The sequence below is a fragment of the Vigna unguiculata genome, chromosome 5 (assembly GCF_004118075.2).
Source record: "Vigna unguiculata cultivar IT97K-499-35 chromosome 5, ASM411807v1, whole genome shotgun sequence".
Classification (NCBI taxonomy): Eukaryota; Viridiplantae; Streptophyta; class Magnoliopsida; order Fabales; family Fabaceae; genus Vigna; species Vigna unguiculata.
The window spans coordinates 16762908-16823855 of NC_040283.1; the positions used below are offsets into that span (position 1 = coordinate 16762908).

Below are 60948 nucleotides of genomic sequence, written 5' to 3' on the forward strand. Positions count from 1 at the left end.
CAGCATGCCACACAACTCATAAGGGAGGAAAAAAAATAATTGGATCATGTCATTCATCAAGTTGGCAGAAAAAATAGACAACCATGAACTGCAAGATTGTCAAACTCTCTAGTTAACTAGTAAACTGTCATGTAATCTTGGATTGAGGAAAAGAGTTAACTCTATCTCTCAGCGGATAAACTTGGCTGAACACTTTAAACCCAATAACACATTTTATATAGAAGAATCAGACTATGATTACATGTCAATCCACATTTACAATCTCAAACACTCACAAAAGACTGGCATTTAAAAATTAAAATACATTGAATATATATTTGTTTTGTTCTAGAAAAACGAACTACTACCTGTCGATTATCAGTGACCTTAAGTACCAACTTGCCATCACAGTGCCTGTACTTCATGACATACCGTGTCTGCTCCAAATACAATTGAACAAATTTCATTTTTCAGTACGTTTTAATAGAACAACACGGAGAAATTGGATAACTTGAACAATCAAGAAACTGAATTATAAAAAATCAATTGAGTATTGCACAACTGAACATGAAAAATAGAGCAAATACACCAATTACAGGCTTTTATAATCGTAAAATAAAACAAAAATCTGAATGATGTTTGTCAGGCTTCTGTTACTTTAAGAAACGAGAAAAAGTTGAAGGTATAGAATTACAGAATCAGGATCAGCACGGAACAACTGAATGGATTGCTCCACAAATTTGTCCCACTCAGTAATGTAAACCATCGCACCAGACAGAGACTTCGAAAAAATTTTCTGCCAGTTGTCAAGCTCTGGTCAAGTAAGTTCACCTGCATGTCAATGAGAAAAAATGAAAATATAAAAAACCAGTGTCACTAAATTGATAACAAAGCGTACATATGATGAAAAATTAGGATCAATAGTCATCAATTAAATTTCATTATATCAACAAAACTAAGCAACAAATTCATATGCATAGTCTCACATCTCTCGATATTTTACACGAATATTATCACCGAATGAACCAATCCACACTCTTCAGCATAAAGAAACACAGGTTTATAATAAAATAACAGAAACTTTCAGAAAAAAAAAACAAATTAGATTTATATTGAAGGAATATCTGATTCTTGTCAATCCTTAATTTGACTAGAACCCTACTTTCCTAGTAAATTATGCAAAGAACAATGCAAGTTCCCCTATTAAAAGATGGAACTGCACGAGAAGCAATTCAAGCAGCACCAGGTTCCTTCAGGGATCCAAAACCCACCCAAGCCACATTGCATGCCATTTAAGCCTACACTTTAAAAACACACACACTCACAGGTGACTAGCTAAAAAAACAAAAACCCACTTAATTGCATAGAGGAAATGCCCACACAAGTGGGGACCTACAACTACCAATTACAGCATGTTCATGAAATCCTCGGTACATGACAACCAACACCAAAATGGAAAAATCCTTCTAACATCACTCTCATTCATTCAACAACGACGTGGCAATAACCATTTAAGAATCAATCGAAATCAAATGATCCATGAAAAGTAAAACACGTTATCAATTGGAGTCAATTTTGATCCACAGCAGAACAATGAAAATCGATTCAGCGCTTACCTGCGAACTACGAGAAACAAAACTGAGACACTGAAAACCCTTCGATGGGAGCACTTTGCGTGTTTTCTATTGAATCCGAAAGAGTCAGAGGCCTCAATAGTGCCAAAGCAAGCCTCTTTAAACTGTAAAATTGGGTTAGACTTAGATCTGCTTAAAGGAAAAACTCAGTTTCTGTTTCGTCGTGTTTTAGAGAGGCGTTTTAACTTCTGCTAATAGGAAAAATCAAATAAACAAAAGTTTACCTTTTTCTTTTTTTACAAATAAGGACTTTAAATTTTAATTTTATTTTAATTAATTAATTAATGCTGAATGAAACCTTATCACATTTGTAAACGTATACCTGTAACCAAGATTATCGAACTCGCGGGTTGACTCGTAAACCCGTACGAGTCTGCGAGTCATGACACTGTTGACGAGTTAACTCGCATATAAACTCGTTCTTTGTCAAACTCGGAGTAAACTCGGAGTTAACTCGCTGACTCGTACCAGACTCGTGAGTTTGAGAACGAGTTACCGAGTTCAAAAAACGGGATGAAATGACAGAAAAATATGTTGTTGGCATTCAGATTTTAAGCCCAAATTAAAACCCCAACGACTCAAATCGAAAATCCAATTGTAAGCAGAGATCGAGACCCAAATCCCAAACGGAAAACCCTAATCGAACGTTGGCCTATTTGAGTTTGATCTTCATTACCTTCGACGCCGTAGCTCCGCTCGTCCACGTCGCAGTTCCGATCACTTCGCGTCGCAGCTCCGTCGGGTCTCTGGTTCAGCGGCGTCACTGCTCCCTTTTCTTTTCCCTCTTTCGTTGTTCCCTCATGCGTACGCATTCCCTTCTTCTCTTTCTCCTTTTACTAAACATTATATCTTGCTTTTATTTTTCCATTTCATTTTTTTTATTTTTCTGACTTTCGTGTTTGCTGCTGTTACGCGTGCATATATATATATATATATACATATATGTATACATATGTATACATATATATATATATATGTACATGTATATATATGTACATATATACATGTATATATGTATACATATGTATACATATATGTATATATATATATATATACATATATATATATATATAAAATAAGAATAATCAGGTTAAAATAACACACAAATGACATACATAAGTACTCTCTTAACACAATCAAGTATTTTCAACCACTTAAACTAATATTATTCCACATCATGTGAACTAGCATTAATTGTCATAAAGTCTCTCACTACCCGCATTTATTAATTAATTAATTAATTAAATTTCTCGGATCTTACAACAAAGACATTTTCTAAACACAAAATAGAACCACCACTTAGAACTAAATTGCATGTCCCAATGCCTCCACATATCAACTCATCTTACTTCTTGAATAGAAGTAATATTCATTTCTCATTGGTCTCCTTATGTTTTGCATACCATATATGGTATTACAAACATGGATTGTAGTTTAAGAATTAATCCACCATGTGTTATGATTAATACTAGTCATGTTAGATTCATAACAAACAAAGCAAAATAATTACCTTTCTTCTCTAGCCAATTCTTAAACTTTGGGGAAATCCTTTTTCATTTGTCCCTTCTTTTCTTGATAGGAGAAACACTTGGACTTCTTCTTTATAACTGACTTAGTAAACATCTTTCCCTTCTAATTAACCTGATTATTCTTATTCTTAACAGAAGTAGTCAAGTTTACCATCTCTCCTTCCTCTATTAGTAATCTTTCTTCTTCGTAAACACACAAGGTCACTAATTCATTAATAGACTATTTATCCTTATATGTGTCATAAGTACTTTTAAAAGTTGCATATTGATGAGGTAAAATATACAAATATAATGTACTATAAGGGAATCAGACATGGTAACCTCTAAGGCCTTCAATTGAGCCATAATGTCCCTTATGCGCATGATGTGATCACACACTCCTTCAATCCTAGTGAACTTTAATGATGAAAAAAAATACATGATAGTAGTGTTGGCAAAGAGATTTAACAAATGTGATGAATTGTTCATCAATAACCTTTAGTAAATTTCTCACATTGTCATGTTGATCAACAAAACCTTGAATACGAGCAAAAAGATGATCTTTATTAACGTCACAAGGTGACAATTTAACCTCTCTCACTCTTCATAGAGATGAACAACATCTAGAGTGATCAACAACATCTAGAGTGTTGGTCTCAATAATATCGATGATTCTATTTTTCTAATAGCATAATCAATGTCCATCTAACCCAAATGGAGAATAAATTTCTCCTTCCAAAACTTATAATTATCCCCCTTTTAGTTTGGAAATACAATAATGGATATTAGAAATATTCACATATTGAAAAACTACAAATTTTTAAAATACATGTTCATCATCATAGTTTGAGACTATAACAAACATCATGTTTTACCAATACAAACATATAAGAATGCATGAATCTAGTGACATAAAACTTGCTTGTGGACTAAATGCTTATTCAATTAGCGTCATAACTATCATGTTTTATAAATGCAAGCACAAGTCTTAATGAATGAACCTAGTGACACAGACAAAACTTGCCTATGGACTAAAGTCTTACTCAATTAGACTTATATAACCAAATTATAAAACTATTATGTTTTATCGATACAAACACATGTGTTATTAAATTAATCTAATGACATAAAACTTGTTTATGGGTTAAAATCTTACTCAATGAGACTCATATAACCAAATGATAAAACTATTATATTATCATGTTTTACTGTAGCAAACACACTTTTTAACGAATGAATATATTAATATAAAACTTGTTTGTGGACTAAAGTCTTACTCAGTTAGACTCATATAATCAAATGATAAATTATAGAATGATAAAACTATTAGACTATGTTCCTTTTTTTACAATTGTTATGGACAATTCGAGAAATATAATCCAATATTTCACCATAATTAATCATATAGATGTAAGAAAGCTTATGTGAGTAAAAAATCATCACATCACATATAATTAATTACACAATTAATATTTATTATATTATTATAAATATCACTTTGATCAGATATGTTATGACTAGTCTCTAATTTATTATATCCACCTTTCAAACAATTAAAATAAATATGTGCATCAACATTGTTAATAATGCAATAAAAATAAGTAAAAGGATTCATTATATAAATTAAATATACAATCTTATCTTAGGTAAAAAACTTATATAGTACGTACAAAACATAATATAACATATATTATGTACAAAGTCTCATAGTACACACAATCTTATAACACATACAAATACATATATTACGCACAAAATCTCATAATTTATAAAGAAACACATATTATATACACAATCTTATAGTACGTAAAAAACATATATTACAAAACTGTGTGTCCTATATTAGTAGAAGTATTAGACGTACTCATATAAATAATTATTAATAATACAATTGTTTATTAATATTTATAAATATTTTTCTTAAATAAATTTGAATTATATTTCTTATCTCATTTTTGTCAATGTTTTTTTTTTCATTTCTCTGCTCCTTACTGTGACTCATTTTTTATACAATAAAATACAATCAAAACAAGAATTTAGAAATTAAGAAAATAACAATTAAAAGATTCATTTGATTTATTTGAGAGGAAATGCTTAAATTGTTTATACAAAATTATTTTACCTCAACTGAATGTTTTGATTGTATCAGTATCTTTTCAATTTTTAGTTTACAATTTTAAAAATAAGAGTAAGAATATGTATATCCTAAACTAATAGAAGTAGTAGACATATTCACATAATTAATTGTTAATGATATAATTGTTTATTAATATTTATAAATAGCTTTTTAAATAAGTTTGAATTAAATTTTTTACCTGAGATGTCAATATTTTTTTCAATTTTCTTCCTCTTACTATGGTTTCTTGTGTAATAAAATACAATAAAAACAAGAATTTAAAAATAAAGAAAATAATAATTAAAAGATTCATTTGATTTTTACAAATTTTTTTATTTGAAAATAGATGCTTAAAATTTTTATTCAAGATTAGTTTAGTTTAACTGAATTTGTTGATTGTATCATAACCGTATTAGTTTTATAAATTTTAATTTATAATTTTCAAAAATAAAAATAAGAATCTGTATCTTCTACACCAACAGTCGTATTAGACATACTAAAATAAATAATTATTAATAATATAATTGTTTATCGATATTTATAAATAATTTTCTAAATATGTTTGAATTAAATTTCTTATCGGATGTCAATGTTTTCTTCTATTTTCTTTTTCTTCATTTGTTATGTAATAAAATACAACAAAAATAATAATTTAAAAATAAAGAAAATAACAATGCAATTAAAATGTTTATTTAATTTTTTAAAATATTTTTATTTGAAAAAAGACACTTAAATTATTTATGCAGAATTATTTTACTTTAACTAAACAAATTTGTTGATTTATTATAATGATATCTTTTAAAATTTTAATTTATAATTTTGAAGAATAATATTATGAGTATGTATGTCCTAAACTAATAGAAGTATTAGATACACTCAAATAAATAATTTCAATAATATAATAGTTTTTTAAATAAGTTTGAATTAAATTTCTTACCAGAGTGTCAATGTTTGTTCTTCGCACTTTTCTTCTCCTTTGTGACTCATTTTTATGCAATAAAATACAATAAAAATTTTAGAAATAAAGAAAATAGCATATAAATATTTCATTTGGTTTTTACAAATTTTTATTTGAAAAAAAAAATTAAATTGTTTATAGAATGATTTTACTTTAACTAAATTTGTTGATTGCGTATCTTTTAAAATTTTAGTTTATAATTTTAAAGAATAAAGGTAATAATTTGCATAAGTAATTATTAATAAGACAATTGTTTATTTAATATTTATAATAGTTTTTTAATAAGTTTGAATTACATCTCTTACATATAAGATATGTCGATGTTTTTTTCATTTTTCTTCTTCCCGTGTTTTATGTAATAAAAAAAAGAATAAAAGGAAGAATTAGAAATAAAAATAATAATAATTAAAATATTTATTTGATTTTATTAATATTTTTATTTGAGAAAGACACCTAAATTATTTATGCGGAATTATTTTACTTTTAACTAAGGGTTTAATTGTATTACAACAGTATCTTTTAAAATTTTAGTTTATAGTTTTGAAAATAAGATTAAAAATCTGTATATCCTGAATTAATAAAAGTGTTAAACATACCGGAGATAAATAATTATAAATAATACTATTTTTTATTAATATTTACAATTTTTCAAATAAGTTTGAAAATTAATATTTTTGTTTATTTATAAAAGCAATAAAGTTTAAGGATTAATTGAATTAAAATTACAGCTTGATGCATCTTTTTTAAATGTAGTGAAGACCGAAGATCAATTAAAATAAATTATGTTCGGACAAAATTATAATCTAATTGTTAAATCGTTATAAATTACGTTTATTTATTAAGACAATTATATTACTTTCATGTAAGTATACATAATTTATCTATAACTTGTAATATATTACTATTACTAAATATAATTTTATTGTTTTTAGTATTATTACTTTGTTTTAGAAATACTTTTTACAAAAGAAATATAATTTATCTGTTTAAATTTTTTGTCACGAAAACACTTTTTGGAATTTGCTTTTTATTTTCAATAAAAGAATATACTTTTGATTTTCTACAATATTTATTCTTAGGCTCTACCATCTATTACGTGATAAGTGATTTGTTAAGCTATTACATCAATGATTAAACAGGACTAACACGTCAATGAACTTATTTTAATTAAGGACCAAAAACAAAATTTAAGAATTTATTGCAGACTAAGATTATTTAAGTAAAAAAACATATTTTAATCCTATGTAAGTATTTGACATAACCAAAAACTTATTACTTAATAGATACTAGTAAATAACATATATCAAAGAGGAAAATAAAAATTTCTAGAGGAATAAAATGTGAAAGTTTTGTTAGGACGGCCAAATTGAAAATTTTATTTGAGCCAATTTCTTTTCATGGTTACAATTTGCTATTATATCATGATTATAATTTTAAATGACTGTAATAACATATATTTTAATATGTGACAGACATTTACTCTTGAATAAAAATAATAAAATGATTAAATACTTGTATTTTTAACATTAGAAATCTACTATAAATATAAGAATCCAAACTGGTAGGAATATTATCCAAATACTCATATTTAATTTCTTGACAGCTGTCCAAATATATGGGTTTTAAGTCATTTCCATTTTTATTGTTCCATTTATACCCATTCTCTTATCTGAACAGTTGTCCTCAGTCATGGTCTTTTCGTCATTGTATTGGTGGCATTGCTGCTTTACTAATGTACCCCCTGCTTTAGTTTTGAAGATGTGCATCTTTAATGGCAATTTTGTCTTTTCCATAGTTTTGTGATATGACGTAAACGGCAGAAGCACGAACCGCAGTTGATAGACGTAATTGGGCTCTTAATTCAAATGTATGAGAAAAGGGTTTCAAATGCAAATGGTTCATTCTCGCTCCTTTCCCCATTATTTCTTTTCTCTGTTTCGTGGCTCTGTATTTCCCTTTTTCTTTCTTCTCTACCAGAATCTAGATGAAAAACTTGATGAACAACCATCTATACTTCCTAAAAGTTACGAGGTTTCCATTGAAAGATTTAGAGGTCACGAAACGGTTAGATGTTTCTTAACCCCATTTCTTCCAACACTAGGTTTTTCGATTATTTGCTTTTTTATTATGGTTTTTCGATTGTGGTTTTACTTGGTGTTTACATTTTCGATTATAGTTTTACTTGGTGTTTACATTTTCGATTATGGTTTTATTTGGTGTTTACCGTCTCAGGGTTTGTGGTTTTGTTTGGGTTTTGTTGGTATATTGTTTAGGGTTTTGATCTATTATTCTGCATTCTTCTTCTGCTCTTAGTTTACATATTTTGTTTTGTGTCCGTGACATTCTGTAAGTTTTTTTTTTTGTTACGTTTTCGGTGCAGGACTTTATTCATCCAAGAATAATACAATGGTATAGTGTTATCGAAAAAGGTATTTTTTTTAGCATTTGAGGTTTTATTTTCTTAATTTTTCTTATGCTTTTAATTTTTATTGTCAATTTTAGTTGGTACGTGGTATATACTCACATTTTGGAAGGGTTTACAAATCACAAGCTGCGAAAATAAGTTTAGACATTCGTTACTAAAGCATTCGCAGTTGACAAGCTGAGATTATAAGGTTAGATGTTCTTTTAACCCAATTTACTTGAACCATTATCATGGTTTTTTTATTATGATATCTGGATTAGTTGTGATTTATGGTTGAAATGCTGAATAAATATTAGTTTTTGGTATTTTGGTTGTTACATTTGAGTTGGTGTTTTCTATTTTTTGGTTTGTGGTCTTTTGATATGTATTTCATAATTTAGGATTTGTTAAGGTACCTTAACATCATTTTTTTAACCTTTCGATCATTTGTGCTTTGTAGTTGTATGTTTGATAAAACTTTTTTTTGTATTTTGGTTCTTATGATAGGAGTTGAATATTGATTACCTAAAACAAGTTAAATCGTTTTTTGATAATGTTTGCTATTGTGTCATTATTTGTTGGGATTTTGTTTGTGATTTTTTGAGATTTTTTGGAATTCTATTTTAAGTTGTGGCAAAAACCATATGTCTTTAACTATTTTTGATTGAGAAATTGTTTTCTTACGGTACGAATCAATTGGTTATTCATTAAAAAAATATGTCTTTATTTTTTTATTATTATCAATTATATGTATTTTATTCTAACTTTTTATTCTTGCACTGCTTTGCATTTCTAGTTGATTATAACTTTTTTAAAATAAGTTTATTTTATTTTAAGTAACTGTCAATCAAATAGTTACGTTGTTGTTACTGTTACCTTTATTATGACTTTTATGGTAACATCTATATTAATAAAATGTTGTCAATCAAAGACATAATAATATCCCTATTATTAAGGGATATAATAAGATTGCTATTATTAAGATATATAATAAGATTGTTATTATTTAGGATATAATCATATTCATATTATCCAAGAATATAATTAAATTCCAATGATTTAGGGATATTTTCGTTATATAATAATGATAATCTATTAAATATTAAATAATAAAAGTTTGTGTTCCATACCAAATTTTAGAGATTGATAACATTTTGTAATTTGGAAACTATGATTTTGTATTTTGGAAACTATCATTATTATGAGTTGATATTGTAATATTTTTTTAGGTTGTTTTTTTTTGTTTAAATTGTTTGTTCTAACTATCTTTGAGTGTATTTTTCAATTTTTTTTATGTAGTTTGTTCTTCTGTTATTATATTCATAATATTTGGGTATTTGGTTATGTTTCTTGATTATTTATGTTTATTTATCATTTAACTTTCTTTTCTAGGGGTCTCTAAGTAGCAAGGGAGCCTACAATAATTAATTTGATTGTTAGAGAGTTAAAGCCATATTTCCAGATGTTGGTGCAATCCTTCTGAAATATCGATGAAAAAAATGTTATTTTTACATTTGTAAGGTAACACTTCTAAGGCTTCATGTTTTATCCTGGTGAAAAAAATAGTCGTGGGGTATACCTTAATGTATATGATTGTGACTTTTGAATTGCATTACTTACCTATTAAAGTAGTTGTTAGATATGTTGTTGTAGATCCAACCATTACATCTTAGTTATTTTGCTATTAATAGTAGATTTATCGTGTGTGTTTGTATTATTTACAATTTTCTTTCAAATCATACATACAATGATAGTGTAGACCCCTCATCATGTGGAATCCATGGCTGATTAGTGAGGATGTTGGAGTTGGATTTAATGTCTAAAAATTAAGGCTCTTCTTTCTAAGGTACGATTTTTTAACCATCACATGGTTTACTAATTAGGCTTCAAATGATTGTAAATGGTATTTACATGAACTTGGTTTTTTCTGCTATTATATGTATTAGGTTGTTTATCATTTTCGTAAGATTGGTTTATTCTTATCACACTATACTAAATTATGATATGTTTATTGTATAGCACTTCTACAATTGTCTATTTCACGAGACCAATGCCATTTATAGCAATCTTCAGGTGTTATTCAGGGAAGGTGTACTAATTTTCCTATTTAATATTCTCATGAATAATAATTTTATTATCTTATGAATTACTGATATTTAAATTTTCATGTAAAACAATATAAATTAATGAAGACTATATTTTTGTCATTGATGCATTTTAGGCATTTGATGAATTCTACATTCAGAGGCAGCAAAAGGTAAATGTCAAGAAGGTGAATGTAGAAATTTGTTCCAACAGTTGATTGATCAGGTGAGCTACTGTCACACTAAAGGTGTGTTCCACAGGGATCTCAAGGTTCTTTTTCTCCCTTTTCAAGTTCAAATTGCACCACATGGTTATCTTTGGTCTTGCGTCTTTCACACAAATGTTGTTATGTCCTTGCAGCTTGAGAATGTACTGGTGGATCATGAAAAAAAAAAAAACTTGAAAATAATTTATTTTGGTCTTAGTGTTTTACCCCAACATCTTAAGGTAAGATGTTATATGCTTTCAACCACTTTAGATAAAGCATATGATTTTTCTTATTGGCTTCACCATGTGAAAATTTCTAGGCAGATGGATTGTTGCATACAACTTGTGGAAGTCATAATAAGGTCTATGATGCTTACCTTGTTGCATACAACATTAGATGCATGGTTATGTTGTGTTTTATTGTATGCAATCCTGGCTGGATGTTTACCTTTTATACAACAAAGATATGCTAAGTTTGTGAAGGTTTGTTCATGTTTGATAGTTTCTGATTAAAGTTTTGTAATGGGTTTGATGGTTTGTGGTTAAAGGTTTTTTTTTTCACGATTTATGGTTAAAGGTTTGAGATGGGTTTTCTTAACAAATGCATTTGATTTCTCTATGTATCTCCCTGAAAGAAACATTTTTTGTTTCTTTGGCATGATCTTGATCATTTGTTAAATTTTCATAATTTGTTTATTCTTATACTAATTTTAACGTGTATGACGTAGATCAGTGATGGATTTGTTGAAGACAAAGATTTGATTGTGTCTCTTATATCTGTTGTGGTAGAGGAGCATGTGTACTTGAGGACATTGGTCCCAAGTAATAGTTTCATGTCAGATTAAGTTGAAGTTGTAATTGAGATTATATAGTATTTGACACTATAAACATTCTGCATGAGAAAAATAAAAATGGAGATTGATGTTTTAGTTTAATAAAAGCAATTTGCTTTTTTAGTTCAAATTGGATTGATTGCAAAGATATTGTTCCTTCTACTTTAAGGAGCTCTTGTCATTCATATTGTCAAACTGATAAAACTGGAATAGGTTATTCTATTTTAAATTTGTATAAATTTAACCTTTTCAAAATAATAATTATTTTATTTTAAAATATGATTGGAAATAATTTTAAAGGATTAAATAATTTTAGAATTAATACTTAAATAATTTATTTCTAAATCTTTTTTTATTAATTGACTAATTAATTTTATTAATTGATCAATTAATTGTTTTTAATTTTCTAATTACGAATGAGTTGTTTTTTATTCATACTTTTTGAAATCTTTTAAATTTATTACAATTTTATTTTTTTCATTTATAAGGTCAGTTTCAATATTTATTTATTTTTATAATTATGGTGGAGAGAAATTATCTTAATTATAGTAATTATATTTGATTTTGAAAAAAAAAATCAAAGAATCAATTTACATTTCTCTTCCTTAATTCTATATTTATCATTACTATTGATATTATAATTTTGTTTCATAATTATATTTCCTTTTGAGTATTTTTGTTCTATTATTAACGTTATTTTTACTATTATTAATTGTTATTATAATTATAATCAACTGCTTTATTTTATTTTGTTTTATTTACTAATTTATTAATAATACTATTTTACTACTCGATGGAGGATGACTTTGTATTTATTGAAAGTTAAAAATATTTTTTAAATTTTATTATTCTTATTTAAGAGGTTATTAATAATATTTATATATATTTTTAATTACAATGGAGAGAAATTGTTTTAATAACAATTATATTATTATATTATTGATATTAATATTATTATTATTACTTTGTCATAATAATAATAATAATAATAATAATAACTATTATTATTATTATTATAACTAAGTGATTAACTCCTAATAATATAATATAATATATATTTTCAATTTAAAAGATATATCATCATAAATTTATATCATAATTTTACGATTTATATATCTCACAATAAACAATATGGTTATTTTTAAAATGATATAGATTAATATAAAAAATAATGTTACTTTAAATAATATAGATGAACTCTTTGTTAAATTTTATACGACTATTTTTTTTTTTAAATATTGTTTTAAGTTGTTTGTATCTGTTTTTATTAACAAATTTGAAGTTAATCTTAATTTCATGTTCTATTTATTTTGTACGAGTTTCATAATGCACAATGTACCTATATTTTATATTAACAATTATTGATATTTCACATAAATGGTATAAATTTTAATTATATAAAAATATTCTTTTTCACTTTACTGATATTATATTATTACTATTTTACTATTAGTATTAATATGATTAGTATTAATGAATATTTAGTATAATGGAAACATTACTATTATTCTATTATTATTATTAGTAGTACTATTGTTGTTTTGTACGAGATCCATAAGACATAATGTGTCTACATCTTATTTTAGTAATATTTCGTATATATTTTATGTTATTCTAAACCATACATATATATATATATATATATATATATATGTGTGTGTGTGACTATTGCTTAGAAAAAATTATATTTAATTTTAGGCTTAAATACTCTTTTGGTCCTAGTTTTGGTCGACTTTTTTCACTTTGGTCCTACTTTTTAAATTGTTTTCAATTTGGTCATACTTTTCGTTATATTTTTTCAATCAACTCCTTTCCGTTAATTCCGTCCAAATCATTAACGGATGTGAACAGTAACTGCCACGTGTCATTTTGTGATTTTTTTGATTTTTTTTAATTTTTTTTAATTTTTTTTTAATTTTTTTTTAATTTTTTTAATTTTTTTTATTTAACAAAAATGTACACGTGTCAAGCTCATATTATGCCACGTGTCAGAATTAGATTTTTGTATTCAATTTGGTCCTATTATTCGTTATCTGTTTTCAATTTGGTCCTAGTTTTTTTTTTAAAATTTAACATTTTTTTTCCTCTCCAAATTGAGACAAAATTTAATTTGTATATATTAAAATGCATATTTTTGTTAAATATTTTAATTTAGAATTAAATTTAGTTTAAAATTAAAACGAAAAAAAGCAATAACACCATTAATTTAAAATTTTAAGAGGTTAAAAATATTTAATTTTAAACCAACTCTAATTTTAAATTAAAAATATTTAATAAAAATATGTATTTTAATAAGAATATTCATATAACATTTATATACAAATTGTATTTTGTCTTTGGAGAGGAACAAAAATACTAAATTAAAAAAAAAACTAGGACCAAATTGAAAACAGATAATGAATAATAGGACCAAATTGAATATAAAAATCATATCTGACACGTGGCATAATATGAGTTTGACACGTGTACATTTTTTTTAAATAAAAAAATTAAAAAAAAATAAAAAAAAATTAAAAAAAAATTAAAAAAAATTAAAAAAAAGTTAAAAAAAAATTAAAAAAATCACAAAATGACACGTGGCAGTTACTGTTCACATCCGTTAATGATTTGGACGGAGTTAACGGAAAGGAGTTAATTGAAAAAATATAACGAAAAGTAGGACCAAATTGAAAACAATTTAAAAAGTAGGACCAAAGTGAAAAAAGTCGACCAAAATTAGGACCAAAAGAGTATTTAAGCCTTAATTTTATATTATTATCATTCCATATGGCCAATTTATTTTAAATATTGGTTAAAGTTTTCATATCTATATTTTTGTCAACAAATTGTAACATAATCTTGGTTTTGTATGGATTCATAATGCACAATATTTCTACATTTTATTTAGATAATGATTCTGTATATGCAATTCTTTTAATTTTATATATAACTCAAATGTTTAATTACAATTTTTGACTATTTTTATTATTAATATGATTAGTATTAATAAATATTTATTATCATTACTCTTATTAGTAGTACTATTATTAGTGTTATTATATTATTATTATTTCAATTATGATTATTAATAAAGAATATTTAGTATTATTATTATTACTATTATTATTATTGTTTTATACGGGATCCATAACACATAATGTGTCTACATTGTATTTTAACGACAATCCATGAATATGCATTTTATGTTATTCTAAACCTTTTAAATATATATATATATATATATATATATATATATGGATTAATGTCGATTTCATATGGTCAATTAATTTTAAATATTGGTTTAATTATTTATATATATGGTTCTATTCACAAATCTTGACATCCTCAACTCCGTTTTGTATTTTGATTTTGTATATAATCTGTAATACACAATACACCAAAATCTTATTTTGACAATGATCCATGTATACGTATTTTATTTTTATATAATATATAATCCTCAAGTTTAACTATAAATTTTAATCCTACAACAATATTGTTTTAATATTGTTATTATAAATATAAAGAGTAGAACTATTATTAATATAATCTAATATTATTATCATTTTATAAATATTATATATATATATATATATATATATATATATACAAAAGTATAAAAATTAAATATAATAGTATAAATAAATTGTTTAGCTAAAAAAGTAATAATTATAATAATTATTTTAATCTAAGGTTAAAAGAAAACATAACAAAATCGATCAAAGCCAGACATTTCATGTTATTTTATTCTTTTTTAATTAGAATTATATATATATATATATATATATATATATATATATATATATATATATATATATATATATATATTTATGACTCTTGGTTATAATAATTTATATTTAATTTGATATTTTTAATGATTTCGTATCTCCAAGTTATTTTAAGTATTGGTTAAAAATTTTATATCAATACTTCTCTTAACAAATTATGACATAAACTTGGTTTGGTATTTTTATTTTATATGAAATTCATAATAGACAATATTTTTACATTTTATTTAGACAATAATTATGTATATGCATTTTATTTTAATTTTATATTTAACTTAAAAGTTTAATTATAAATTTTGATTATTGTTATTATTAATATGATTAGTATTAATAAATATTTATTATTATTGTTAGTAATAGTACTATTATTATTATTAATGAATATTTAGAATTATTATTATTATTATTATTATTATTATTATTATTGTTTTGTACGGGATCCATATGATGTGCCTATATTTTATTTTAGCTATAATTTGTGTATACACAATTTATGTTATTCTAAACTTATATATATATATATATATATATATATATATATATATATATATATATATATATATATATTGATTAATATTAGTTTTATGTGGCCAATTAATTTTAAATATTAGTTTAAGTTTTTACATCTATGCTTTTGTTAAATTCTTAACATAATCAACTTCGTTTTGTATTTTTATTTTATATATAATCTATAATGCACGATATACAAACATCTTATTTAAATATTTGTTAAAGATTTTATGATTTATATTTTACTTCATATTCTTGTGATTTTATATAGCCAATTTATTTTAAATATTGGCTAAAGTATTTATATCTCTACCTCTCTTACCAAATCTTGACCTAACCTTGATAAATATGATTTTATATTTTTGTTTTGTACGGGATCGAAACGTACAAATTTTTTTTAATTTATATATAACTCAAAAGTTAAATTATAAATTTTTATTATTGTTATTATTAATATGATTAATATTAATAAATATTTATTATTATTATTTTTATTATTATTATTATTTTGTACGGAAATCCATAATACATGATGTGTCGACATTTTTTTAGCTATAATCCTCTTATACACATTTTATTCATGATCAACAATATACCTACACTATTCTATTATTATTATTATTTAAATTAATATTACTGTTATTTTTATTAATATTAATAAATATTTTATATTATTATTATTATCATCATGTATGAGATTCATGATTTACAATATTGTTACACTATTCTACTACCATTTTTGTTATTATTATTATTTGAATTAATATTACTATTATTATTAATAATATTATTGAATATTTAGTATTATTTTTATTTTTATTATTAATATTATTGTTAATAGTTTGCATTATTATTATTCTTATTCTTATTATTATTATTATTATTATTATTATTATTATTATTATTATTATTATTGTTTTATACAAGATCCATAACTAATAATATGTCTATATTTTATTTTAACTATAGTCCGTGTACACAGATTTCAAGTTGTTCTAAATCTTTTAAATATATATATATATATATATTTATTGATTAATCGTTCTATATGGCCAATTCATTTTAAATAGTTGTTTAAGTTTTTATGTCTATGTTTCTGTTAACAAATTTTAATGCTTTTGTATTTTTATTTTGTACGGGATCCATGTATAATATATCTACATTTTATTTTAAGAGTGATATGTGTATATGGATTTCATTTTAATATAATATATAATTTAAAATTTTAATTATAAATTTTAATCATAGAACAATATTGTTTTAATATTGGTATCATTAGTATTAATAGTAGACTTATTATTAGAATAATAAAAAATTATTATCATTTTTTAAATATTATATATATATATATATTTATATTTATATTTATATAAATCTAATTATAAACAATTATAACACTTAAATATAATAATATAAAAAAATTATTTATTTAAAATTAATAATAATTAGAATAAATTTCATAATCTAAGTTTAAAAGGAAACAGAAAAAATAATCGATCCGAACAATGATTCCCTAGCAAACACAGCTTTTATTTAATGTTGGTCTACTAAACAATAATAACTCAATTTTAACCCTACAATAATAACTAATTAAAAATATTCTAAATACTAAAATATTTAAACACTTCAACTTTTACCTTCCTATCAATTAATATTATTCTTATTAATATAAAATAAATGAACAAAGTACTTTAAATGACTATTAAGATCAATATGATCTACTACATTAATTTTAAGAAATCAATAATAAAAAGTATTACTTATTTATAGTTAAATGATTATTATTATAAAAATATACACAAAATTCAAAAATTCTAACTTTATCGTATCATATAAATCTTAACTTAAGTATTATATTTAAAATTTCACGATAGGTCTTAGAAAATACTTTTACACACTATATATAACTTCACAAATAAAATTTTACACAATTCACAAATGTTATTCTGACATCCAAGAAAACATTCTGCATCAACTGATACAGGGATATTTTATATTTTATTTCTAAATAATAAATCAATACTAAAATAATAATTAAATAACAAAATGACCTAATAATCAAATATTAATTCATTAAATAATTATATATAAATATTAAGTCTAAGTAAAAAAAAATCAAACCCGTGCGTATGCACGGGTCAAAAGCTAGTTATAATATATTAAAAATTATACGTAATATAAAAATTGTTATTATTATTATTATTATTATTTTATTCTTTCGTAATTCAGTACTAATATAAAAATTAATTTTGTTGATATATATTCACCAAACCTTTTTTGTTGTAAAAAAAACGATAAATACATACAAATTACTATGTACACATAATTATGGATAGTTATTTTTAAAATAATATTAAAAAAAATGAATAATTATTTAGTAGAGTAATATAAAGGTATTGCTTAAGGAATATTAAAAAATAAAAAATCATATGTATTAACTTTATTTATAAAAATAAGAAATACATTATTAATTCAACTAGGTGCTTAGAAGTATTTTGATCATTTTATATTTTTATTATCTTACAATTATTTTTATTTTAGTTTAAAAATAGCTATAATTTATGGTATAAGTAATAAAATGAGAAGTCCAAATATCGTTTTCCAAAAGAATTGTGAAACATTTGACAACCCTTCCAATTCAACTCAATTAGACAAGATTTCACAAAAAACAAAAATAAAAATTTGTATAAGTAATAAAATGAAAATTTCAAGTATCATTTTCTAAGAGACTTGTGAAACATTTGACAACCCTTGCAATTCATAATTCAATTAGATAAAAAAATTCACAAAAACAAAAATAAAAATCTTTTCTTTTTTATCAAACATATGGTGTGCAATAATATATAACAATATATAAAGAGATACTTTCTATGTGTCCACATTTCTTTTTCCAGTTTTAACCTTAATTATTATTTTAAAAATTAATTATTTTATAAATAGTTTACCTTTAACCATTATTCTAAAAATCTCTTCTATCTTTAACAGCTATTTTAAAATCTTCTTTTGTGTACATATTTCATTTTTCTAATTTTACATTTTAACAACTATTTTAAAAATTAATTATGTATTCTTTATTGATCTTAACTCAGAAATTTCTATGAAAATTAAAAAACACGAACACACAAACGCAACAGCACCTGTGTTCTCGCTAGTATATGATATAAAAACTTCACTAGGATTGGGTTTCATGATCCAATTCAAAGTAAAAACACCAAATAATATTTTTCTAATTTCTACTCTAATATTCACATTTTATGTAACAAGCCATAATATCTCATCAACAAGTCTAAACTTGAATAAAAAAAACCCTAATATCTTAGCAATCTTTATTATGGAAAATGATTTTTTAACAACTAAATTTTGACAATTTTTCTCTTACAATCTGAGGTGACATCCTTCTAAGTGGCTTCCCATTTTTTCATTTTCTCCTTTCTCTATATTCCAAAACCACTTAGAAGATGCCACTAGTTATAGGAGAAAATTGTCAAAATATCATTGTCCTTTCATTGTTCTTCACATTAATGATCAAAATTATGATGTTATGATAAATCAATTATGTACTCTATGTCTAAATGCATAATCAATTAGTTGTCTACTCTAGTCTAGGTTTTTATAGTGTGTATAGTTAAAGACCCACAAATATGCAATCAATAATTATCATGCAGTTAAAACAAGAATAGAATAATCCTTCAAGCTATATATATTACTACCCACTTTCTATTTTTTATTTCTTCCAATTGTTTGGTTTGTTATGAAACTCATCCGCATTTCCACTATATTTTTCATCTTATCATGACCTTTATCAATTATGTTCAAATGATGTATGTCAAATAAATATTTATGATGTCTCATATTTAAATATTTCCATTATTTTATAATATTTTTATTTATTGTATATTTTGATAATGTTTAATACTCTCAATTTAAGTGTTTAATTACATAAATATTTCATTTACTATGTAATATAAAAAATTTATCTTTCTTTACTCTATTATTATTAATTTGGTTTCATTTGAAGAACTTTTGTTTCATTAAAACAATTTTCGTTAATTCTCAACCATTAACTATGTTGATATTTGAAAACATTTCTTAGATCTCTAAGGTATTTTTCATCTTATCATACCCTTAATATACATTTGTTTTTGTGCAATTTTATTCAATAGTTTTTCAAATTATTTCTAAGACATGCATTTGATAGTTTTTTAATATTTTTATTTGTTGTTTATTTTTATTATGTAGAATATTATTTTGATATATTTTATATAATTTTTATCAATCATACTGTAATTTTGTCATTATAATTGTATAAATAAATTTTATTTACTATAATATAAAATTTAATGCAATTTGCCATTTGTCGCAACCATAATCGCGACGGAACGACGAACCAAAAAAGAAAACGGGTTTTTAAAAAGAGATTTGGAGTCGCCACCATAGTTATTCTAGAAAACTATGGAAAACCATAAAGATAAGACAAGTCTGCGAAAAACTAGATTTTTGGATTCGGGAGTCGGTTACGCGTAAGGAAGCTATTATCACCCTACAGCGCCCGTCCGAGGGCGGTACCTTTAATTAAAAATGCAAAGTTGATGTGGTTTTCAAAATGTTAATTTCCCCCAAAAATAATGAAGCAATAATATTAAAAAGAAACAAAAATATTTTTTTAATTTTTTAGGCCCGACAAGGATTGAACTTGGTCCTACGTATTCTCATTCAAAATGAGAAATCAGGGTTACGTAGTTCTTTAAAGATACTTAGTTTTAAAAAAGTTGGTCTTTTTTATATTTTTGACATTTTGAATTATTTGAAAAAATGGTGTCACATGACGCGAACGGTCGGACAGACACCAAAAGAAAAGAAAATTAGTTTTGGTATTTTTGAAAATGAGTGTCACGCGATGCGAGCGACCGGACAGACACAATAAAATGAAAGAGAATATTTTTTCATTTTTTGGATTTTTTATTTTTTTTGTAATTTTTAATAATTTTCAAATATTTGGTTTTCTAGGAATAAAAAAAATAATGATAAATAAATAACGAAAATAAATAAATAGTAATAATAAAAGTAAGTAAACAAATAAACAAATAAATAAATAAAAGGAAATAATTTATTTAGGAAGGGTGAAAGTGGGAAACAAAATATGAGGGTGTATGAGTGATTAATGGGAGGTACATGAGGTAAATGAGGTGTGTTTATTAAAGATGATGGTGCGGCTAGTAAAATATAAAACAAATTCAAAATAAGAGTAGAAAGTGTGTGCAGGAGTGCGGGATTAGTAATTGTGGAGGTGCGCGAGGAAGTAGAAGTGCAGCAAAAGCCCAGCAAGAAAAAAAATGAGACAGGGGTGCGGGATTATCAGAAATGGAGGTGTACGAAGAAAATGGAAAGGATAAACATGGGGTGTATGAGATAAAGAACAGGAGTGGATGTGATAACGGAGGGTGCGGTTATAGTGAATATGGGTCATAGATATTTGTAATCACTTTATTATCATTTTGTATTTTGTATTTTGGGGAGGATTTTTTTTCATTGCTACAATTATGGATTATAAAACAAAATAAAACATGTATTTAGATATTTTTCTTCAACTTAACAACACGACTCCGGCCCTGGGACGCGCGTCCAGTCGTCCTTAAACGCCGACGGCGACAGCGGCCACCGTCGACGGAGCTGTCGACGCTCGAGTCATCGTCTCGACCTCCTTTTTCCCTTTTTCGCGAGCACTCCTTCGTTCTCGTGTTCGCCCCTGACGTGAACCTCTGCTCGAACTCCTACCGGTCCTGGCTCACTCTAATACCAAATCAGGTGGCTGCTACGACCAAGACAGTCACCCCGCTGCAACCAGCCAAAGACGTCGCCGGCGACAGCGGCGCCCACCATGAACCTCGATGACGAGGGCCAAAGGATATGCGACCTTCGCTCTCCCTCTTTTCAGGCGCGAACTGAATTGCTTCCGCGCGAATCCAGGGTCACTGCCAGTGGTGCGCGTTCTCCGTTTTAAAGCTCCGACTAGCCGGCGGCAAGGCCGCCGGCGATGGTTTCTATTCCTTTGTTCATCTAGGTGCTAAGATTGGATGCGGCTGATTGGAAAAATAGGAGAGTCCGGTGCTGTTCGGGATGTAAGAGAACACGAAGAGTGGTGGTGAAGTATCAGCTTGATTTTCTGATTACAAGTCGAAGGTGATGGTGTTTGTTGGTCACTGTGTGAGATGGGTTGGTTTGTGGTGAGGTCGGGTTGCGGCGTGAAGGGGGTGATTGAGAGGTTGTGAATCTGCGGTTGAGTGTGTGGGTTGGGTTGGTTTGCGGTCTCTCTGGTTTTTGTGCAGGTGAAGGATTAAGATGAGGGTGGTTCATGTGGATTTGAGCGTGAGAAACGATGATGAAGAAATGAAGGTCTCACCTATAATGAAAACATGAATGGGTCTGTTTGTTTTCTTCCTTGCAAGGAAGGATGCAAATGGGATTAGGTGATGGGTTGAGATGGAAGGTCTAATGGCTGAATGCAGTGCTCTGGGAAGGGTTAAAGATGGAAGACTAATGGTGATGAAACGATTCCTGAAGGACGACGGTTTTAAGATTCTCACATTTCCTGTTTTTTTTCTCTTTTATGCAGGTTTGCTAAGGAAGAAAGATGAAGAAGATGGCTATGAAGATTGCATGACAACGGAGGTGAACGCACGATCATGCAGTGTTGTTTTGCTGGCTGTGTATGCTGTGATGTTGAGGTGGTAGACTTCGAATGGGAATGTTGCAGGATTTGAATGAGCTTTTGGTGCGTTGATGATGGTTGAGGAGCTTGGTATTTGGCTATGGCTGGCTATGTGCTGATGAGTGGTGCGGTGGTTCTATCTTTTCAGTTATTTCGTCCAGGTTGGATGAATAGTGATAAGCAAATAGTAACGACGACGACAACATCTCAAACCAGTAAAACATAACAAATAGTTCAACTGCACACGTCTACCAAATGAGGAAACCTCTAGTCTAACGTATGCAGAAGATTAAATGCCCAGTACCCTTTTCTCTCTTTTCTTTTTTTCAAACTCTGTTCTACTCTTTTTCATTGCTCTTTTCTTCTTCTTTTCCTTTTTTTTTTCAGATCTTTTTTCTTTCTTTTTTTCTTTTCACCCTTTTTTAATCCGTTTTTTTGTTTTTGTTTTTTTTATCATTTTTTTTAATCCATTTTTTTTCTTTTTAAAATAATAATAATGATAATAATAATAATAGTAATAGAATGAAATAGAATAAATATGAAGAAAATTGAAAACAAAGAAAAAGAGAAAAAAAAGAAAAAAAGAAAACCAAAATAAAATAAAATAAATAGATAAGTAAAAATAAAATAAGATAAAAGGATATAATAAAATCAAAGTAAAATAAGATAGGAAAGAGAATAATAATAATAAAATAAAAAGTAAAAATAATACTAACAAAAAGTAATAAATAAATGAATAGATAAATAAAATATATATATATATATATATATATATATATATATATATTATAATCCGGACAAAATTGGGTGTTGACACTATTATTTTTGTTATCACCACTCAACATATATTGAAATTCAAAAGATAGAAGACCTATGTTAAAATTTTATTATTATTAGTTTAATATTTGTTCTTTCCATGATTTTAATCAAGTGATGTATTATAACTTTTATTAGTGTATAAAAAAAGAGATTCATCAAAATTAAAAAATTGAAGTAAACAACCATTTAAATTATATTTTAATTTGAATATTTTTTTTCCTTTTATAATTTTTTAAAAATATTTATAAATTTTATCAATTTTTTTGCAAATTTAATAAATGTTATGGTTGTCATAAGATTTTAATTGGTATTCTGATTTGGAATGTATACAATTATAATTTCTTTTTAAATATTTGATATCTAAGAAACAATCTTCTTCTTAATATTGAATATTTGATAATATTATGTTTCCTTTACCATAATTTTTTATTATTTTATAAAAATTAATTAATATTTAACCATAAGAAAATGGATACGAGTATGGGTACGAAAATATACTTGTTATCCGGTGGGAACACACACACGTGCACACACGCGCACACACACACACACACACACACATATATATATATATATATATTATTACATTTACCACATTACAATAAATAATATCGTTTATTTTTTTGTCACCTCTTATTTAGTAATATCTTTGTTTGAAAAATATTGGCTACAACATCTTCATTCATTTAAGATAAACTATTATCAATTATGTAATTATTTTGAAAGGATATCAAGTTTCTCCCAGAAAAATATACATTAAAGAGGTGGAATAGACATGCACAAAGTGATATAATGATTGATCATGGAGGAAAGACAATTAATTTTGATCCTAGATTGGAAAGCTAAAAACAATATAAGCAACTATGCTCAAGACTTTTAAAATTAGCTAAGATGTATAAGATTATCTAGAAGCATGCATTGTGGTTTATGAAAAAGGTGTTAGAACTTGAGAATAAAGTGGTTGTTATTCGATTGAACCATCAATCACATGGTACTCATGGTACGACTATTGAGGCAACACAACATATTGTTGAACCTTCAACATCCAAAGATATTAGCTTTAAGAAGAAAGACATTCTAAAACAAAAGATGTATAGATGTTTGAAGAGTTTGGTTGTTGAATTAGAACAAAAAAAGAAGAAAAGTAAAACATTCACAACTTCAATCAAGTCAACATTTATTAGGGTCATCAACTTTAGTCCTATTGGAATCATATTCAGTTCCTTCTTTGTATCAACCATATCAAATGAGCTTCACTAGCATGCTTATGGTATGTACATTTATTTTATAATGTAACAATAACTTACAACAAATATTTTATTGAAGTGATTAACATACATCTTATTTTATTGTTTCGGGATGTTCAAGATGGCTTGTTTCAAGATGTTCAAGATGGCTACAATATTGCATCAAATCAATAAGTAGAATTTAGTTAGGCTACTTTAGATGTTAAGTCATTCCAAAGTTTCATTGAATCTTTATTAGAGATTGAGGTAGCTAATGATTAGTTGTTTGTATGATATGACTAATTCAATGTTTTTTTGTTATAAAATTTGATATGTTTATGTGATCAACTTTGCAACATGTATTGTATAAAAAAGAATGAAAAAGATATAGTTTCATCAACGACTTTTTATTAGATCAATTAAATTGTACATTATTACAATACAAATAAACTAAATATTACAAGAGAAACTTTTGCTTCAAAAGATAATCTACATATTACAACAAGAAGCTTTGCTTCAAAAGATAAACCAGATATTATAATAGGAAGCTCTATTTCAAAAGACATTCACCATTATCTAAAGCAACATATGGGGATGTACTTCTGAAGCTTCTCAAATTCCCACAACACCAATTATTAGTAAAGTTAGACCCACCACTCTAGTGCCCCAAGTTCAAATAATTTCAATATGGAGTTTATCCTTGAGGATTAAAAATATTAACCCAAAAAGAACCTAACCAGCATTATGAGCACAACCCCAAAGAGCTCCAACAACAACACTATCCATTCGGGTTCAATCAATTAAAATCAGAGCCAAGGCAGTTAGGTGGTTAGGACATGATAGTGTGTGCAAGCATCTAGCGAAGAAACCAGTCCAAGCATAAGGGAGCCATTGCACAAACCTAGGAATTCTCTGGATGGAAACAACAATTGGAAAGATAAGGATAAAGCTCTGCAAAGGAAAGACCGCAATTGCCAAACAATACTATTCAAGTTCAATGCATGTATTTAAAATTGTTGATATCATCTATATTTTTATTGTGAAATTTGAATGTCAACACAATCTCTAAAAATACATATCAATGCCATCAGAACTCATAAAGTAATGCCTTGAAATTCAAGTCCACCTTTATTAATAACTAGTAAATAACATGTTACAGTTTTTCTTCAATCCAACAAAGAAAATTATTATAGATAGAAGTTATGAACAAGCAAATACAACTCATACAAAATAAAGACATTACCAAGAGTTAGTGTTGGGAAGCAACCTTATTTCAGATAAGAATTTCTCATATAAGTAAAAGACAAAAAAATGTTCACCAAATCTATTAGTCAACTTTCCAACCAAGCACAGGTAATGTTTTTCTTTCCAGTACTAGATTCTGAAGCATTTCTATAATATTGAAAAATATGCAAGACAAATGCTACAAATGTAAATTCAAAGCTATCTCCCATAGGATGTTTGTGTAGCTGAATGTCAATACCTTATCATTTTTTAGAGAATGTTGAAAACATTGAAAGGAATCAATAAAGATAATTAAAAAAAGTTTTATTAACAAATGGTTGGAAAGCCACATTTCCCAAATGCTTCCCTGTAACTAAGCAGAAAAAGCCACAAAATAACGTGTAAGTCCAATTGCAAGCACAACAGTGTGGTGAATGTTCACTCAAATTTGGGTCGTATTCGACCACGTCATCCCTGACCGAAATTCAGTCGTATGCGGCCAAAATTTACCGAGTCAATCTTGACCGAAATTTGTACATATTCGGTCGAGTCGACCCCGATCGAAATTCGTTCAAATTTGGCCAACTAGACCCCAGCTAAAATTCGGCTGAATTCAACCAAGTTGGCATCGACCAAAATTCGGCTGATCCCGACCAAAGTTCGGTCGAGTCGACCACAACCAGAAGTCAGCCGAGTCCATCCCATGCTGAAATTCGGCCGAGTTAGCCCTAACAAAAAATTTGTCAAACTTGATGGTGTCGACCCTAAGGACACACGTTTTAGAAATTTCAATTTAAATTTCTTTTATAAAAAATGGATTTTGGAGTTTGAACTAGATCCAAATAATGGATATAGATTTCTAAAAATTTTAATCTAATTCTATTGAGAAAATGAATTTGAATCGAAAATCTAATCCAATTATTTAAATCTAAAATAGATGTAGATGGGATCACTGAAAATCTAATCCATGATCATCCCTAGTTTGAACCATATTAGGTTAAAGAATAATTTTTTTTTTCATGTAAGTCAAACACAATCTAATTTACTATTTGATTTCATTATTTTAATTACATAATTTCAACTTTTATGGTAAAATCATTCAATAATTAACAAAAGTTTCATATAAGACTCATCCATTATCATAATTAATAACCATTGCTAAAAACGCGTGTTTTTCTTTGGACAGATCTTCTTTTTCATTAAACACCATAAATCCAATTAATAAAATAATTAAAATTGCACAATTTGAATGGCGCAGGATTAAATTCTTCATAAAAAGTAAAAACAATAAATCAAATAATACAAAAATGGGGATAGCAAATGAAAATCAATATTTTTTTTTAATTTTTGTTTCAATGATGGGTGTGCATGTCCAATAATTTACTTCTTAAAAAGTCTTAAAGCAGAACTAATTTGTGGGAAACTTTTTAGGAACAGTCTTTTTTTTTTCCTCTTTCCCTACTTCATGTGTCTTCTTTTCTGTAGCTTGTGATGAACTAAAAGAATCCATAATAATTTTTTTTGGTTTTGGATTCTTATAGAATCTGTAATATAAAATTTATATTTTGAATAATACGATTTAAAATATAAATCTTTACATTCTGATTATGTATTTTAAAATATTTTTGCATTATATATTCCGGAAATTAAAATGAAGAGGGGGTAAAACTAGAATTTAAAAGTTAACGGAGGTGAAGGAAGAAATTATGGAGGTGCAGAAAGAAACACCTTAAGTAAATCAACCCAATTTGTATTGGCATCACATAAAATCCTCTAAAAATAGATAATAGGTATCTATTTCAATTTTTTTTTTCCTTGAAACCATTTTATAAAATTGATAAAATTTAATTAAAGTAAATTAGGATAAAAAAATGTATTCCAATCTAGTGACATAAGGTCGTTATTAATGCTTTTTTAATTTTAACATTTAGTCATTATTGGCATAAGTCTGCCCAAACATTTTTTATAGATGCAAGTTGATGAATAGAAAGGACATTCCACAAGAATCCAATTCATGGCTGAAAGTTAGGTATATGATTAATTGGTCCAGTTCACAGTGTATTAAACTTATCAAAAGCATTTATACACAAAATTTTTATTAAAATATCTTTTAATTATATACATTTAATGAAAATGAATACATTTTCTGCAGGCTACGATCGCCACCAACCTGTATTTGAGCTACGATCGCCAAAAAAGATGAGCAACTCCTCCTGCAAAGACTTTGGCACTCGAGTTGATAAGAAATTAATATGAGTAAAAATCACTATAAGATGATAGGAATATTTATATATACACTTTCGTGGCTAGTGACGAATCTAAGATTCTAAGTTATTGAAGACAAGTCAAGTGATACATTTATACACCCTAAACTACACACAACTCTATCATAGAACATTGTCCAAAGGGGTTCAAATATATAAGATTAGGAGGCACAAAATATTTTTTTTTTTCAAATACTTGATAATAATTTCAACAAATCAGGAATGCACCTACAAACTCTGATGTACATGTAGGTCCTCCATTGTTTGAGGTCTTCTAGTACCCAGAAGATAATAGCAAACATTATAAAATCATAACAAGATTATGCTTATATATTTTCATATATTCAAATATATTACCCTTTTGTTTCAAGGAGATTATTATTTTATGTGAATCTTATACTCGAATCTTAATGTTTATTGGATTTCTTTGGTCTTAAACAATAATAATATATTTTGGGTCATGTAAGTATATTGTTATAATTTTTTAAGTGTTAATTAAAGGTGATATTGGCTAATACTTGATGAGAATTCAATTATCAGATTAAGTCTTACATTGAATACATATAATATGAATTTAATTTATATTCCATTGTATTTTTATTTTTTTGATGTGAATCCTTCCTTGAAGTACCCATCAAATATTAATTTATTAATTTACGATGGAAATTTGGAGAAAGTTATGTACAATAGTGGGAGAGCATTTAGGTTGGGGTGGTGATTTTTTAGTGGTTTAGTGGGTAATGTAGCCTACCAAATTCAACATTATCAATATAAGTGAGTGTTGGCAACTGAAATAGACAGTCAAAGATGTCAAAGTGTGGATAGAAGAGAGATAAAAAAAATTAGGATATTTTGTTTCAATATCGGGCTAAAATTAATGTTCATTCAGTCAACATTTTGCCTTCCCAATAATCATAATTATATAAATTAAAAATAAAAATAAAATCAATGTTCAAGAAACAAACGCTATTCAAAATTAAAATTTTATTTTTATTTATTTTTTAACTAAACTCCAAGGTATGTTAAATTTTAGCAATTTCAAGTCGCCAAAACCTAACCCTAGCCACCTAATTTTTCAATTGATGAAAAGTATAATAACCTAATTATTCTTGTTCCTTTTATTTTTCAAGGACGAGTCAAAATTTCAAATAATGTCATCACTTATTATAACCATTTAAGTATCACAAGAGTAATAGAAACTGAAATTAAAAGCAAAGATATATAAAAGTATTCATGTAGGGACTGAAAGTGGACAATTACATTGTTAAAGGGTTTAATCAAATTTTAGGGTGAAGAAGAAACCTTTGCCTTAATCATTTATAATTCTTGTTAAAAAATTATTTTACATATATGTCCTTTCCTACCATGTGCTTTATATTTGTTTGGTGTGTATGAATATTTATTTTCTTCTTTACTTTATTGGCAAGAGTGAACCCTAATCCCTCCATGTATCAGCAATTAATGAGTAAAAAAAGAATGGGTATTATTAATTTCTGTCAATTCAATTTCAATTTTAGTAATTTCTTTCTCTAGACTATGAGTAGTAATAATAGCACAAATTGAAGCTCTACGAAACTCTAATACATTCAAATAGAACATTTTCAAACAATTGAAAACAAATAGGCTACATAGATATGCAAAACAATGAAATTTCCAATCAATATAACTTGTTATCTCTTGAGGCCTTTTAAAGAAGATGTGGAAAAGAGTTATTGAGAGATTTTTCTTTCTTAGTTAATTTTGAATGTCGGAGTGGATTGAACAATTTCCCCATTTTAAAAAAGATATAACTTTTCTTTATTTCATTTTATTTTTAAAAATAGTTAACAAATTTATGAGAAAATGGTTACTCGGATTAATTTTTGGGTTAATTATTTCTAAGGTGGTGAGTTTATTTCCTTAAAAGGTAATGCTAAATTAATATGAAAACGAAATAACAAACTAAATAAAATAAACATAATATATATATATATATATATATATATATATATATATATTATTTTTGCTAAATTTTTATGAATGAATTAAGCTTTTTAAGGCAAACAATAAGATAGTTAAATAATAGAAATTAAATTTTAATTTTAATTCTTTCAATAAATCTCTAAAAGAATTCATTTTTTATTATTATTTATTTGTTAAGTGATGAACTGATTTAATATCACTCTTAATAAATCTTAATAGTTTTAATACCACATTAAAAAAGTTTACATTTTTAAAAGATAATTTATGTATCTAAAATTATGACACCAAAAAACTTTAAAAATTAATATTTATAAATTTTATTTTCTTACATATCACTTAATTTTCTTTATTTTTATTAAACATCAAACTTTGGATTGATACTTATACTCCTAACTTATTATAAGGTAAAAAGAAAAAGTTGATTTGAAATCAAGATTCTTTTGGGTACAAGGATAGCTAATGGGTTTTCTTTTTCCATGTTATAGCCAAAGCATAAAAATTTTGCAGAAGAAATTATGATGTTTTGGACACTTACACATAATAGATTGTTTATCACCACCACTACACCTTGCCGACAAAATAAAAGGGCACAATTTGTTACAACGTCTTTCATAGATTTGATTTGATAGAAAACCAAACATAAAGGCAAAATTTCGTAATAGAATAAGAAAAAAACCAAGGTAAAGTAATTTTGGTTGGTGGAATTCTGACATCATTTCAACACTGTGATTGACTTTATTTCTGGATATTTTAGGGTTCCCAAAAAAAATAAATAACAAATAAAAACTCAATTTTTTTCATGACCCTATTCAATTCCTTTTGTCAAACTTATCCAACTTTGAGGGCATTGGAGAAGAGACACATAGCTTTCAACGTTTGTGCCCCACCATTGAAGGGTCCTTATAAGCACCTTTTCTTCTTCTTTTTTCTTTTTCTTCATCTTCTTCTTAGGGTATATCAAATGCTCAAATGGAGTGTGGTCCTTCCATTCAAGGAAACTATGCCCTTAAATTAAATCTACTTCAACCTTGTTCCATCTCCATATATATACATCACATTTTCTTCAACTTTCAAACTCAACACCACATCTTACTATAAATAAATCTCATTATTATAATGTTGTTTATGCCTCCAATGAAACAAATTTTTAAACCTTGTCCTTTCTCAAATGATTCAAGTGCATTTCATAATTGGAGTCCAGACGTTTTCTTATTGGCACATAAAAAAAAATTTGGATTCAATTATCATATAGGCGATATAAATCCATAGTTTTAATCATGAGCTTTTGTTTTTTTATTATTATTATTATTTTGCCATCATAATGAGCACATGTAGTATTTTTTTTTTCGACAGTTTCGACACATACTATATAAAGCCAGAATTTCTTATCGTGATAAGATTGGTTAATTGAACAATTTTTTAAATATATTTATTTAATTTATTTGGTTTTAAATTATAGGCTATAAATTAAACATATATCAACATGGCTAACAAATATATCATCAAATTATAACACAGTCCACATTTTCTTATACATTGCCCGGATTTTAAAATTATCTCGCTTGGTATTTTTACTTTTATCAACTTTGTGGGTAAATTTTGGAAACTGGACCATTATATTGGTACACAATTTTATAAAGTGTAATATGTTAAAAAATTTAATTTAATTAAACACATATTATGAAGTTGGAAAATCTCAAATGTGAACCGCATTACATTTATAAATAATTTGGTAATGATATAATGAATTGTTGTTAAATCTAACAACAATCATCACAATAGATTCCAACGTCTTTTAATAATTTTTGAATTTGAGTGTAATGGAAACTAAGTTTTATCTTTAAATTGAGTTATAATATGTTCTACATAAAACATACCAAGTAAACTTTTATTATTATTTAGATGAAGATTTTCCTTTTAAAATAGTTTATGGTATACGTCAATGTTAATATTTACTTAAGTACAAAAATAAACTCACATATTCAAATAATTCGTGTTATATGTTAGTGTTAATGTTTGTCTAAGTACACAAATAAAGCTATGTGTTAAGATTAATGTCTTTCGATATGATATTGATATTCGTGCTAATAATTATCTTAACATTTTCTTTGTGAAGTATATCTTCATTTCAGGTAATCGATAAGTCAAAACTTATACTCGTTCATAATTTATGATTCTAAATTCTTCGGAGCTTAAGTCTAGGAATTGTGGTCTGTCAAAGATAATAACTCTCGCTATTTAAGAGAGTATAAGAAATTGATAATATTTAAATTTAGATATTGGACTTGGAGTTCTCCATCACATAAAACTCGTTCATACATATAAAAAAAAAAGTCAACTTGTTCAAATTAATAACTTACTTAAATAAAAATTAATTAGGTATGTATAATACTATTATATAACTTATAAATTGATGTTAAGAACAATTTAAGTATACAATTGTTTTTAACTAAGACATTTTTGTTATATGAACAAATTTGATTTTAGAATTAATCAAACAAGGAAAATTCTTTTTGCACGCTTATTTTAAGGCTCTTACTTTCCTGCGTGAGAAAGTCTTATTGAAGTTGAACTCCACCCTATACTTCCCATAATAACCAAAACTCAATCTGAAAATTTCCGAAGAGGTTGAAGAGGAGACTTTCCCTTTTTACCAGTTGCTCATCATATGATTTCTTTTGACTTACTATTTTTTTTTATGCGCGTGATGCAGCAGATTATTAAGTATATACATATAGTTATTAAATTTATTATGAACATATATGTGTAAAATTTTAATGTGAAATAAATATTAATTTGATTATCACCTTCTGAGTGAAGCAAGAGGGTTGAGGGAGTGCAAGGCGAAGATCCAATAATTCAGGACATGTGCGAATCAAAGATTCTATCCATTCTCATCTAATCTTTATTATATACAAAAGTGTGTTTAATGGTACAAAGAAGTAGAGAATTATAGTTAATAAACAAGTGAAAAATTAAAATAAGTTAATTAATTTCTCTTTTTATCTTGATAAAAGAAATAGGAATAACATAGGTGCAATTACGATAGAAAAAAAGAGAATCATATAATGTAACAATTTATTTTTATTTTTAATTTAATGATTATAATAATTTGTTTTCGTTAACTAATTTTAAGTATTATTTTTAATTTAAAATAATTGGAAAACTAGATCAGAATTTGATGGATTAAAATATAGTTTTAAAACTCGTTTCTAAAATCCGAATTCTGAAATATTAGGTAAATATATAAATAGTGCGGTGGGATATACTTTTCCTTTTCAAAAAAGATTTCTTGCATTTAGATCTTAAAATTACGATCGGAAATAAGACCAAATCCGGTTTGTGCATTTATCGCACGTGCCGGTCGACCCGGTTCAGTGATTACTGCTAACAAAACTTTAAAATTATTGATGGAACCCACATGTTCCCGTTTATCAGAATTCTTGTCGGAGAATGACACGAATACGACACGTGTCCTCATCCAGCAGCTTATGTGTACAAACCCAATAACTTCGCCACGTGTACACGCGGGTACAGCATTGAACTAAGGTAATCGAATGTAGCGGAATAAAACCGCGGGTGCAAGTGTACAGAAGTGCAAAGAAAAATGGCCGTTGGATTGATCAGGAAATAGGGGAGCATGGTTTTAGTGTAGTGACGGGTGCAGGGGATGGTGCCCCGTGGCGGAGACGAGTACAAAGGAAGTTTTACCCACGCGGCGTGCCAGCTGTGAGGGCCGTGGAGTCCGTGATTGCGTGCAGGGTGGAGCATGCGGGACCCACGTATGCCCTCACTCTCACTACACTACACACTTCCCATCTGATTAATCATATGCTAATTTATGTAATGTTATAAAATTATTAGTATTTTTTAAAAAATGAAAAATTGTGTGGATGAATGAACTATCACTTACCTGTCATGCTCCCCAATGCCCACTCCCCTCTTCTCACCAATCCCACTCAATAATACCTTCTATTCTTTTTTTTTTCTTTTTTCTTTTCTTTTTCATTAATCACAATGGATTACATAAAATCAATATTAGTTATATAATTACTTGATAAGTATTAATTTAATTATTATTATCAATCAAAATATAATGTCTTTTGAAGATCACAATAATAATTCCGATAGAGACTAATAAAAATCATTTTCTTTTCACATACGATACTAATATTTTGTTTTCTGGTATAATTAGATAATGTCAATCATTATATTTAAAATATTGTTCACTTTAAAATTTAAAATTTTGTTACAGTTTTATCTAAAATAATATTCCTAAAAATGAAAAAAAAAATTAAATTACCCTTAATCTCAATTTCTAAACTATATATATATATATATATATATATATATATATATATATATATATATATAATACTATTAGGTATACCTGTTCTAACTATTAAAAAATCTTATATTATTTAAGTAAAATTATACAAACATGGTACATTTATTATTATTATTAATATTCACGAAATAATATTAAACTGCATTCATTATAAAACGTAAGAATAATCATTTTATGAAGAGAGTGCCGATATCTATTAATATTATTCTTAAATATATGTGGAGAAAACTTAAACAAAGGTTATTATAAGATTGACAAAATAATTTCAAGAAATTATTTTGTTTCAGTTCAATTACTTATTATAATTAAAAAACTGTAAACATTTATAATAATTAATTTACTTTCACTCAACAGGTTTAACTCAAATCATTCACAATAGAAAATTGACATTATATATATATATATATATATATATATATATATATATATATTTAAACAAGAATAAACACTTAATTTTATATATTTATATTTAATGTTGAATTCAACTTTTGTTGGTGAAGCTTTGTGTAGATCTTCACATGCATGGTTATGGACTTTCATTAAGGCCAATATATTAGTTCAAATAACATGTTCTTATTTTAAATATGTTTCACAAGACACTGTTTATGTTACCGACACCATAGCTTTTGATCACTGCAAGAATAATCGTTTTTGTTATTCGATCCTTATCAATTAATAATTACTTGATTAAACATGTTTATGCATTAAATTTTCGAGTTTTCAGTTTGATTTGAAATTCAGACTTCTGCCACAGTATATTATTGAATAATACGTTCCATTCTGAAACCACCATTGTTTTAACATATAATAATCGTATCAGTGAACATTAAAGTAGTCAATAAATAATTTTACGATGTAGAATTTTTCTAATAAAATTTAAAATACTTATTATATAATAATTAACAGTTAATAAAATTATATAAAAATAAAACTAACCTAAAGTAATCCATCCATAGTATATTTTTGTATTCAATGTAACGCACCATAACAATGTATACAGCTCAAATATTTATATAAAAAAAGTCTTACTCTATTAATTACACTTCATTTATTATATTCACAGATCAGCAGTTAAAATTAAATATCACATTAACTTTTATATGAAGTCAAACTCAAGATGACATGCATAAAATTATCTTCTTGTTTTCAAAGAATTTAAGCAAAATGGACTAACAAGTATGTTTTTATTATATAAACTTTCCTGTTTAATAATAATTTAAAAATATTTAAAATTGTAAAGCTGTACAATTAACAAAAGAAGTGTTTATTTTTTTAAAAGAAAAAGTACAATGTTAACATTATGTGTGTGATTTATATGAATGGGGAAACTAAAAAAAAAAGTATACTTCCTTTTAGTATTTAATTAAACTAAGACTCCAACCTATCATTGATTTGCAACATTGTATTCTTTTTTTTTATATTACTTGTGTTGTTTTAGTTCTAAAAACTTCTAATTTATATAAACCAAATTTCCAAAGAGGAGTAAGTTCATAACTACCAAAGGAGAATTCCATGGTAAAATAATAGTTTGGAGGGTCAATATTGATGGCAAAATAGTACAAGTAAAGTTTCCAAGGGACCAAATTACACATTTTATATATTTTAATATATAACACATGATCAAATTGAAGTAGTAAATTGGTAAAATAATGTGAAACTTGGGGGAAAAGACTAAGAGAATATTAACACCTTTTTTGTTTTCTCTCTCTCTCTCTCGGTGTCAGATTTTTGACTCAGATTTTTGAGTGAATAGCTTGCAGATGAATTTTACCAATGCCCAAAGCAAAGAGAGTGAGATATTAGTATTATATGAGAAGAATAGAGTGTGGTGAGAGAGAGAAACTAAGGTGGAGTGGAGTTATGAGTTTGTGTCTTTATGGTAAAGTCCTTGTTTTCCTCTCCATGGTTAAATGTTACTGAGAATAGAAGGCAGCAGAATAATAAAAGCAGAGAGAGAGAGAGAGAGATTCACTCACTCACACAAATTTCCTTTGTTTTGAAAAGAAGAGATATACGTAAATGGAGAGAGAAAGAGAGAAGAGAAGATGAAACACAGGGTGTTGAACAGCTGATATTCTCTGCTTCTCCATTCTCTGAACCAAATTTTCAATTTTTAACACAAATAAGCTTCTGGGGTTGTTGTAAAGTTGAAGGCTTTGGGGTCTGATCCATTGGGATCATCATCATCATCAAATGGCGAAGCCAGGGGTGTTGGAATCTGATCCAGGGGTGATGGTGAAGAAGGCCATAGAGTTGAAGAGGGAGCTTCAGAGGTTGGTGAAGACCATTATGGATGATGAGGATTGGAGCACTGAGACCATTGATCAGGCAAAAGAGACTCTTTGTGTTCTCAAGGAGTTGAAACTCAGAAAGAGGTCTTCACTGTCTTTCAAACTGCAAAACAGGAGTGTCTCATCTTGCCCTGATGAATTCAAGTGTCCTCTTTCCAAGGAATTGATGAGAGATCCTGTCATTGTGGCTTCTGGTCAGGTTAGTGTCAGAATTTCAAGTGGAGAATCACAATTCTTCATCTTCCAACATTTCTTTCCCTGTTAATCCTCTTATTTTGCCTATAAACCAGTATTGACATGCTTTGATTTTTAAGATATTGAAGGTATTTATTTGTAGAAATAAATACCTTTTTTTATAAAATATTACAATTATTGGTCATTTTGTGTGAGTATGGAGTAACAACAACAGCAACAATTTGCTGTGTTTGTGGTGTCTGAGGAAATGCTGGAACAGAAGCTAAAACAAAACAAAATTGGGGTGCTGTGCTGTTATCATTGTTATTAATTTTAAAAACATTTGGGCACCTAGAAAAAATGAGTTGATGAATTATCCAGTTGAGGCAAGAAGGGTAGAAGTTCTTAAGAGAAATGCTTCTTTTTTTTTGTATTTCATTTTTGGAGGAATTAATTTAACTAAACTGAAGATATAGATTCTGGTTTTGGCCTTTTGTACATCTCTCTTTTGCTGGGATTTCAGTACTTTATTCTATATTAAGTGACTAAAAAGGTGTGGGAAAGATAGAAAGGGAATATATTCAGTTCTTTCCAAGTCCAGTGCAGAGCCTTAGAGATATTACTTTTTTCTTTTGTTTGATGAAGTTAATAATATTGTTCATATTATCTGTTTTAATAAATGTGATGGTAAATCGTTTCAACCTTTGCAGTTGTGTTTTCGTCTGTTTTTTTCTTCTTCTTTTCTTTCAATCCAAACAATTTTAAACTGTTTCACATTTTCTTGTTCAATGTGTGAGTAGGACTTGCTGCATTTTACTTTGGAATAGTTTTACACTGGCTCTCATGGAAGTGCAATACCAAGTACCTTTTGTTTGATGTGCCAAACTTCTGTGATCTTCCATTTAGTTATGTAGTTAGCTTTACTGCATTTATGTTTGAAGTGTACATTTGAAGAAACAAAAAAAGAGGAAAAAGAAAAAGAAAAAGGGCAATTTGATGATGTACCTATGATAGTCATTGTAGATGGAAAGAGAAGGAGTGGGAGGTGGAAAAAGAATAATATTATTCCGTGTCCATATGTGTGATTCTTGAGTGAGTGGCGGTGGTGATTGTATATTTTGTGTACAACTTTTGACTGGTTTTCACAAAAGGGAATAATTAAAATCTAGTGTTCTTGGCCTTTTTCTTTTTCTTAATTACTACAGTGATGTCTTCCACCGCCCCCAACTACCTTTTCTTTCTTTCTGTCCTAAGCCTTTTTCTGTGCAATGATACTTCTGATTGGTTTTGAGTTTAAAACACAAATGGAGATTATGCAGATATTTTCCCTGTCCAATTATAAACAATGATTCATTTTGTTTCCCTCTTTTGGTTTCAATTATGCAGACATATGATAGACCTTTCATTCAAAAATGGATAAATGCTGGAAACAGGACTTGCCCTCGAACGCATCAAGTTCTTTCACACACTGTTCTTACACCAAATCATCTAATAAGGGAAATGATAGAACAATGGTCAAAAAACCAAGGGGTTGAATTGTCGAACACTGTTCAATACATCGATGAGGAAGGTTTAAACCAAGCAGACCGAGATCATTTTCTCTGTTTGCTTAAGAAAATGTCATCAACACTTTCTGATCAGAAGACAGCTGCAAAAGAACTGCGCATGTTGACAAAGAAGCATCCTTGTTTCCGGGTACTTTTCTGTGATTCTGTAGATGCCATTCCCCAATTACTGAAGCCAATTTGTGGGAGTGATTCTTTGAGCAGTGTTCACCCTGATCTCCAGGAAGACGTGATCACAACACTCCTGAATATCTCTATTCATGACAACAACAAAAAGCTAGTGGCTGAAACTCCTATGGTGATTCCTCTCCTTATGAGAGCATTGAGATCTGGAACAATTGAAACAAGAAGCAATGCTGCAGCTACCCTTTTCACCTTGTCAGCTCTGGACTCAAACAAGGAAATCATAGGGAAATCAGGTGCCCTAAAGCCATTGATCGATCTCTTAGAAGAAGGGCATCCCTTAGCCATGAAGGATGTTGCTTCAGCAATTTTTAACATATGTGTGATGCATGAGAACAAGGCAAGAGCAGTGAAGGAGGGTGCAGTGAGAGTGATTTTGACAAAGATAAAGAATGAGGTTCATGTTGATGAATTACTAGCCATCCTTGCACTGCTTTCAAGTCACCAGAGGGCTATTCACGAGATGGGAGATCTCGGAGCAGTGGCTAGCTTGCTGAGAATTATCAGAGAGAGCTCCTGTGAACGCAACAAGGAGAATTGTGTGGCAATTCTTCAAACAATTTGTCTGCATGATAGATCAAAGTTGAAGGAAATAAGGGAAGAGGAAAACAGTCACAAAACAATCTCTGAGCTTGCACAGAGTGGAACATCAAGGGCTAAGAGAAAAGCTAGTGGAATTCTTGAGAGACTTAACAGGGTTGTTAATATCACACACACTGCATAATCTCTCTTCAGCCCTCTCTCATCGTATATTCTGCATCTTTCTTCACAACTTTAAGCTGTTTAAACTTAAAATCACTCAGAAATTCTGTCTCTTCACCAATTTTTGTACATTCCCTTTTCTCAACTCATCTTCATCAGTTAGTCACTGAATAAATTCATCTGCTCTCTGCCTCCAAATTCTTCAAAATCTTCTACACAACTCTACTCAGGATGTTTTGGCTTAAAACTTTTACTTATGTTTATAATATATCATCTCTATGTTACATCATATGGTGTTATGTTATGGAAAGAACATTAGGATAGTTCACGACGCTCAAGGTTCAAATAGGTAAAATCTTTGATTTTGGTTTTCAGAAAAAAACATTCAAAAATTTTATTTTTCTGTACTAATTGATTTAGGTTTCTAAAAAAAGTTAAAAAATAAATTTTAAATAAGATTATGATATATTTTAATATAAATTATTTTATTAGTAAATAAAAATGTTTAATTCTTAAATTTGTTTAAAATTTAATTTAGACTCTCGTATCATTTAGCCGTCGGGAGAATAATTAGTTAGTTTTAGATAAGGTGTTTTATGTTCCTATGGTATCTTATAAAATTTAAGAATTTTACACATTTAATTTTAGAAAAATGATTTTTCTTTTTACGACTAAATTTTAATAATTTTTTTTTATTATTTTAGTAGTATTTTTTAAGTAATTTTTTTTTATATTTTAAAATCACTTAGGAGATGTCATATCAGATTATAAGATAAAGTTGTTAAAATTTTATTGTCCTTATAAGATTTCAAGAATGAGTGATGAACTTTATTTACGTGAATTTTGTGATTGAAAAAGTTGGTTTTTAATCGGTATGAACAAGTTAATCAATGCACTGCTAAATCATATGTTATGTTGGAAAAATTGGTTGAGCAGCATTCTTCAATTTTAAACAACTTATATAAACAAACCGTGTTACAATGCTCTTAAATGATTATGAGCACAGAAAAAGTTTCATTGTTTCAAATTGGTTAAACACAGTTGCTTACTTTTATATATATATATATATATATATATATATATATATATATATATATATATATATATATATATATATATATATATATATATATATATGGATTTTATATAATCAACATCATGTCACATGTTGCAATGAAAAAAAAAATGTCAAGTAACGATTCTAAAAGTTAAAAAATTTATGTAAACAACAATCCTAAAGTTTCTCCAAAGTGAAATTCTATTATGAATTTATTAATATTGTTATATTATTTCAATAATTTTTTGAAGAATACAAAGATCTTAATTGAAGTTGGCATTGATCAAATTTACATTATGCTTGTATTGAAAATTACCTCAAACGTTTTTACTTTGCTATTTTTAGAAAATGTTTCATCAATACACGTGTCTATAAACATCTAATTACATTCATCATAAGAGACGTTATTTAGGTATATTGTATGGGTTGCGTATTAATTTTTTTCTTGTGTCACGTGTGATGTTTATTTCTTTAAAATTTAAGAGATTTGTTTATGTAAGTAATTATTCCTTATGAATGGGGTAATATCTATATTAATTTTGAAGAGAGAAAGAGATTATATTTGTGAGTTAAAGCAAATTGTTAATATAAACTACCATTAGAGTGAAAAGAATAATTGCATTGCTTAAAGTTTAGTAACTTGTTTAAATGACGAGCATTTAAGATGCTCTAAAGAGAGATACAAAAATATTATATATATATATATATATATATATATATATATATATATATATATATATATATATATACACACACTAAAACTATAAGAACTTAACAGAAAATTGTTTTTAAGGGCACTTTCTATGTGTTTAGGTATAAAATTATTGTATAAATTTCTAAAGCATATTAGAATTAATTTTAAGTGTAGAAATCAAAGCGACGGGTTCATACATTTACTTATATATTTTGATATCTTTGTGTTCTTTTGAATATCAAGTGATTCAAGTTAACTTAGAGTATATATGTTAAACTGAGTCATTCCAACTCATACAAGTTGGCTCACCGCGAGCTAAGTTAAACATGAGTGAACTTAACCTGGCTCATTTTATGGTGAGCCAGAAATTTTACAATCCAGTTCAACTCACCATGGGTTGGTGGGTTAAATAGATTGGCTCACCAACTCACATAAAAAATATTTATTTTTTTATTTTTAAGTATTCAAATATTTAAATAATTTTGTAAGCAACCCATGAGATGACAATCACAGTAAAATCAAGAACCAATGTCTTTATCATACTCACAACCAATATATAATGAATTATTTCCAAGAAAGTGTCCATATAGTCCAAGAAAACATGGCTAATATTACACATTTTCTGTTGTGTTATTAAACAAAATATAAATAAAAAAACTACATAATTTTGTCATGCTAATTTAGACAAATTTTTTTATAAGTCGGTTGCTTGAGTAATTTACTATAAAGAGTATAGTTAAAGATTAAAGTATCAACGTATATAACTTGACAATTAAATTAATTAAACATTCAAACTATTCAAATATTGTTGAGCAACATTCTAGTATTTATAAGTATGAAATTTTGAACCTATATAATTAAGAGTAGTAAATAATTATTAAAAAAATTTAAAAATTAATTTTAAAAAAATGTTGGTATCTTAAGTGAGTCAATCCACCTTCAACCCGGTTCGAATCCATTTAATGTGTGGGTTAAGTGAGTCGAGTTGAGTTCAACTCACTTAAAAAAATGAATTTTTCTCAATCCAACCCTGCTTGAACCCGTGGTGAGCCATGTTGGCTCATGAGTTGAAACTCATCTTGACATCTTTAACTTAGAGTGGATTAATTTAAGAGAATAATTTTGATGGCTATTCTTTTATTTAAATTTAATGCTTTACTTAAAAGATTATATCAGCTAGATTAACATGCATTAATTAAATTTGATTCCTTAAGCATGTGATCATGGATTCAACTTTAAATTAGAAGAGTTTTTTTTTTTTTCATTTTTCATTGGTAATGGTTGTAAAAAAAGAAGAAGAAGAAAGAGTCACACGTAACAAGCAACATAGAAAAAAGATAAAAATGTGAAAATGAAAGGAAACAAATATCACCTCACAATTCACTAGGAACCAAATTCACTTACAAAAGAAGAGAAAGAAACAAAGTGATTGGGGAAAACATCACTTCACCATTCACAAGGAATCAAATTTTGTGTCTTGTTTCCTTTTGTTGTTCCTTTGTGTTATTAGAAGACATAAATAGAGTTAGTCCAATTAATGGGTACGAGAATAATTCGCACAAGTCCAAGTTAGATTTGTGAGGATGTAAATTATGGTATATAAACTTTTAGTAGTCATCACCTTAATTTTTATTTTATTTTTCTTTTTCGAAAGGGGATTCACCACCATTCAAATTTGGCATCATGCCAATATCTCACGTTGGACGATTCAACAACTAGATTGATTTCAAATCTTTTTAAGAGTGACATTAACGATTGAAAAAGTATAGGAGGTAAATCACAATTTATAAACAAATAAAAACTATTAAAGGAAATAATATAAGAAATTTTGTGGTAAAAAAAATCTATAAAACCTATTATTACGTGCCCAAGAACTCGATAGATTTTGGATTGAAGTATGTCTACGAGACCTAATATTAAGTTCAAGAAGTTTATGTCTTCAAATTTCAAATCATTTGCCATCCAAATATATTGTATATATAAACACTTTATCGTGATTAAATTAGATAAGATAAACTACAATGAGTCTCAATTGAGACTTGTATGGACAAGTTCTTCGAATATATGGTGCAAAGTGTACGCCATATATAAGTAACGAAAATCGTTAGTGTATAAAACTAAACTACAAAGTTTATCTTTTAAGAGTGTAATATCTAGCACGTTCACACACTAAACGAAAAATAGAATAAATTGATAAAAGTTAATTAAGTGCTAGTGTAATATATTTTAGTGATTACTTTTACTCATGTGGACATTATAAAGATACAAGTTGACTCTAGAATAGGGAGTTAAATAGATTCTGAAACTTGTTTTCAAGCACAAATAAATTATTTAATAAATTATAGCAACGCAATGATTTATATTGGCTTACCTTCAATTCTTAGGTTAAATCTAAATCTCTTTTGTAAAACTTCTCAAAAGGTTTATGATGAAGACCCATTTTGATTATTAGTAGTATGGTGTTTAGAGTTAAGAAAACTCAAGGAAGATTTCCACTAAACATTAAGATAACCAAATGATTATCTAGATGTAAGGTACACTTCCAAGGATTCACAAGAGAAAAGAAAATTAAATTAAGCAAAATATAAAACGCAAGTGAATAAGTAGATATGTGGGTCGTAAAACATAAAGCACAAAATAAGCAAGAACATAAAATGAAATGGACTAAAAGAAGGAAGAAAAGACGGGGTAGGGGAAGAAGAGGTATCATGCCACTTGGGGTACTAAGCCTTCCAAGATAAATGAGAATACTACCACTTGAGTCTAAAAAGTTAAGATAAGACTTAGAGAAGGAGAACTCAAGAGAGAGCTCTACTCACAAAGATGGTCAAATATATGTATTAAACACTTAAATATTTAACCCTTTTTACAAGAGAAAAATGTCTTCTTATATAGGTAATCAGAAAGACCTCTTAGCAAATACAAAAAGATAGGATTTTAGAAGGTAGGTCATCCTTGGAGTGAAAGCACAAGGTGACATAGGTGGCACCCACTCCTCCTCTAGAGTCCATTTCTCCTACAAAATAAACAAGTCAAATAAAAGTTAAGTTATCAAAATAAAATTATTAATGAAAGAAATATTAATCATGGAATAATTGTTTGAAATTTTTTATATATTTCTACTTTGTATATTTACACCTATGAAATTGAAGTTATTTTATAAAATTTATATCTTGAAGTAACTCATTTAAATTTACTTTTTAGGAATATTAAATTTATTTGTATTAATTTGATTTAAATTGTACTTAAAAATTAATTTTTTTATTTTAAAGATTTGTTTTTAAATGATTTATTTAAAGTTTTAAAAATAAAATATAAAATAGCGGTGGATATAAAAAAATCTTCGCACATCTTTTTACGAACATTTGACATGTAACACAGTAAGTGACATTGCAAATTTTTATATAGACAAGACGAGTAACGGATATACATTGTCCCAACCCGATCTGACTCATTATCATTATCCACTTAGTCTACATTTTCTCTTAACTTCTCTTCTACTTTATCAATCTATAGGCCAAGTTTAATTTATTTTTAATTTTTTTCATTCCAAATCATTAATACCTTCATTAACAAATAGATAATTCTTATCTCTTCATCATATCTCCTTTATTTTCTTTTCTCTTTTCTTTTTAATTATTTTTTTCTATCTATAACAATATATAAAGAGATACCTCTCTTTTGTATCCACATTTTAATATTTTAATTTTACCTTTTATTATTATTTTTAAAATTAATTATTTTATAAATAATTTACTCTTAACCGTTATTTTAAAAATCTCTTTTGTCTTTAACCGTTATTTTGAAAACTTCTTTTGTTTTAAAAATTAATTATATATTTTTTATTCATCTTATATTTCAAAAAATTAGTTTTTAATATATATATATATATATATATATATATATATTTGATAATTAATATATTTTTCTTCTTATTATTAGTTTCATTTTACTTAATCATATTGTTTTTTAAAAACTAATTGATTTGTTTTTCAATATTCAAATCATATCTAATACGAAATATTTTTTACATAATTACAGGAATAAAAAAAATAAGGTTTTCTAACTCTTTTAAAAATAAATAATATAATTTATTAATATGGATGTTATCTTAAAACCTTAGACAATAATTTATTTTTAGTTTTTTTTATAAAAAATAATTTTCTCATTATTTAATAAAGATGTCAATTTTATATTTATTTAAACTTTATGAAAATGCTAGATTTAGCATTTGTATGTAGATTTTCTTATTATGCAAAAAAAAAAATAGCCTGTAAGTTCACTGATCAATCGTTATGCCGGAAAAACCAATGAAAATTTTCTTATAAAGGTTTTATTATTTGTATGGTACTTACTTTGATATAGGTGTGTCATACTTTTAAATAAGTGTCAATTGCATTCTAATTTTTGAAAAAATGTTTTAATTAGGTCCCTTTTAAAAAAAACGGAGATGACTAACACCATTAACCGCGTGCCACATGTCAGTCTGTAGTTTTTTTTTATTATCTTTTAAAAAAAATGTCATATGTCAAGTTTCTGGTGTGACATGTGGCATTATCAGTGTCATGTGGCAATGCAATGACACGTGTTAGTGTGACTATTCGATATCATTGTGTTAATTTTAATTTAGTCCCCATATATGTCTTAATGATTCAATTTAGTGCATACTTATGTATCTCTAATTCAATTTTGACCCAATTTTTTTAATAATTAATATCAATTTTTTTTATGAAATTAAAACTAATTAAGTATAAAATTTTTACAAAAATAGTATTTGATATTTATATTAAAATTTAGTGGTAAAAGTTATTTTATTAAGTCATTTTTAATAAAAAAAATATTAGTATAACTTCTAATAGTGACACTAATACATGACATTGCATTGTCACATGGCACTAACAATGCCACATGTCACACTAGGAACTTGATACGTGGCATTTTTTTTTTCAAATAAAAATAACCACAAACTGACACGTGACACACTGTTAACTGTGTTAATAATTTTTGTCTAAAAAAAGACCTAATTAAAGTATTTTTTCAAAAATTAGGATACAATTGACACTTATTTAAAAACAGATACCAGAATAACACACTTTTACCCAAGTGAGTATCATTCGACCAATTAAACATATTGTAAAACTTGAAATTCTTCTATCTTAACTTTTGTATTTTCACATCGAAGGATTTTAGTGCTTCAACTTTGTAGAATGTGTAATTTTAGTTCTTCGTAATAGCTAAATTTAACATTTATTAATGATTTTTTTACCGTCACATAGTTAACTTAATAAAGTGAATAAATTCAATACATTTTCGTCCCTTTTCTATGTGGCATCTCTCTGTTCTCCCTTCTCTCTTTCTCTTCATCCCTCTTTATTCTCAAAAAGTTTGTTTTATTGCTTCATTATACTTAAATTTAATATTTAACGACAGTTCTTTACCATTACATGTGATTTTAGTCCTTCATTATACTTAAATTTAATATTTAATGACAATATCGATATAAGTAAATTCAAATAAATATAGAAAAAATACATGTAATCACATATTGTCTAAAGATAAAAATATTAAAAAAGACAACTTAAAACCATAAAAGTTTTATCTATCATATCTAAGATCTAATAACAAGTGACATCTCATACAATTAAACTTGTTTAACTTCTACAAATACAAGTAATGTACATTATTTCTTTTGCACGTCTCATGCTATTAAAAATATAAATATGTAAAGTATTATTTCTACACATATTACGGGATAAACCTCAACAAATTATGAGCAACCATAATCGATTTTGGTGTTTTCTTTTTTCATTTTTATTAATAAAAATAATGAATAAAATTAAAAATTATTGATAACAAATAAACTCATTTTTCTTTGCTTTCAACTCATCCAAACATACCACACTCTCTACTATGATTCTTTTCATTATATTCCATTTCCACCAAGGCAATTTCTTTATCAACATCCAAAGATAGCATTAGTGTCCCACAGCAGATAAAGACCCACTTACATTGGCTACAAAAGAAGTGGAGGAGAAGAACAACAAACACAACAAAACAAAGTACTAAAAGGTTTTTGTTAATATATCTTTGTATGCCCACCCATGTTTCTCCAAGAATGCCTCAACTGCTTGCTTTATGGCTAGGTTTGGTATTAGCTGTGATGGATCGAGAGGTTCTCGAGTCACTGGATCAAACTTACCCACCTAATTTTGGACAAATTAAGAGGATGTAATGTAACACCATGAATAACAAAAAATTCAGTCTCAAGGATCTCACATACAAATCAATTTACCTTCTCAAGATGATCAATGATCACTGTTTTCTCGTATGTAAGTCCACTTGGGGTAATCACAGGATCACAGAAAATATCAAGTGAGATTCTACAGCACAGATAATCTGGCACCTAACATAATTCACAAATGTATTCCCAGGATAAATCATATAAACATTTGCAAAGGACCTTTTAAGTTACAAGGAAGATAAAACAAAAGATGAGAGTTGTATGTATGTACCTCAGTAGGCATGTCATGTTCTGCAACTTTAACAAACACTTTTCCTAAAGCCTCTAACTGTTCTAAATGGGTAGTATCATCTTCTACAGATCCTTCTGTGTGGGGGACTTCGAGAAAATGCTTTTGCTTTAGAGCATCCTCACAAGCTTCTCTGAGATAAACACATTTATGACAGTAACTCAACATGATAATTATCATTCTCTAACCAACAAATAAACTACAGTACAAAGAAAAACAAGTATTAAGGAAACAGTCATAGTTATGTAGGTCCAATTATCACCAGAAAATTAACATACTTCAAGTTCTGCAGTTCCCATGATCGCTTAACGTATGAATGTTCCCACTCTAGGTATTTTGCTTTTGCAAGCTCTTGCCATATTTCTTCTACCATTTCGCCACTAGGATGGGAACCTCTATCAAGATCCAAAGCCTGTTAACGACCATAACCAATGAGAAACTACGCATGCATTAAAAAAGAGGGAGAAAATCCATGTGAACGAAAAATTAATATTTGTGGCTTCTTTTTTTCATTTTGCTAATTAAATCTAGATTGAACTAACTTGAAAATGAAAAGAAGCTACCAACATAATTTTTTCATTCCTGATAAATATTCTCTAATTTGATATTTTTAAATTCACATAAAAACAACAAAATAATCGCACAAATTTACTATGCTAATTAACTTTATGTTCATCTTTATAAGCATTATATAACTATTTAAATTTAAAAATAAAATGTTTGCCTTGCCCTGTTTTCCCTTCCCTCCCAGTTATATACAAAAATAATAGTTATATATCTTAAAGCATGTAAAAATTTCTTAGGAATATAGGAAACAAATGGCATCAATGGAGAATGAATACAAACCTTCTTCAATTCTAAGATTCCTTTAGCAAACTCTTGTCTCTTTACCAATGCAAGACCTAACATATAGTGGGCCTGAATTAGCAAAAGAAATATAAGCAGCAGTTAATTCTGTAAAAGTATATCATTGAAAACAATAATAAGATATTAATAAGGTATAATGCATGCAACAAGTATGATTTAAAAAAAAATCTTTAAAATCAAAGTATATCACCCGTGCTGGTAATAAACTCTAGACAACTCTCCCGCAAACTAATACAAAATATTCAATGAAATGCGTTCATAAAAGAATATGAATCCAAAGGAAACCACAATGGGAGGCAAGTGTGTATAGCATTTGGGCCATATTAAACTTAACTTATATATATTCCTAACTATCTCAATACTATTATTCTTATTTTTTTCATCTACCTTAAAATGGAAAAACGGGGGAAGAAAAAACCTGGGGAGCAATTAGAAACATGACAACAATGTAGAAGGAAAAAAGGCAAGTATTAGTCAATATGAAAATACAAAAAAGAAAAAAAATGTAGTATGGCTATCGCATTTCTATAAAGTTGGTTCTCTCTTCTTCATATGGTTTCCAACATAGCAAGTTCTTAGAAAGTGGAATTAGAACCAGATTATTACGTGAGATTTGTATCCACTTATTATAATTTGATTGTATCTGTAGTTGATACGAAATATCAAACATAGCCCCCCTCATGAAAAACACTGGACATCTCAAGCGTAGTGAGACATGATATTTAGGAATAGTCCCATATCGGTGTAATATTAAGTAATACAATAAATCCAACAAATCTTTGTCAAAATAAACTTTGAGAGCAGGTGAGATGAAATGTAAAGCAATACTACAAAACTAGATCATAAGACGATTTTTGCATCCATTGTATGTTATCATTTGTTCATTTCTAATGTGAGATCTTCAAGCCAATGCATCTTACGTGTTCCACAATAAAATGAAAATAACAAGTAGATGACAATTACCTTAACCAAATTGCTGTCAAGCTTGATTGCTTCGCGAGAGTCTTCCTCTACTCTGGTCCAATTACTGCAAGCACCAAAATTAAACATGATACTCTCAAGCAAACTAAAAGAAAAATCCCAAACAAGATAAAGTAAAGTAAACAAATATTATACTTCCTCTAAATGAAACCCATTCTCAATTTAAATACCACGTCAAAATTCAACCCTTAAATATACAAACTAATTTCACTTCTTTGGTTTTTGAAGTAGGACTAACTCGAGAAGAGTTCCAATGAAATAATTCAAAGAATTTAGTCGAACAAACAATCACTCTGGTCAAGCAACATATCAACAAAAAGAAAAAAAAAATCTTGGTTTAACCTCATCCCATAAAAACAGTTAACGAGGTGAATGTCAGTACCACTTATGTACTATTTTCAAACTCGAACTCTGGTGCTACCAGTGCCATTTTAGAAGAAGATAGGTTTCGACCTAACGAAATCCTATAAAGTTTACTTTTTTCACCTATAAACTGAAATTTCAAAACACTATGTTTTGTTTAAGAGGGGCATTTTTCAACAACAATAATGAAAAAGAAAAAAAAAAAAAAGAGGGAAAACAAAATAGGGTAGGGTTCAAAATTCAAACCTGCGCTTGAGATGACAGAGAGCGCGATTGGTCCAATACACCGGAACATCGGGGCACAGTGCAATCGCCTTGAAGTCGAACAAGAAAAGAGATAACTCTATGAGCAAGAAAAGCAGCAAAAGCTACAAAATGACAACATGCACCAATCAAAAGCCCTGAAAAAAAAAGAAAAAAAAAACAGACCTGAGTGTAAGCGTCAATGGCAGCTCCAAAATGGTGTTTCTTGAAGTAATTATTGCCGTGTTTTCGAAGTAGGTCCGCTTGTTTTGCCACAGACGAGAAATCCTCTAGTTTTGGAGGCATTGTTGTTTGTTTGATGGTTTGTTTTCCCTCTCTGCAACACAGCACAGTGTTTAAGTGCGTTGCGTGAGATGAATGGGCATTGGAAGAAGAAGTAAACGCGTGAAAGATTGTTGGGTGAAGTTGAGGAGTGCGTAAGTACGAGACATTGTTTGCTTAATTTGTTTGGCCACTCAACTCAGCTCCTTAAATGTTGTAAGGGTCACACTACTTTGGAAAGGAATCAATGGGTTGACATCCTCTTCTTAACACTACTTTTGGGAAATATGAAAAATTGCATCTATATATCAAACAAAATATATATATATATATATACACAGAGGGAGAGAGAGAGGGGTTTAATTAAGTTTGAAATGATTGATAATTTTATTTAAGTTTTTATTTGTTTATGGAGTGATGGTAAAAAATATTTCATTAATATATTTTATATTTAAATTAGTTTTTAAAAAATATTTTTGTTTAAAAAAATTAACATAAGTATAATAATATATTTATTTATTTATTATTTAGATTTAGGAAATTATAATTAAAATATTTAATATTTTGTCACATTTCATTTTATGTTATATTTTATATGTAATGTATATTAATTAATAAAATGAAATACCAAGTTTTTCATATAATATAATACATATGTTTTATCTTTTATATTTTAAACATGTATTTTTAAATGTTAAAAATTTTAAAAACTTAATTGATACACAATTTATTCTATTTTTATAATTGGATTCCTATTTATCTCTAATTAATTAGACGATGTGACTGATATTTTCTTTAATCGATTTTTTTATTTGTTTCTATGTGTTAAAAACTATGATTTTTTTTGTGTGATTAATATATAACGATTTTATAATTAATATTATATAATAATTATTTTTTATTGTGTTTAATTTAAGATGTTATATTATACCGTCATCATAAACATTAATTATGGTGATGAAATCATTCTTTGGTTATTATAGTTAAAGAATTTTAATGATGTTTACAACAAAAAATAAAAAATAATTATTTATCATTTTATATTAAGGGTAATAGTATCTTATACTAATAACAAAACAAATGGGTTGACCAATAAGATAATAATCATGTCATATGATTAATATAGAAAAATAAAATTACAAAAACTTAATTGAAAATTATAAAAAATTTAATTAGATAATAACAAAATTATTTAATAACAACTCAATTAAAAATATCTAAATTTATATCCAACTTAATTAAATAAAAGTTTTAATAGAAACTTATGACAACCTAAATTTCGACGGAATGACTAACTTGAAAAAAAATAAAAATAGTATTTTAAGATAAAATAAAATTTTGGGAGTCGTCATCCGCTATAACGCACGCTTGAAGGTAGTATTTTAACTAGATACACAAATATGATGTGGATTTTTTTCAAAAATAATAAGAAATTAGTGGGTAAATGTAAATATCATGCTACTCATAAATGCAAATAATTTTCATAATTATATAAGTAATCACACCTCATCATCATAACATGTTATACATTCACCACAAAGTATCACCCCATCCATAATATACATGTATTATTACCTTAGCACATATAATATCATTCAAACCAAGCAAAATAGAAAAAAAAAAATAGAAAACCTACCACTCAATGCTAGCACTCAACGCCATTAGCCTCATAAAACCCATCGCCCAACGCCAAAAAACCAAAGCTCAATACCAAAACCAGCGCTCAACGCCCAGCGCCTCATAAAACTCACCACTTAGTGCCTAGAACCGGTGCTCAGCACTTGACATTGAGCAAACACACCCAAAAATACAAAAAAAAAAAACAGTGAAAAATACCTATTTGGTTCACTATAAAGCACCCAAACTTGGAAAAAAACACCAAGTAATATTTTATCGTATCAACGTTTCACTTAATCCTCCATAATAACTCTATTTCTTACCTTTCGACCTTCTAAGGTATACACAACTCATTCATTCACCCAACTTACCAATTCAAATATAAAAAAACTTATGCACTTGATCCCAATGAAGTCTACACCCACTCAATATTTGCCACGTAGTAGAATTCACGCATTGCTCAAAACCATGCAACAACATTTCAACACTAAAAATTTGCACTTACTCTTGAATCCAAAACAACTAGACATTGGTATCCCAAAGAGATCAACAACCTGATAACACTTTCAGGCCAAAAAATAAAATATTGTCACATTGGCCATTGCAATATAACCATAAAATCACTCACAATTGTACACAGAAATGAATCCAACAATAAATAAAACTTAATTGCCTAATTGAACCATTCAAACTAAGTCATTCCTCCACCCATAAACCCCAATTTTTGTGCTATTGGATCATAACCCCTAACTTCATTATGAACATAAACATTCCATTAAATCTAGAGCATAAAAAAATTCAATTACCAACATAATTTTCACAACACTAAGGGTAAAATAATTAATATATCCCATATGAACTTTTTTCAACACACTTACCTTAACACGTGAACTTTAAAAAAACACCATTGATACATCAAAACAATAATAATCATCCCATCAAAAATAAAACCATTTATAATCATTGCTCTAACCCCAAAATCATTTACCAACGAGTAACAAACCTTCCTTCACGACACACTTATACAAACAAGAAGAAGAAAGAAAGGATAGCTCCCCTTACTTGAAAAACAAAATTATTACTTTTGGGATCCAAAAACAGAGAAATTGAACTCTTGACCACCAACTCATGAAAAGTCTTAAAAGAACTATGTTATTCTTCAACTTTGTAAGTTCATTTATTTATTTATTTATTTATATCATATCTCACCTCTAATTACCACCTATGAAATAATTATTTTTCGTGGATCTTATATATATAAATTAATTTTTATAAATAATACATTATTTATATTATTTTTACTTAAATCATTTTAATTCACACTTCAATAATCATTGTATTTTAATATCGCTTTGATTTATTATATATTTTATATATAGTAAATAGAAATATGTGTATTATTAAAAGTAAATATAATTTAAAATTAACAGTAAAATTAATAAGGTAATTATTTATTAAAAATTTTTTATTTAAAAAATTAATTGGAAATATAATTAGTTCATTTAAGAAATTAACATTAAAATTAGAAAGATAATTATTTTAGTTTTAAAAATATTATTTGTTAAAGAGTAAAATTGAATAAGTAATATAAATATATATTAAGAGAATATATCATTTATATATAATGCATTATGAAAATATATAATATATGGTAATATAATATTTTCAAGTTGATTTCTTGATTTATAGTATATCAAAATATGAAAATATATACATTACAAAATAAGTATGTTTACCGTGTCTAATAATAATAATAATAATAATAATAATAATATAATTTTAATAAATTAAATTAAATTAAATTATTCTTAAAATAAAAATATTTTTTTATTTATCTTCTGAATAATTTTTTTTGTTATTAATATTTTTTTAATTTAAAAAATAAATAAGTTCAAAAACAATAAAATTAGTATGATAATTATTTTAATTTTAAAAAATATTATTTGTTAAAGAATAAAATTTTGAAAAATAATATAATATTAAAAAGAATTATAAACTCAGATTTCAATATTAAAAAAATTAAATTCAAATTTATTAAAAACATCCCGTGCGTTCCATATGTATGCAGTATGTGTTAAGAGTCTCTTTACTATAATATTTTTAAATAAATATTTTAATTTTGCTATTATTTTTAATTACTTTTCACTTTTTTAAAACCTTAAAAATTTAGTATGCTATATTAAATTGATATTAAAAATGTAAAACTGTGAAAAATGTGTCACTGACTTATTATGACACATCATCAAAATATTTATCACGTCATATAAATTTTTCTATAGTATTTTTTTTTGTCATTTCATTTTACCAAAAAGCAGTAAATTGTATTTGATTAAAAAGGTTGAAAATATATTGAAATCAACGTAAAAGTAGTATAGCAAACAAGCATGGTTTTTATAATAAATTATATACAAGAGAGGAAGAAAGAAAAGAAGGAGAAATAGGTTATAAAATAAGTTATGTAATTGAAAGAGATCTATTGAAGTAAGATATTTATTTTTAAATGAATTGAGAATTTTAGGAAGAGGTGATGGTATCTAATCTCTACAGTTTGCCTTCAAAAAGAATTTTAATAAACTTTTAAGTATCGAGACTCTTCTTTACTATTGTCGTAATCGAAATCGAGACGATGAACAAAAAAAAAACGGGTTTGAAAAAAAAATTTGGAGTCGCCACCATAGTTATTCTGGAAAATTATGGAAATCCATAAAAATAAGACAAGTCTGCGAAAAACCAGATTTTTGGATCCGGGAGTCAGTTAGGCGTAGGGAAGGTATTAGCACCCTACAGCGCCAGCCCGAAGGCAGTACCTTTAATTAAAAATGCAAAGTTGATGTGGTTTTCAAAATGTTAATTTTTCCCAAAAATAATAAGAAAAAAAAAGCTAAAAAGAAACAAAAATATTTTTTTTAATTTTTTGGGCCCGAGAAGGACTGACCTTGGTCCTACGTATTTTCATTAAAAATGAGAAATTAGGGTTACTTAGTTCTTTATAATATATTTGGAAAACTATTTGGAAAATGATTTGATTTTTTGGAGGTGAACCTGACAAGGACTAGCCTTGCTCCTACGTATCTCACATTGGAGAGAATCAAGGATTAGGCCTGAGCATCGGTCGGGTTGGACCGGATTCGGGCCCAATACCCTTAATCCACACAAACCGAATATTTTTTGTTTTAAAATCCATATCCGACCATTTAATAGACTGGGTTAGTCGGGTTCGGGTTAACATGGATACGGTTAAATATGACTGGATATGAGTTACCTGAATTTAAAATTGTAAAATTCTAAATCTCCTTCAAAAAATCAAACCCATATCTCCTTCTTCTCCAGATCGTAAAAACCATACTCAGATCTCATTCTTCTCCGACCAAACCCAGATCTCCTTCTTCAGATCGAAAAAACCAAACCCAGATATCCTTTTTCTGTAGCACCCAAACCAGATCTCCTACTTCTTTCCCAAATTGAAAACCCAAACCAGATCTCCCTCTTCTTCCTTAGATCGAAAACCCAAACCAGATCTCCCTCTTCTTCACCTGCTCAAAAGACCCAAACCAAATTTCCTTCTTCCCTATATCGAAAGATCTAAACCAGATGCAGTATTGCGACATAACGGAGTATACAGCAAACCAGCACCGACGCAACCATACCAGCGACGGAAGGAGTGGAGATTTGCACGAAGGGGTAATGAGTTGTTGAAGGTTGTTGCAGGTGAAAGGGGACGGAAAAATAGGAAAGGTTTGAGTAGACAACTCGTGATTGTGAAGCTTATGAGAAAATGAGGAAGACAATGGTGTCTTCATTGATTGCAAACAGTAGGTGATGGTTATGTGTGGCAGCATTCTCTGGAGATTCTTTGGAGATGAAAAGGGTGGAGCAGTTGAATATAAAAAAAAATTAGGGTTTTTGAAATGTATCGGGTTTTAATTTTAAATTTCGTACCCGACCATCTAAGCCCGTTTTAACCCGAATATTTGGATCCATATAATCCGAATTCAAATAACCCGACCCGTATATTAACTTTTTCATTTGGGTAACATGGATACGGTCAGGTAGAGCTTTTTTGCTCAGCCCTATCAAGGATCACGTAGTTCTTAAAAAGCTTGTTTGTTTGGAAATGTTGATGTTTTTTATATTTTGGAATTTTATATGTTTTTGGTATTTTTGAATTACTTGAAAATATGTGTCACACGACACGACGCAAGCGGTCAGACAGACACTAAAAGAGAAAGACACAATGAAGTGAAAGAAAACATTTTTATTTTTTGATTTTTCTATATTTGTAATTTTTATAATTTTCAAATATATTTGTGTTTTTTTTTTAAATAAAAATAAATAAATTTATAAAAGGATGAAATTATTTAAGAAGGATAAAAGTGAAAAATAAAATATAGGAGTACATGAGTAATGTGTGAAGTGCATGAAGTAAAATAAAAAGAGCCCCAATATAAGAGATAAATACAAATGAGTGGTGGAGTCAATAAAATTGGAGGTGCAAGAAGTGCACACTGGAGGTGGGTATAGTGAAACGTGGACTGCAAACAGTAACACAAACAAATTCAAAACAAACACATGAGGTATAGGCGCTAAAAGAGGGGTCCATCAAGTAAGGAAAACAAAGCGAACTCAAATCAAACAAGAACTAACTAACGTGGGGTGAGCAAGGGTGCGAGATTAAACATTCGGGGGTGCATGAAGTAAGGTGGGCTGAGACCTGATCAGCCCAATGTGAAATGTGCGTGGTGAATCATAACCTAAACCCTAGCTGCTCGAAAATCAGGAGGCAAGTCCCCTCCTTCTCTCCCTCTCGCGCCTGGAACCAAAACCATCACCAATCATCATCAACGCCTCACTTACTCCGGCAGGCCAGGGACGCCGGCGACGACGCCGACCACCACCAAAAAAAAAAGGACATCACGGGCGACCACGGATCCCTTTCTTCCTTCTTCTCCAACGTGCGCGAGATCCTTTCTTCTCGTCATCGCCCCCCATCTTTGCTTCAACACACCACCACGCAGCTGGCTTGCCGGCGACGCCAATCGATGCCGGAGACGTCGACCTCCTTCGCGAGACTCAACAACTCCGTTCTCGCGCACGCATCGAAACCTAACCCCGAGAGATCGCCACCCCGCCGCAACCAGCCAAAGACGCTGCCGGCGACGGCGACGTCCACCACGGACCTCGACGGTGAGAGCCTAGGATATGCGACTTTCACTCTCCCTCCTCGCGCGAGCACCTAGGGCCACTACCGTTAGTATGCGTCTTTCGTTTAAAGCTCCGACTCGCCGCCGGCGATGGTTTCCACTCCTTGGTTCATCTTTCTGTTATATTTGGATGCGGCTGATTGGGGAGTATGAGACTTGAGGGTTTGGTGCTGGAATGGGGTCCGGTTCAGTATGAAGGGAGATTGCTGGGATGGGGTTGTAACAGAAGCAACGGGTGATTTCTATTGATGACGAAGAATGTGTGTGATTCTGTCTTTTGGTGGTGTGTTCTGCTTGCAGGTTGAATTGATGCTGGGATGTTGAGGTGGTAGTGAGTGAATGGTGTTGTCTTGGAATAGAGTGGAGTGAAAATGAAAAGATGATGAATTATGGTGGTGTAGTTGGGAGAAAGTGGGAGAACATGAATGTAAGCATGATGAGCGTGTGAATCCCTGTTTTTTATGGTTTTTTGTGTAGGTGCGAGATCAAGATGATGGTAAGCGGGTATGAACAGAATATGATGTATGAATGGGTTTTCCGTTTTTTTTTTTTTTGTTGCAGGAAGGAAGGATGGAGACAACATTCAAGTAATACATTTAATTCATAAAACACATCTTCTTAATGATCAATCGAACAGATAAACAATGCAAACACAACATCAGTTCACGCCAACATCAGTTATGTTCATGCTCAAGTGTTCCGAAGTGTACCTCTTGTAGATCCTCTTCAATACCTCCGGCAGTTCTTCTCAATGATGTTACTTTTGCTGTCACCGATTTCTCTTGTTCCCCTTTGCAATCCCCTTTTCTCCCTTTTTGTTGCTTTTGCTCTCTGTGATAGTGTGAAACTGTGTACTCTTTTCCAGAGTGTTCTCCCCTGAGTGCTGAGAGCTAGCAATCTTTTTTCTTTTTCAAATGGTTCTCCTCTGTTGTTATTACCATGTGAGTTTCCCCTTTCATCATACTCTGTACAAACATTCTGAGATGACCAAAAGTACAAGCCAGGATGCCTCCCAGCCACCCTATCAGTGTGGCTACGTCTGCTGTCCGCTGCCATGACTGCCGTGGGTGCCACAGTAGTACACATATACCCAACATTTCTGTTTGTGTGCTAAGACGCAGAGATGGTCTAAAATATGAAAATGAACGTTTTTTCTTTGCATGAGAGTGGAAGGGTCAGCAGAGAACAAGGTTGACTTCAATTTAATTTTTTCTTTTTATTAAAATACATAATATTAACAAAAAAAAAACAAAAAAACGAAAATGATAAAAAAAAAAAAAAACTAAACTAAAATAAGATGAAATGAAATGAAAAATGAAAAATGAAAAATTAGAATTAAAAATAAAATAAAAAGAATATAAAGTAAAATAGAAACAATAAAAGAAAACAAAGAAGATAAAAAGGCGAAAATATAAGTATTTAAGAAAATGAAAATAAAAATAAAGAGTAGAAGGAAAATTAAAAGAGGTATGACTAAAACAATTTTGAAAAAAAAACATTTTACCATCTTATTATTTATTGTCTATTTTTTTGAAATTTTTGCAAATCAATTTTATTTTCTGTCCGGACGAAATTGGATGTTGACAATTTATCTATACTCAATTTACTTGTAAGAGATTCAATTCACTAAAATGTTATGAGTGGAAAATTACTTTTAGGTATATTTAAACTTAGATTTGGTAAACTTTTTCATATTCCTATAAATATTTTTTATATTCTAAATCAATTAAAGGAAGAAATAAAATAATCTAAATTATCATCAATTAATTTATATATAATAATAAAACAAACCAGCACGAGACCCATGCATACGCTTTTTTTTTTTATATTTTGTAATTTTTAAAACAAAAATTTTATTATTATATATAAATTAATAATTTGAATATTTATTATTAGTTTAATTATATATATATATATATATATATTTTATAGTAAAATGTAAATAGTCCACAAAATATTATATAATATAAAATTGATATTAAAATTTTAAAATAAAAACACATATAAATATAAACACAAATATATTATATTAAAATAAGATGTGTATTCATGGATCATTGTAGGAAATAATTAAAGAAATTTAAAATATTTAAAGAAATCAACAAATGTATAAACTCAAAATCTCCAATTCAATGTTAAAGAAATTTAAAATAATTAATGGAATCAACTAATTGATAACAAATCTTTACATATGTAATTATTAATTACAAGTATATAAATTTAAAAGATTTCAAAACGTATGAAATAAATTATAAAATTAAAATAATTAATAGAACTAATTGGTTAATTAATGAAAATATTTAAAAATAGATCATATAATTGATTGCAAAAATAAATCTTTTAATCTTTTAAATATTAGAATCCGGTTTCAAAATAAAATAATTATTACTTTGAAAATATTAAATTTTTTAATTAAAAATAATTAAATACACCTTTATTATTTTCGCAATACAAAGGACAAGAAATCATGAAAGTAAAAGTAGAAAGGACCAATATTTATTCGATCAACCGAATTTGAAATAACGGAGTAAATTGCATTTTCTTTATAATTATTTAACTTGTTATCATATAGTACTTGTTTAAACTACAATTTTTTGTCAAGTCTCAAATAAATAACCTATTCATACAGTAAAATGCTTATAATACAAAATCATCACATAATCTCCTCAAGAGAAACTATTGTTGAGAAAAAAAATACATAAAAGAATTAATTCTTTCTTTTAATTTTTTTTTTGAAATATTGTTATGAAAACATTGATATTTTAATTGTTCGAAGAATAACACAATTATAATGTTTCAAAGGCAAAGATGGTTAACATTTTGATATAATGTTTTACAATGTTTTACTAACATTTACAATGTTTTACTATAGGTTCGTAACCATATACAATATAATGTTATTATGTTTTTTTGGTGAAAAAAATATAATGTTATTACTCATATTTTTTTTGGGTGAAAAACAGACTATGGTAAGCCTTTATGTTCACATCATATTATTTTACTTTTAAGTTAAAAATTAACGTTAATTATATTTTTTTCTCAAATATATTATATAAAATATATGTATTATATTTTATTTTATGACTTTGTTTATTATAGTTGGAACAATATTTAGTATTAATGTACAATTTTAAAAGATGTATAAATTGGTTGAAATTATATTAATGGTTGAAAATATGTATAAATTGAAAAAGTAACACTACTGGATAAAACAAACACCACAACCTTCTTGATCATATATGGTGCCAAGCAAGCATGCATGCAACATCGCTAAACAAACACCCCAACCTTCTTCATGACGTCAATATCAATATGTGTAATTTAATGCTCCAATAAAGTCTTGTAATTGTAACTCAATCGATTATACACCACTCACTCAACTATGTTTACCATTGCTCTCTCCACACAACCAAAAAAATAAAAAGGGATATAGAATGCTCAGGCTCCACCACAGAAAATAAAATGGAGTACATGCTACTATTTAAGTTAATAACAATACACCATTTTTTCATTGATGTCTTTCTTCAATACTATCTTCCCTTCTCTGGTAACGTAACTTATCTTTTGATAAGATGTATAATAACAATAATATAAATAGTTAAATATTATAATGATAATATTAGCAAAAGTAATACCAATTATACT

At 27.5% G+C, this 60948-nt stretch overlaps 3 protein-coding genes and 1 long non-coding RNA gene across 11 annotated transcripts in view; 2 read left to right on the forward strand and 2 right to left on the reverse strand.

The window, feature by feature from the left end:
• The window catches only part of LOC114185908 (signal recognition particle 9 kDa protein), an 8305-nt gene extending 5803 nt beyond the window's left edge, over positions 1 to 2502 (reverse strand). The window contains exons 1-4 of one of the 2 annotated variants that reach the window (XM_028073858.1): positions 2290 to 2500; positions 1596 to 1717; positions 674 to 810; positions 348 to 416 (exon numbers count right to left, since the gene is read on the reverse strand). In XM_028073858.1, coding sequence (XP_027929659.1) covers positions 348 to 416; positions 674 to 745 — 141 coding nt within the window. In that variant the 5' untranslated portion in view covers positions 746 to 810; positions 1596 to 1717; positions 2290 to 2500. Of the gene's footprint in view, positions 1 to 347; positions 417 to 673; positions 811 to 1595; positions 1718 to 2289 lie in introns of both variants that reach the window. The other variant, XM_028073859.1, reaches the window with a different exon arrangement.
• Positions 2503 to 8034: 5532 nt separating this feature from the next.
• On the forward strand, positions 8035 to 11803 carry LOC114184278. Of its 7 annotated transcripts, none has more exons than XR_003604569.1 (6): positions 8035 to 8259; positions 8576 to 8604; positions 8698 to 8810; positions 9992 to 10445; positions 10619 to 11131; positions 11620 to 11803. It is a non-coding gene; the product is annotated as an uncharacterized LOC114184278 (long non-coding RNA). The 7 variants fall into 7 exon arrangements; XR_003604570.1 differs by having other exon boundaries at positions 11625 to 11803; XR_003604566.1 differs by having other exon boundaries at positions 10619 to 10688; positions 10821 to 11803.
• A 24463-nt stretch (positions 11804 to 36266) lies between these two features.
• Positions 36267 to 39666, forward strand: LOC114185502 (U-box domain-containing protein 9). The gene is made up of 2 exons (XM_028073255.1): positions 36267 to 37043; positions 38405 to 39666. The coding sequence occupies exons 1-2, from the start codon at positions 36747 to 36749 to the stop codon at positions 39488 to 39490; spliced, it is 1383 nt and encodes a 460-aa protein (XP_027929056.1). The 5' UTR covers positions 36267 to 36746; the 3' UTR covers positions 39491 to 39666.
• Positions 39667 to 47086: 7420 nt separating this feature from the next.
• LOC114185708 (E3 ubiquitin-protein ligase CHIP-like) lies at positions 47087 to 50750 on the reverse strand. The gene is made up of 8 exons (XM_028073581.1): positions 50390 to 50750; positions 50207 to 50274; positions 49580 to 49643; positions 48596 to 48667; positions 48028 to 48161; positions 47732 to 47882; positions 47512 to 47622; positions 47087 to 47422 (listed from the first exon to the last, which is right to left on the reverse strand). Exons 1-8 carry the CDS (start codon positions 50507 to 50509, stop codon positions 47282 to 47284), a joined length of 861 nt encoding a protein of 286 aa, XP_027929382.1. The 5' UTR covers positions 50510 to 50750; the 3' UTR covers positions 47087 to 47281.
• Between the last annotated feature and the right edge of the window lie 10198 nt (positions 50751 to 60948).

What these genes read in the sequence shown, in the direction of transcription:
- LOC114185502 (XM_028073255.1), top strand. Translation starts at nt 36,747, where the DNA reads ATGGCGAAGCCAGGGGTGTTGGAATCTGATCCAGGGGTGATGGTGAAG. An exon ending in TCATTGTGGCTTCTGGTCAG is followed by an intron (nt 37,044 to 38,404) that starts GTTAGTGTCAGA and finishes TCAATTATGCAG; the next exon opens with ACATATGATAGACCTTTCAT.
- LOC114185708 (XM_028073581.1), bottom strand. Translation starts at nt 50,509, where the DNA reads ATGCCTCCAAAACTAGAGGATTTCTCGTCTGTGGCAAAACAAGCGGAC. An exon ending in CTCTGTCATCTCAAGCGCAG is followed by an intron (nt 49,644 to 50,206) that starts GTTTGAATTTTG and finishes TGGTGCTTGCAG; the next exon opens with TAATTGGACCAGAGTAGAGG. An exon ending in TTGACAGCAATTTGGTTAAG is followed by an intron (nt 48,668 to 49,579) that starts GTAATTGTCATC and finishes TTGCTAATTCAG; the next exon opens with GCCCACTATATGTTAGGTCT.